Source organism: Opisthorchis viverrini (genome assembly GCF_000715545.1).
Source record: "Opisthorchis viverrini unplaced genomic scaffold opera_v5_114, whole genome shotgun sequence".
NCBI classification, from domain to species: Eukaryota; Metazoa; Platyhelminthes; class Trematoda; order Opisthorchiida; family Opisthorchiidae; genus Opisthorchis; species Opisthorchis viverrini.
Window position 1 is genome coordinate 1,271,762 of NW_008751769.1, and position 72,089 is coordinate 1,343,850.

At 42.2% G+C, this 72,089-nt stretch overlaps 6 protein-coding genes across 6 annotated transcripts in view; 3 read left to right on the forward strand and 3 right to left on the reverse strand.

The window, feature by feature from the left end:
- Positions 1-12,877: 12,877 nt before the first annotated feature.
- T265_13867 (hypothetical protein) lies at positions 12,878-15,077 on the reverse strand (the record flags this gene model as incomplete). The annotated part of the gene is made up of 2 exons (XM_009170910.1): positions 12,878-13,001; positions 14,952-15,077. Coding segments are annotated over 2 exons (249 nt in total), but the record flags the coding sequence as incomplete, so codon positions are not given.
- Positions 15,078-19,856: 4,779 nt separating this feature from the next.
- T265_05800 (hypothetical protein) lies at positions 19,857-44,769 on the forward strand (the record flags this gene model as incomplete). The annotated part of the gene is made up of 3 exons (XM_009170894.1): positions 19,857-19,919; positions 34,804-34,912; positions 44,735-44,769. The coding sequence occupies 3 exons, from the start codon at positions 19,857-19,859 to the stop codon at positions 44,767-44,769; spliced, it is 207 nt and encodes a 68-aa protein (XP_009169158.1).
- On the reverse strand, positions 25,597-30,644 carry T265_13868 (hypothetical protein; the record flags this gene model as incomplete). The annotated part of the gene is made up of 4 exons (XM_009170911.1): positions 25,597-25,689; positions 26,888-26,983; positions 29,249-29,431; positions 30,486-30,644. Coding segments are annotated over 4 exons (531 nt in total), but the record flags the coding sequence as incomplete, so codon positions are not given.
- Positions 44,770-45,328: 559 nt separating the features above from the next.
- On the reverse strand, positions 45,329-46,031 carry T265_13869 (hypothetical protein; the record flags this gene model as incomplete). The annotated part of the gene is made up of 2 exons (XM_009170912.1): positions 45,329-45,472; positions 45,879-46,031. Coding segments are annotated over 2 exons (297 nt in total), but the record flags the coding sequence as incomplete, so codon positions are not given.
- Positions 46,032-57,103: 11,072 nt separating this feature from the next.
- T265_05801 (hypothetical protein) lies at positions 57,104-61,528 on the forward strand (the record flags this gene model as incomplete). Its single annotated transcript, XM_009170895.1, has 1 exon — positions 57,104-61,528. The coding sequence occupies one exon, from the start codon at positions 57,104-57,106 to the stop codon at positions 61,526-61,528; it is 4,425 nt and encodes a 1,474-aa protein (XP_009169159.1).
- A 1,074-nt stretch (positions 61,529-62,602) lies between these two features.
- T265_05802 (hypothetical protein) overlaps positions 62,603-72,089 on the forward strand; it is a gene marked incomplete at both ends in the record, with an annotated part of 45,700 nt that continues 36,213 nt past the window's right edge. The window contains one exon of the mRNA XM_009170896.1: positions 62,603-62,618. Coding sequence (XP_009169160.1) covers positions 62,603-62,618 — 16 coding nt within the window. The remainder of the gene's footprint in view (positions 62,619-72,089) is intronic.

Below are 72,089 nucleotides of genomic sequence, written 5' to 3' on the forward strand. Positions count from 1 at the left end.
TTTGTCTGAGAGTATCCATTTGGTACAACGACTCCAGAGCACTTCTTGTCATTTCTGTACTTCCACTTCTGTATTTTCACACGGCAGGGAACCACGCTCATGACACTGTCACAAGTGAGCCCATCGTTTGAAAGAAGACCGAGCCACTTCTGCCGCAATCCATACATTATTCCACCAGAAAGGTGAAACGCAGCATGTGATGTGCACTGCGTGTCTTGAAAATTATGATAAAGTGGAACCTGTGGCCTACTTTGGGATGGCAGCAAGACTGGGTACAGCTGTCCTCCACTCCGGAACAATTGGGTGGTCAGCCAGTGCGTGTTGTGCCACCATTGCATTGGAGTTCACTTGTGCCTATTACAATGGAGAGAGTAGGTCGTCGATCCGCTTGCTTAGCAACTTTTTCCAGTTCTGGACAAGCTCACACCCAGAATGCTCCACTAGTTCAATGCCAGTGCATCTACCGGGTTTCTCAGTTTGCTCCTGTCATTTGATGGTTGTCTAGCGCATTTTTTCGTGCAAGTGTTACTGTAGTTCCAAAGGTCCGAAATCCTACGAAAACCGACCAAAGGAAGACGAACTACATGTAATCTGTTATCGTCTAATCCTGTCAGAAAGGTTTTGCTGAAGGTCGCTGTGAGCGCAATTTGCAACTGACTTATCTCCAGGTTGGATTTCTGTATCTAGATGGTTGTTTAAGAGGTGTCTTACTAGTACGTGCTTTTCTTGTTCATCATTCAGTGAGTGCCAACCCTGCTCATGGTGTTTACTGATGTCTGGAAAGCATCCACTTCGGTTTCGCAGGTCATTTGTTAAATTGCCGAGTTACTTAAAGCTCCGTTATCCCTAGTTCGTTAGATGACAAGTTTTATAACAATAGTCCAACAGTCCAACAGTTTCCCACGTTTCAGAGTTTGCCTGCTGCTGGAGATTGAGAAAGAGTGATCCATTCTTCCCAATACTGTTCATCCTACCGATGAATGAGAATCCGGGATTATCGATGCCGGAGGATCAGATCCACGACAATGTAGTAAATGGTTTTGTCTTAGTTACCGACTGGAATGTGTGTGTAAGTCAGGCTGATTTAGAAGTGCTCGAAGAGCTGAGGTCGAGTTTGGAGGGCCTAGTGTGTACACTAACTCCCGAAAGATGAAATCAGTGTTGATTTGTGGGACAAAAAACGTAGGACGACCGCGGTTTGTATGTCAACCTCCCTCATCGCTGAAGTTCTCATTACTTCTGTGGGCTCAACGGACAACGTAGCTTAATCAAGATGAAACAGTCCGCAACCACCGATATCATCTGCTGAAGCTGCTTGATGAGATGATGCCTACCTCAATAAATGGGCCTCATGACGAACCACGTGGTACTATGCCTGGCACATTCAATGTTACTCGGTCAAGATCACAGTAAACCCCTCAAAAGATAAGGTCATTATGTTAAGCATTCTACGTGTGGTTGGCCACATCCACCGGAAGTTGTCCGAGAACGCATGGTAACAGTGACCAACGTAAACATATTCTCGGTTGGGTGCTGGATGCCTCTGTAAGATAAGAACAAGGTAAGGTGCTAGGGATTGTGCACTCATTAGCATTTCATTTTTATTTGCCATCGGTTAGTTTAACGACCGACGATCATTTTGTATTGGAATGCCTGTTGAATGCAGTTCGCTAAATTTTTTTACCTAATGGTAAAGTCGACGGATTTGGTCTCCTCATCCATCTACCCACAACAATTCAATGGGCTACACGCGGGACTGAATGTACTTCCTTTCTAGTCCCTTTCAAACACGACCCTGCACAACAGAAAACTTTTGCCTGGTGTGTGGGTCCTTACTATGCTGTCGCTGTCTCCGTCTCAAGACCATTGAACGTTGTTTGTCTTTTTTGGTTGCTTGTCCTCAAAGACGTGGTTTGACGCCAAATATTGAATAGAACGCTTCTTTATTCTTTGTACCATCCTAGATATTATGTCGACTGTGCTACATTTGTGTTTATGTTGTTCAAAAGTGAATGAACGTTCGGAATTCCTATATCGATTCGCCCTACTAAGTCTGAGATGATACTTATCGCTTTCTGGCAGCTACAGGCAACCAGCAATTGGTTCGGGAAATGCTTTTTGGTGTACGTCCCGATGGTAATGTGTTGGAAAATTGGTAGCTCGGGTGCATTATCTGGTGCGCTGAAGATGTCTCCTCGAATTGTGACGAAACGTTTGTAAATCAATTTCAAAGCTCGGAGAACAGATCAACAGCCACCCAATCAATTACCAATTAAGTCCTGATGACAACCAGAAGGCTTGGGAATCAAGGGTTGTAGTCTACTGAATCCCACTGTAATGTCACTGAACACGTACGTGCAATTCCTTTTCATATTACGCGATGAGCAATCGCGACTTCTAGGTCTCGATCTGCGCCATCTTTTGAAAAATATATGTTTTACGGTCATTTTCTACAGAAGAGGCGTTGTTAGGACGAAGGAAGCATAAGGCATAGATTCGTGGTAAACGGATGAACGTTAATCATAGGCCTTTTAGTGGGATGGCAAAGAGAGGCATCCACCAGCAGAAATTAAACTACTCAAACTAGAGAAGTAGATAAATTAATCAGTTAGTTTTTGTATGCCTAAAGACCTCACTGAAAGCAGCTGCCTGAAAATGGCCACGTCGAACTTCGGTAAACGCAAAGGGCAAAGAACCGTTGTTCAGTCGCTCGGATAGACCTTTATATAGGCTCTTTATATGGAACTTGTTGTGTTGAGGTACCCGCAAGTTATTAATCATTTGAATGTGTAGGTTCAATCTTTTCAGTAAGCCAACCATGTGCAAACAGAAAAAGAGGGATGGAAATACTGCAGGCATATCGAATCTGATGTAGCTATTGACCACATCACTTCCTGGTGGCCGGATACCTGCGAAAGTCATAATACTCACTGGAGCGCACAGTCAGGAAAAAGCTTATTCACGCAAACCAATGCTTGGCGTCATTGATTTTAGAGTGGCTCAGGTTACCAATCTTTAGCATTCTGCATCTTTGGGACATGAGAAAAAGGCCATCGCTTTACCAACCGTTGAATTGCTGACTATTTTGTGCCGGAACCCTCTAGGTTCCACATGTGGAATGTGCATCTGATCTCCGATAAGTCACTAAGAGCACTAGCATAATTGATCAATGTTTTCTGGTTGCAAAGTGTGAGCTGCAACGTCCCCATCAGTACAGTTCCGTTCACGTTGTAAATTACCGTGAGCCAGATCAGCCAGATCTGATGGGTAACTTATTTTTTCCCTATCTTGTGAAAAATCCTCTTTTAAATCTCATCTCACCCGCATCTGCCTCCGTCCATGCTTTAACATTTCCCAAAGCGATCTAACCCTCGTGGCATCTCTACATACCGTGTAAAACCTCGGGGTTCAAGAGCATTTTTTGTGATTCATTTCTAAGGCTTGTCTGTTTACCGCGGAAATGCCGCTTAGTCGCATGTTACATGTGTTGCATAGTGGGTCCAACCAACTGAAGTTAGTTTTGTAGTGTGTTGTGATCTAAACGGTGGAAGATATTTCTGAAGTAACTCGACGCCGTCGGTGCATGACGTGTTCTCACTTCTCTCTCTCGAATATCTTACAACTGGTAGATATACAGGTCCGTGGATTTTGAGCCACTGCATCTACGAAAGGACCCAAATAACCCCATTTGTCATTACTCGAATGGGACACTTCTTTTAGTTATTTGTCCGGGATCTGCACCAAAAGATGTGGAATCATAGAGAATAATGCTTTGTGCACGAGTATTTAGTCCATGCGGACCTGGTGCTTTATTTCTATCAATAATGCATAGCACCTAAGTACCCGTCACTGACATGCTCCTAACCAAATACATTCTATTTTATTCATTTCCACCCTTCAAAGAATTGTGATATCCAAAGGGCCGATGACGCTAACATATTCTTTTAAATCTTACATAAGTACATCTCAGTTCCGTGTATCAGATTCCTTTAAATTTAGCTTCTCACATCTTTAAGGTTTTGATTACCTCCACCACTAATCCAGTCAGCTTGCATGAACTAGAATCTGCAAGTCAGCAATCCAGAGTGCCTGAAACGAATTATCGTGAGTCAACGTTCAACTGCGCATTCAACTGGAAAGGGTTAAGGTCCGGACAACATACACTTTAGAGAAATAGAAATCAAAGGAAGGGGGTTTGGATGAGGGATAGGTCAATGGGTCACGGAATCAGGTAAGTGACGTCAACGTCAGACAGACTTGTGGGACCGGATGCTTCGTAGGCCAGTTCAAGTTCAGAGGTCGCACAAGTTTCTTTTGGGTACAAAGTTGCGGATCCAGCGGTCGGATTCCAGTCGCTTCTGCGATCGATAGTGGTCTGGATCGTACCAGTCGTGGTCGGTTCAGAGGTACCCGATATATGATGGTGAAGGCTTGCTCCTCGTCTATGACACGACTGGTTTCAGCCAAACGTGATGCAATCGCGCTTGAGCCTGGTTTCTTCCCACTACCACTCAGAGATACGGGATTGTGTTCTCGCATTCTGTCCGACAAATGCCTTGTCGTACGACCAACGTATGGTGCTCAATTCGAGCATACAAATGAGTACACACAAAAGCTGGTGTTAGAACGTGGCAATTTGTCCTTCAAGCGGAATTTGATAGTGGGGCTGGAGTTGAAGCCCAGACAGAGATTAGCGGCCAGGCATGTTGAATCAACAAAATTTCTAAGCCTTCTGGTGATTGGTTCAGCAACTGAGTCACCTTTGAATGGAAGCCTCATGTATACTTATAATGCGCTCTTAGTCTCAATTTCCAGCCGTACTTGTGTGTGCCTTTCGAGGTAAATTTTCTCTGCCACCTAAGAATTTCCTGAGGCATATCTCGTAGAACGCTAGCCGTAACCAGAATATCTCCCCAAGAGGACGTTCACCCCAGGTTTATTGACAATTCCGCGTCATTATCGTTTTCAGTTGAGGTATACTTGACCTAATTGATGTATTTGATCATCTGCCTGAGGTTTCGAGGCCCAGCGAGTTGTTCAGACATATGGAAGTATACTGCCGTGCCGGGGTTTTGCGTCTATCGTTATCAGGAAGGTCAGATTCCTGAAAGTAACCACTGAATGCTCTTAATCTATTGAGACCCTCAACTCCACTAGGGCTGACCAGACAGACAACGCCCCCTCAATACGCGGCGCGTGTCAGCCTTGTATCAAAGCCAGACAGCGCAAGACAGCGTTGGACCAACGTCAGACAGTGTGCCTCCAATGAATTAGCTTGGAGCCGTTGTAATTTCGCACTCACACTCTCGCAATCCCTTGTTCGCAATAAAGCTGCTGTGTTCCTATCGGCGAGTCTTTCCGGTGACAGGTACTGGAACGGGAACAGCAGTCAGACATAGCAATCATCATCGCTTTTAGAGAAATGAAGCATGGTCACAGTCTTCGGATTTTCGGACAAGTCCCCGTAGTCATGATTGGCCGCTGATTCACAGAGCTTGGTCACTCCAACGGATGTAATGTGCCACTAATGGCAGCATGTGAGACATGCACGGGGTCAGTTGCAAGCAAGTTCAGGTCAAGGGTCTAGCCTCTTCGGCCGTCAAACCTTGTCATCCTTAGGCGCACATGCGTGATGGCCACTATTCTAAAAAGACATGTGGGCTGCGTTTTTGCCGTAATTATCATCGTTAGAGAATCCTCTCTCAAGTAATCCGGGCATTTCTTTGACCAGCCCATATATTTTATGAATGCGGGCGGACGAGGGGAGCACTTCAGAAAGAGCAACATATTAAATTTTAAATGTCCCTTAATGGAAAATCAGTCGGAGTCCGAGATGGAGACCGCAGATTTATTTGACAATTTTGGGTGAGAATCCCGTGCCTGAGATAAACTGACACATCACCTGAATTTCCACATTTTATGCAAATTCGTTGATTTTCGACTTGGGCATCCGCCGTTACTCAATCCATAAACCGCGCCTTTCAGACCTCGTAATTTCTGGTTGTTGGCTTATTTGGTGTGCTGGGTAATAATTTGATTGCAAACGTTTCATCACCAATCGAGGTGATATCAGTGCGTTATTAATGACGAAACGATTGCAATCCAATTGCTCAACTCAGCGAACAGGTCAACTATTATCTACGCTACCTGGGATACCAACATTTTCCTCTACAGAAAAACGTATTTTCTATTTTACGTCTAACCTCACATGACAACTTAAAAACGTATATTCGATTTCTGTCTGCTCGCCGGCCCAACACAATTTCCAGAACCAACAAAAAGGCAGAGATAATGCAGCGTACATGTGTCAACACGTTTTTTCAGAGAGTGGAAGATTTCGTAACGCTTCTGTACAGCATGAAGTATTATTTGGATTTCAAATCGTTAGCAGCTCTGCTTGATCAGAGACTTCTGAATATTTGTATGTCAGCACACTGAAGACTCCAGGAGTTATGATTCACATACGGAGGAACTAGTGACTTGTATTAATGAAATGGGTGTTACTGATGTGTTGATTTGTTATGACGCCCATATCTTAAAATTCCGGGGCGAAATGATGCAATGTCTTTGACAAAAGCTGTTGCATTGACTTATAGCCTCTTGGCGCCGAAAAATGCAGTCCCACTGAACTGAAGTACAGCTAATGCTGCTGTACTTCTGCTTACCCAACTGAGGCGACGGCAGTGGATATATTTGGATTCTATTAGCATGGTCGCTAGAGTCTCCGTATCCTAGTTTACGAGTTGGTAGTATCTACCAGACTTGTTGGTCGTGCTGGGTGGTATACTGCCCACTTATGTACGTGATACGTGGGTGCGGAGCCCAAAAATGTAACTCAAAATCCATTTGTCATCAGGCAAAACATATGAATTGTTGCGTTTTGTGTGATCACTCTAATCATGATTAATTCGAACTGTGTTACGAAACCCGATTACACTAACTCAACAGGTAACACCACCCTCGAACAATGAATGGTTCTGAAATAGTTAAAAAAAATTCACCTTTTGTTGCAACTTTGTCCATAGAGAATGAGCTGTCCCAAATCCTTCGGGTTGCACAGCAGTAACACTCTTCAGGCTTCCTTCACTTTCAACCACGAAATCGAAATACCACTAAAGAGGATAAAATTCTCAACTGCACTACGTAATTCAAGGTACTCCAGTGTATGGCCTTCAACATTCTTAGTAACATTTTCTACTGAAACCAACGCGAGAATCAATACCCATCGAATAAATCGGTATCGGGTTCAAGATTTCCACCTACTTATGAAGAGATCAAACATCAAGTTCGCTAATGCTTAAGCAGCACTGTCAGCCTGTTTGGATGAGCATCAGCGGCCTAGTGGACTGGATGTTTAAACGCCAGATAGCAGACTCCTTGCGCTATCTGTATGTGTACGATTCAGGTGGTTTGAGTCTCACTCAATTTCGACTCACGCATGCCTGCATACATAACAACAAATGCAGATACGTGGCAAATGCCCGTTAAAAGTGTAGCGTACAAAAATACATCGGGTTAAACATATTATTCTGATGAAAAAACTAGTCAATTTAGGCGTCATACATAGCTGGAATAGGCGCAATTTTTCGATGGCGATTATCGGCGCTACATGAATACATAGTGCAAAAAACGCCTCGTCCCACAAGAATCGACTTTGGGTCGGGTCAGTCACGGAAGTGTTTACAAGCATTCATATAGTGAGTCTAATAACCATAGAATACGATACCAAACAAGTACAGCCTACATTGCCATACTGCAATCTTTACTGGATCAAATACAATGCAAGTAGAAGATGAATACTGCAACATGTCACAGGGTTCGAAGGGCTATTAACCGGTGAGAATTCCTGCGAATGCACTGTGAGTACATCAACCATATTTCTGGAATCTGCTTTGTGACGGTGAAGTCTTAGTTGTACCTGCCTGACTTCACAAAATCAGAAAGGAATGTACAAATATATCAGGGAAGTGACAATTAAATTTTGTTGGTATTATGAGATGGATCGGACGTTTGCGATCTTCATGCTACCAACAAACTTCATGTAGCTCAGGGGAGGAATAATTCACATGATGAGCAACCTTCCAGATGGGAAGTCACAATTCGTGGAGCCAACAAACAATCACGTGAATTGAAATCTGTGATTGACGAATGAGCGATGTCAAATTCTGTCCACGTGCAAGTCAATCATAGGACTACCTTAGCTACCAGCCGACACTTATTTTGTTATATCATCTTAGATTCGGGGGTTGGACTTTTTGTGGAAAATGGTAAGCCCCTTGGATCAATTGGATCAGAACATTCAGCGGCGAATATTTGGCACGCAATTTTTAGCATTTTCCAAAGGGACTCCCTGTAAAACTGCCTTGATCCGAGGCCAACTGTAAGGCAGAAATCCAACTTATTGTCACTTTTATGAAAGTTTCGCAGGAATCTCCTAAATACCAAATGCACTCCCTCTACTGAGATGAATCGCACTCGAAGGTTGTCTTTTTTATTTTTCGTTCAAAGAAGAATTCACCGAGAATGTAGTGGTACAGACGTTTTGCAGGAAGTCGATCTGTTACCGAGATTGACACTTTGATCGCAGGAGCATCATTGCCAATCATGTGAGCGGTATCACTGCGCGATCGGGAGGGTGACAATAAATCCGCGAGAGAATTGTCATGCTCAGGGGACATATCGAAGCCACCCGATCTGCAACCCATCCGATCTACCAGCATTTCGATATTCTGCCACAGACGTAGAAGTGTTGAACGTTTACGTGTTCAACACAAAATTTGACAACGAAAGTCTCGAACTTACATTCAGGATAAGAGGAAATTTTCCATCCCATTTGGTACGGTAAGCAACTAGCTTTTAAACACGACTGTGTTCATGTGTCAGTTCGTCGCATACGTATCTCGATTGTTCTATAGGGAGCCCTAAGTCGTACTCGGATTATTGACTAAAATACGGAGTGTTTAGAACAATATATATAGCCCTTTTGACGAGAATATCTTTTATAAAAACGCGATTACCAGCCATAAGTTTATTGCATTAAACACAAATAAAATGTACACAATGTGCAGGAATGTCGTATAGCTCAACCGCAATTCTTCAGTTCACCGGACCATCCCGTATGTAGTATTCCACAGTCACAAACGCAAAGCCTGTTACTGAAGGTCAATGGTATACCCTGCTCACTAAGTCCCTGAGAGGTTCGCTAGAACAGGGAAGGCAACAAGACGGAATTTTTGGAAGTCCATTAAATGATTCGAATGAGTCAAGTTTCATAAAAGTTATTTACCGGTAACGTAGGATGTTGCGCTTGTTGGATATTTGGATATTAGGCCTTTGACCAAATTATATATATATATATATATATATGTATGCATATTTGTGTGGACCANATTTACCGGTAACGTAGGATGTTGCGATTGTTGGATATTTGGATATTAGGCCTTTGACCAAATTATATATATATATATATATGCATGCATATTTGTGTGGACCACGTGCATTTTTCTCAGGAAAATCAAATTTATTCGCCCAGTTACCAAATTCATAAAATACCTCGCGCTAAATTCTAATAACCATATTGTAAAATGTGAATGAGAAAAGGATTTTGAATCCACATAATTAAGAGATAATTGTTTAGGTGAAATCAACCGACTACGGGGTCGCGTTTATCTTCTTCTAGCTCTGGCCTGAAGAGAAATGTTCCCACAGCGTCAAGGTTTTTCGGTCTGCACCTAAGATTCGACACATACACAACTTATTTTGCCTGATTGCTGAACATACCGCGATTCACTGATTTCCGCTATCTCGGCAGCTGACAGATGATGGTGAAAATAACCCTCTATTCCAAAAGCGAGCATGGCATCTGATCATCTGGAAGAACACATCATAATAAGTAACCAGTTGCCCATTGACACCAGTTTTGCGGTTCATGGAGTTGTTGTGCTGTTTTCACTATTGCAGGACTGAGATCTGGACGGCCTACAGACGACGCGCTCAGGTTCTGGGCCGAATTCTGTTGCACTGTATGCGCCGAATTCCTCAAATCAAATGGAATGACCCTATCCCGAACAGCGAACTACTTTGAAGAGCAGACAAGGTGGGCTCTCATGAAAGTAGAAAGCATAATTAGCTGGTATGTGAAGGCTAATTGAACAGAACGCTCGAAGGAATTTATGTGGGGTCAGATGAAGGATAGAGACCGAAATGAGGGATACAAAATATTCTGCTTCTTGGAAGCCTTCCGGTATTACTCTACTTATTGTTTTAGGTCACGCTACATCCTGGCACTCAACAGAAGCACCTAGATTACGGTTATCCGAGCAGGTCTTAGAAGGCTTGAGACGTAAATAGTTCAAATGTCTTTCTGGAGGGCTTGAAGCACTAGTCCCGTTCTCGACCGCCAGAACTTGGGCAGTATGCTGACTCATGTGCCTTGACTGAATCGGTCCTGTTGTTCACCGGCCTACTCACCGGTCTACACTTGCAAGATGCTGTACTGACAAAGGAATGACATTTGATTAGATAACGACACATGACATATGTTGACAGATGGCGCCTTCATATCAGTGTCAGATGAGTAGCTTATGTTAGTGACCTTGTTTGCTAATTGCTTAGGATTAAATGTTAGCTTTCAAAGGGTCTCCATCTGGTCTTTGAGAATTTGAGGACATCTGGATATTTCCCGACAGGATTTTCGTCATGTGAGTGAAGATAGTATCTGCTGTACAGTTGCATCATCTTCAGTGGGGAGCATCAATAGCGCGCACCTCACGGAACTGAGGGAGTTTGAAAGCCGCAACCATTCACAGAGTATTTGGATACTGCACCATTCAGCTAAGATGATTGTTCACTAGCTTGATTACCTCACATCACTGTACGGTCGACTGCCAAACCCCTTTCTTTGGATGGCATAAGCCAGTGGGCCGTATTATATTCGGCTCTGCATGTAACAACTTCCTCTCCTAGTTGGATACAACCGGAAGGATAACAAATATATCTAGGAATAAAGAAAGGGTGCGAAACAAATTTTTTATGCACGGAGTTGAGATACTCCAAAAATCTTCGTACACATCACCCAAGACTGTTGCTTTTAGTTACGCGCTTTTACACTACGTAAAAATGGACAATTTTTCTAAATAGTTGTAACCACATGGAAGCGAGACGACTTTGGGCGCAAAACCTATTGAATAAGAACACATGTGGAGATTATATCACTCTATGATGCATTTTTCACAGATATTCTAGCAGGATAACATTACAAGTAAAATGGTTTCTCATTTCCGTAGATGAGCGGAAAACTTGGTCTCCTAGATGACCTTAGGTTGAACATTTTATTGGGCGGTGCAATTTGGGAAACAGGTGCTAGTTTTGTGCGTGTCTGTCTGTAGGCACACTATTCCAACTAACGTTGAAATTTCGTGCTCGGCGTGACTGCACATCAACCTGCTTGATACATAATCACTGCCCATGCAACACTCGAGGCATGTGTAGGGTCATGTTTAAAGTTAGTTAGATAAGCTCAGCCGAAATTCAGGTAATAAGTTGAAACAATCAAGGGATAAAGAAATAGGATTGTGGGTGACGTAACGTGGACAAGGTGTTAGATGAATCCTGCCAAAACTCATAGACTCCTAAGCTATTTCAGTTATAAAGCATGAGAAACACCGGCTTCTAGTTAAATAACCAATTAGTTCGAACCTTGAAGTATTTGACACACTCATCTCTAGGTTGGCGATACGTATACAGTTTTGCGAGCTCATTCCCAAAGTTTAGAGCTTGTCCGTATAGAATTGGAGAAGGAGAACAATTATTTCAATATTAAGACTGACATTTGGGTAAGCTGAAGGAATATAAAAATGACATGAGATAGCGGACTCCAATAAAAGGATTGTGATAAGCACAGTTTAGAGATCAAAAGCATCATACTGATGATGGAAAATTTTTATCGTGTTGGGATTAAACCTATTCCTCAGGTTTTCGATTTAGAGTTTGTTGCTTTTTTGTAGGTGTTTTCTCCGTAAGAGGACCATGTGTGAGACTCGTTCGATACAGGTCGCTCACCCTAAGCGATACTTACAGGTACGCAATGAATAACATTGAGCGGTGTGTTACCAGCCCTTAGGAACAGTCTTACTCATGTAACTGCATTATGCATTTGTAGACTTACTCTATAATAACAACTCAAGAAGAAAATACTGCAGCCTACAACCAACGTCTAAACAGCAGAATCAAGCCGTTCACCGAATGGAAATCTGATATTTAACTCACCAATATAGGAAACTTGTTTTCTCATGGTACATTCCGTGGTCTGGGATGAAAACAAAAACGGGTATGCAGTTCTTTTTTCGGATATAATTTAACCAGTTAGGGTTTTGGCTACAAAGACCGAAGTATCAGTATACACCGGCACCTATCAGACATCCATTCTTTACTGCCAGAAATAATGTGGGTATTCATCCCTGATGTGAGCTCAAATTAAACGCTTTCGCGACTTTACTCACGACATCAAATGCTTTATAAAAATAGATGAAATATTTGGGCGTAAAATACCATAGCACTATCAAAGCATTTCAACTCTCAGAGTGAGAGACATTCCACTGAGAGCTGTCAAACATTTGAATGTGAAATTATTCTCCGTAACCCCGACCATGACGCTATCTGGTTTGCTTAGTAGTTTGCAACAGTAATTTTTATAAGTACAGATTTTTATAGGAACATAACTTTGAGGTGGCTTATCCACTCATGACCTGATTTCTCGGTTCAGACGGCACATACCAGGATCATTAGGATACGGGTGCATCTGATTCCCTAGTTTGTTTATATCTACTAATATCTTATGGTAATAATTGTAGAACACAAAAAGCTAACAAGCTCACCGTGGTGTCAAAATTGATATTCGTTCGTATGGAACGATTATTCAGCGGTTGTATCGGTCGAAAATTATCAGCCATGGAGCCGGACCACAGTGTTTGAGCAACGCGCAGTCTTCGAAGTGTCTTAAGCTTTGTGAAGAGGAAAGCGTGAATTTGTTGACTATAAAAATGAATTGTACATCTTGTCTCCTGCCACGTGGAACTACCCAAGATATTGAAAAGTAGATAATTCTCAAATAGAATCTGCAATAATCTAAAAGTCACTTAAATATTATCCTTATGGTTTTGACCGCAACCAAATAGATAACGCTCGTCAGCTGAAAACGTTTAATGTTTAATTCAGGTGAAAGGGACCAGTCACTTTCACTCGACATTAAGACGACACTTGAGAACTTGGAGGACGCTAAACCATCAGTCGAGGTTGCTGCGATGAACGATACTGCTGAAAGTCGCTATGCTTTCCCGTTTTCAAGAAATTCTGTATATAAAAGTGAACCCTAAGTTGTCACCAAGCCGTATCTTATCCTTACCTAACACAAATGCTTCATATTTTTTTATCAACAAAAGCTCAATTCACGGACAAATCAGAATACGCGCCAGTTGGTTCATTTCGTTTTTTTGGCGAGCAGATAGGTTTTGCTGCAAAACGCCGTTTCGTTATGTAGAAGGTTTGTTGCAAACGTGACTGGAAGCCCTGCTTCAAAACTCTCAACCTAGATAGAAAACTCAACAGATGTTTCAGGTACCCGCAACCAGACTTTGTGGTCAAAAGCTTGGGGCTTCAAGTTGATAAAGCGTCGGAAAAAATCTCAAAAAGATACCAGAGCGCAACCTTGTGGCATTGATTCACCGGATTCATGAATCATTTCGGACACGAAACTGTTCCATCTAGTCTGATTTACCTTGTGTGCTATTACTGCCTTGATTTTTCTCATATGATCTGAGCACATGTGTGCTAACGGACATTTAAACTCTATTCGATAAAGCTTAACAAAAATTGAACATGCATAGGAGCACGTCTTTGAGCTAATATATTAGGAATATTGGGATAAAGATAATGATCTTTCAGAATTATATAGTGACTGAGCTTCAAAGAGCACTCCGGAAAACCCAAGTCACCTAATTTTCGTTGTTTAATTCAGAACCAGATGGAACTTGGTTGATCCGCAAAACGTAACTGGTACTAATTTTTCAATTTTGAAAATAACTGATCTCCGCACTGTCAGCACACATCCGCTTCTGTTTTCTTAAATGAGTGGCATTTCGGAGAGCTCAAATAGAGTAACTATCTCCTTTCGCTCCTCAAGACCTACTTTTACGAATTTCTATTGTTGTGAACAACCGTTTTCATAAGACAGTGATGAGTGACACTCCGTAACGGAAGCAAAAGAGACCAGCAAAGCACGATAAGAGTTCGCCAACGGGTAGGTGGAACGAAAGTTTTTCTGCCGAGTCACCGTAGGACGTGGACAAATTGCCAACCTGTTTTATGTAAAGCATTTTAAAAATGTTTATAAGCGCTGTCTCACATAGCCGACTATGGGGCTTCTACTTTTTCTATTGTGCTCAAAGTGCTATTTTAATTATCCTGTTTTTTTTACTTTTGGCGTAGTTTCTTCAGTTTAAATCGGTACATTCGTAAATTTAGTGTTTGACCTCAATGAAATAACGAATACGAAATCGGATTTTTGGAACACAATGGATAGTGACTAGCATGTGCAAATGGTACAAACGGCAGCTTACTCCAGTTCAGGTGGAATTGACAGGACTAATTTCTGAAAGCTTTGTTTTTTTACCCCTGGTTCAACTGACATAAGCCCTGAGACCAACTCAATCTCAAAAAGACTTCTGATATCAGTGCACACCTCTTAAACGCCTTGAGTGGTGTGAATCGGTTTCATCATGTACCAATTGGAAACACTAAAAAAGCCCAACAAATTAAAAAATTGGAATTAAAAGAAAGAGTAATGAGCAGATCGTAATTTCCTTATCTTGCCTGACAGGCTGTCATGGATATTGATGTCTGTCGTAGAACTGTGTGCGCTATTCATAAACACTGTAAAGGTATCCTTTATTTACTTCGGCTGGAGAAATCGGTATGGGATGATTCAGAATGATCCATGTGACTGTCTCATAGCAGCCGGGGAAGGGTAGAGATCCTTGGTAAGTTATGAATTCTTTTGTGGAAGACAGAAGTGAGCGCATCTCGACTCCTCTGAGTTGGAACGTTTCACCTGGTTTGAATGCAGAATAAATATACCAGAAGCAAACGTGACCAACCTTTGAATACTAAAGCGAGCATTTGCGCGTTTGAAACCGTGCAAGGAAAAGCACAAACCGAGGTTGTGTCTTTTCACCGAAAACCGTTAGAAGGGACACCCAAGACGTTATGACCAGTCGTTTAAAAACTATTCGATTTCAACTCAACAGTCAAAAAGGCTTAGGTTTAATCAAATGGCCGTAATATTCAACACTGAAGCGATTGTTGCACTTATGCATTATGGAATGTATACTTTGATTAATTCTTCTGTGGTTGCTCGGTATTCCGTCTTCAATAAAACTGCCAAAAGGCATACACTACATATATACATAATGCATACATATATACATGCATGAAAGCACCTAGGCCCATATATCAATCAGCCCTGAATAAGCACACAGCGTCCATCGGCCAATCGGTTAAACACACCACGTAAAATTAAATGCAATTGAAACAAGCATAAAACGGATGAGAATTTTCAGTTGCATTGAGAATCACTGGTTAAGTAAAATTTTACGAGATCCGAACCCAAATGTAAACATCATTGGATGGGAAAAGATTCTCCAAAATTCATCTACAAGATATCCAGTATATTTGTCTATTTCCACGAAATCGACGTCATATATAACTGAGACCATGTATAACAGTGTATACCACTGATTAAGCACACCAGTGAAAGGAAGAAGGCCTTCGCTGCGGAGTTATTTATTAGTAAATGTCAAGTGACCAGTTACAGACTATCGGACAGGGAAGCGAAACTCATTTGCATCCCATCTACAAAAACTGAAAATCTATCTTCTTTTGAACGCGTCTTCCTGAACTTTCCTGGATATTCATTGGCTCAAATCATTCATTGCTCAAATCCAAGCAAATGCTACAAAGGGACTCCTCAAACTCCGTAATAGATCTCTCTTTTCAAGAGACGCAAAGCGAATTTACAAGAAGAAAACATACCACTCGCATGCCCCCCTATCAGTAGTATCGCTGCTACACAAGTAGCCTATGGTTCCAATGGCCTCCAAATTACGCCCGCGCAATTTATGGAAAGAAATTGTGAAGCTGTTTTGCAGTGTTCGTTTACTATTGTGTAATAGTCGGTGAATATCCAGGAACGTTGAAGAAGATGCTTGAGAATATTCCCTTTTTAAACAGAATGTAAATATGAGATGTTTACTTTCCTGTCTAATGACTTGTAACTGCTTGATTAGTGTCTGCTAATAAATGACTTTGAAATGAATGGCTTTCCTCGTTTAACAGTTGGATCAATTTCCATAATGAAACATTCGGTCCCAGCGATCTCCCTTGGTAAGAAATAAATTCGATTATATGTGGTACGTATGAAGTATATGAATGGCTCCTGGGTTTAATATGCCAGGCGTTTGTATGCAAAGATGGGAGGGTATAAGGAGAGAAAAAACATACCCTTAAAGATAGTCTTTTCCGCTGCCGCCACGATCCCGACCAAATCTTTGTTCGATGTGTTACCCAACTAAGAAAGAATGTTAAAAATCATTTTATTTCCGGAATATTTAAATAGTTTGGATACAAGAACTTAAGACGCAAGTAACCAGTCGGCTCATGCCAGACATATGTAAGAGACAAAGAACTGTATCTTTGCATTTAAAGTTGTCTGGTATATCAGCTTTATATCTTTGTCAGTCAGTTGTTCTTTACTTGGAAACCACCAATTTCAATTCACACGGGGATATTTAAAATAAACGCCACCACAACTGACTTTAAAGTGATAAGGCTAAGCAGACTGATTAGTTACAAAATCAATTATCCGGGGATGAAGAAATTTCAAATCCCAGAAAATGCAGTGTATCGTCCTCATCCTCAATCCCTCGCCCTCTTGTTATAACGTTTTGTCAACATCATTTTCAAATTCAGCATCGGAGTATCAGCTATATCACCTCACCAGAAAAACGTATAAAATTATAGTTAAATAAACTCCAGTTTTATTTCCGTTGATAACCATTGCCCACTTCTGTGGTGAATGTGAAGTCAGATCTAGCTGGCATTCAATAAGTGTTTAGTTGCTTTATTGTGATGAGAATTCATTCGTACGGTACAACTCACTGATCTAAATGATGGTAAACTCATGTACAAAAACTAGAAATACCTTCAAACCTTACAATCTACATGAGTTTCTTAGTGTTTGTAGGCAATCCGCTGCCACATATACTGGGAGAATGCAAGTCCGTTTCAATGCCTATGCCGACAACACTTCTCAGACTGATGCCGCACAACCCAAATGCCCAATCGGGCATTATTCAGTAGGGTTGAAATTATTTTATAACTAAAGACAACTGCTGTGTTCAACGGTATTACATTTCAGATAGTTCAAGCTTACTCTCTGAGCCCTCCGATCAGTCCAGTCCCTTGCAGGCAAATGGGCATGAGTATTGAAGAATATTGGAAGAACCTTAACAACCGCTGCTTCGGGGTTCAGACTTATGAATCAGAGGCTACCAGCATGACCCCGGAACAAAAATCTTTTCGCTGCCCTCTCATTCAGGCTTTTGAGTCGAAGATTCAAGTTGAGGTGCCTATACCAAACGCTTCTTCGTCTTTGGCAACCGAGAACTATCATCCACCCTCGCAGGCCTGGATTCGCCAACCTCCGTCTACAATCATTCCCCCCATCAAATGCTACGATTTGATCGCCCCATCTGTCACGCCAATGCCCAGTGTTTACCCTATCGCTTGGAAAAATAAACCAAAATAATCTCTACTAACCTCAAGAGATCTGGTCGACGAGATAGCCATTAATGTCTGTGATTTACGTCAAATTCAGCAACAGACAATTCTTGTTGAAACAATGCTTTCTGTGTCAATATAGGTTATTGAATTTAACCCGACCTCATGTTAACTCCCGATTTAGTTGCTTACTCCGCCTATGTACTTTTGACTCTCCACTTGTTTTGCTAATCTGCACCCGCTACTCATCTTGCCGCAAAGGTCGTCGCGTCCGTCGCTTGTGTTTTGGCATGTGTGAATGTGTGTGAATATGCGCAGCTGACCTACCTACACATGCACGTTCGTGACCGTTCGTGCCCGTTCGCTAAGCCTGTCTTGACGTGTTTTCTCATGGGTTTCGTGTGATCGCATCGCCAATATGAATCCTGTGGCTGTCGCTGGGATGGTCGACCGCAACCCACACTACTGAGCCAACATTCCGCTCAATATTGTTTGGTGTGTGGAGCTTGACAGTGATAGTTGTACACTTGTTGACGCTGTGAGCGTTGTACACATTTGCTTACCCTTGTGTAAATAGTGCCGTAGAATCTCGGAACCAAATCTTCCATTTGATATTCGCGATTGTCGAACTTACGCGACACTTATCGGGAAACTCAAGACAAATTGTCACCGAAATAGGGATGTGAGGCCCTATATCAGTCGTGCACCTCAATCGGCTTTGGACGAGCACAGACTTTCTGAAAATCATTCTTCGGGTGTCTAGTGATGCTGACACAATGGCAGATGGTATTTTCGCTCCGCGAAAAGGCTGAAGCCACTTTACTGGACGGGATCCCATTAAACAGTTCTCCTTAGGCTGCTTCATGATCAATCCAGGTAGATGTGCTAAGCGGATTCACTTGCTTTATGGGCATACCACTCACGGGCTGCAGTTCTGAACTGCGGAGGACGGGTTTTATCGGAATCTGTCGCGACTGCTTCGGTCAGCAAGAAGGACGGATGTAGTCCCCCTGGCAAATGAGATGGACGCTTTGATTGTGCAAATAAGCCCGGAAAGAGTAAAGTTGTGTGGTAGATTTGGAGGCGACACTTAGAGAACGGATACTCGGGAGTGCCTTCTTCAGTTTTCTGTTCCTTTTCACTACGAACTTCCAGCACAAATGCTCACACGCCTAACATGGTTACCATTTGCGAATGTGAAACCTCCATTAAAGATTGGCTTTCCCTTTAGAATATGCAACTTGAACCTGATCACGTCACTGAGCAGCCTGGTCATCACTTCACTTTACGTCAGCATTACGCGTGCCAAAGCCGAGCAAATCCATTAATCAGATCTGATAAGTTTCACTAGTTAAATAGCGTGAAGTTAATCTGGCCTGAAAGCCACTAAATACGCAGTCATGCGGATGAAGACTGGTGGGAGGTTGACTGGAAGCGGATTCAGGAAGCTATGCTCTCAGCTTACATAACTGCTCGTCGAAATAAGCATATTTTATTTCTATCGAAATGGCCATGCCGGAAGCTGACGACCAAGGTAGCACACGCAGACCATTCAAATACCAGTAATCAAGGGCTTAAAGAATGGCGGAAAACGCCGGCGGACTGTGAAGACTTGGGAAACAACCGCGTACTATTTCGGCTGATATGGTCAGCCACCCAAAAGCGGTCAAGGGTCAGAGTAACAAAGTGCGACAAAGACGGAACGTCAATTCACTCACAAAACGAGCAGTTCATCCACCCACCCTCAACATAGCCTTTAGAAGAACCAAGTGGGATGAATGGACCACCGACATCACCCTGCGCTCAGCAACAGAAACAGAACTATATATTATCCCCACAAATACAAAGCCTGAATGGTATACACTTCCCACTCTGCCAAATATGTCGTGCGGCCCTCGTGAGTGCTCTGGAAACAGAGTTGCGGAAGATCTGGAGCTTAAACAATGCTGGTGGAATGGATCATATCAAATGTTATCGCAGTATTCGGAAGGAACGTTAGAACGTCCCTTGAAAATCATTGTGACATGGTTATCGAAGCACCCTTTCTTCGTGGTTTGCGTGGACCGTTCTATGATCGGGAGATACAGGTTAGTGAGAATCAAGCTGCGTTCAATCCCGACCAAGGATTATTATACCATAGCTTGAACTTTGGCCAAAGTTTTGAGGTGTCACTATTTCAGTAATCTTACATTGTTCCTTTCAGCTCATTTGGAACATGCTTTTGACTTTTTCGATCGTTAGAAACGTTGACGATCAAGAGTGTCCTTTACAAATTCATATCCCCCATAAAGATACTATGTGTGAACCCCTGTGAGCGTATAAGGGCACAAAGCATGCTCTATCCCGAGTAATCACGTTCGGTGTTGAAAGAAAAGGATGCTCTCTCTCATCCTGTTAATGATGTGCAGAAATTTCTGTACCCTTTTCTGACACCTCGGTGGTAGAAATGCATTCGATCACAGACAATGAGTAAGTTCATCTTGGTTTTGATTATTCCAAAATCCAAGCCATTTTAAAAAACCAAACCAAACCTGCAGGACTATTTCGTTTTAGCCTCACGCCTACACATTGCTACGAGACCGGTTAGGGTCAAACCCAAACCTTATACATGAAGACGGACCAGTCGAAACGGAACGTCAACATGTTTGTCAAAATGGTTGCTTAAGTTCCGGTGGACTGGCTGAAGATGATATTAATTCTAAAATCAAGAGGACGATGGTGGTTTTCGTAAATCATGCGATCCATACTGGTTTATGAATTAGAAACATGGACTATGTGCGCAAAGTTTCAAAAATGTCAGTGTTTGACGACTGGCTGAATATTAATTCTAAAATCAAGAGGACGATGGTGGTTTTCGTAAATCATGCGATCCATACTGGTTTATGAATTAGAAACATGGACTATGTGCGCAAAGTTTCAAAAATGTCAGTGTTTGACGATCGGTGTCTCTGATGTGAACATGGAATTAACAATGCTGAGTTGTGCAAAATGGTTTTCGGAGGAAGAAACAACCCATGATTGATGAATAAGACAGGTTTCGTGGGTTACACAGCTAATGACAATTACTCCACATGCCAGAAGACTGTCTCACAAAGCTCTTTTCATCCAACCCTGTGCCGAGTGAAAGCGACCGATGCGCAGCTGCGCAGTTCCCAAACAAACTGAACATGTCACCGTCCGCAGCCCTAGGCGGTATTTTCCGTGATCTCCGGTGACCGAATCTATAGTAGTGGAAACAACGTACCCTTGCTAGGTAGTTCACATTATGTGCGTAGCAAATAGACCAAACTGAACTAAACTATCTCTATCATTCGAACTTTTGACGTTTTGTGAAAACACAACTCTAAAATAAATTGAAATTCACGTAATGAAACACAAAAAACTGAATGAGTCAGGAACTGTCAGCAGAAGTGGGACGAAACATTTAACCCGACTGTAAGCTAGCCGTAATAGGCTACGAAGTGGTGACATTTGCTCTTCCTAGTGGTGGCGTGGACATTTCCATGTCCTGCGTTTTATGGGGCTTGAAATCGTTAAATGTATCACAGTGTCGATTTGATCATTTCCCATCAGGTGTATTTTTGGCAGACATTACCTTCACTGGAATCGTGGATGTTCACCGATGACGTCTATATTAGAAACACTTGATACGAGATGCAGGCAGTTGTTCCACCAGTAAACTTCTACCTCGCTATGCTCTAACTTCCACACGGAAGCATATCTCCATCAAGGCTCCATTAAGATTATCTGAGCGATTAACCACCAAAGTCCGAGTTCAACTTCAGAGAGGGAAATCGGATAACGATTTGATAAGTGACTGTTGTTGATTGTAAGACGTATGTTTGCACATACATGGGGACAGTGAACCTGGTTCCGTTTGTTGTATTCTTATTTTATTATTCAAATTGAAACAGTAAATCCGACTATCCGCCTCTCACGGCCAAGTACAAACGGCTCATTTTTTATGTCTCTGAAGTAGTCACATTATTTGCGGACCCAAGCATTCTACCGAGCCGCTCTCGATGACATTAATGTTTCCTTTACTTTGACACTGTCTTCTCATTTTAATATCGAATCCACTTTTGATGGGTCCGTAGAATGCATATGAGCGAAAGCAACCAATCCACATAAAACTTGGGCATGAACCATGGACAAAGGTTCCGACTGGTAGATCTCGACAACCGAAAGATTAGTCAACTATAGGTCGACGTTATTGTTGTACATGTTTATCTTGTGCAGAGGACCGGTTTTTGCTGATTTGTGCAGTACATCCTTCACCGTGCCTCACTAAATGCTACCTAGACATTGTCCGCAGAAACATCCGGGCACCTGCGTTATTAGTGGCGTCAATGGTTAAGAAATTCCGAATTAAATGAAGAAAAAAAGACGTATCCTCCACCGACACTGACCGAATCTGTGAACAACTGAATGGTTTTCATGCAGTCGAAGTTCTATGGCAAAACCCGTCAATCCATTAAAATTTCAAGGTCCAATGTGAAGTTTAAACGGAGGAGCTTGATTGGCTCATATGACAAGAAAAAGTGCTGCATGCGGCAATAATGTGATGCTTCTTACTTTCAATCTCACTGACTTTATTAAAGCGCTGCTGACCACGATACTGTTAAGTAAAGTTTCATTGCAATATTTTGTAGTCTTTCTTACTGTACGTCCATTTGTATGGAGATCACCGGAGATGTCGCTCACGAAACCTTGTTCCATGATATATCTCAGCAAAAATCGATAGAAATTGAAAAGTATATTATATGCCAGTTTCACAGTAAACCACTCATGCCAGGCTGTCACATTACTAAAACTTAGTAGGTTTGTCGGTAGGTCACCAGCTCGATCTTATTAGTATGCATCATCCAAAAGTTAGAGAAGGAAGCATCCCGACTATATGCAAATTCTCGTCAGCATGAAGTAGAGCGGTTGTTCTCCGACCTTACATATCATTAAAGTGCGTACTGAGAAGACTGAAACTAAAACCGACCCCATTAGGGGTTGTCATGTGACAATCGTTTGCCCATTCTTAGACTATTAGGATTTTGAAATTAAGGCGTAGAAATTTACTTTTCAGCAGTCATGAAACAGCCCAAATATGCTAGGTGTCATTCAACACGTTGGCATTTTGCTCGTTTACCGGACCACACAAATGTTGGTCAACACTAAGTCGGACGCCTAAGTCGCCTAACTGCTTCAGAGAGCCAGATCAATAGGTTTGGTCAAATCGGATGAAGTCAAAACAGTATGAGAATTCTAGTGGATCGTATTATTCGCTATTTATCCATATTAACAAGAATAATGACGGCCATCAAAATTCCAAGCATATCACTGGTTTTCTTGTGCATTCAGTTTGTTTCAAGCCGATATTGTGAAGCCTTGGGAGAATTAAGAGTTAATTAAGATGAAGTCCATGCAGAACGGTTTAAAGAGTATGACCAGAGAACTGGGGTTATTAGACATGGTCAGAGATTGATTTGCTATGCAGTGATTATCCGGCCCTTCTCCCTATTTCTGGAGTAATAATGCTAATAGAGTTTTGGCATTGTCCTGGCTCCCGGACCTCAGCTCCTATTCCTTAATGAGAAAAACTAAGAAAAATTGTTCTTTTCCACTGATGACACTTAGGTCTTGTAAACTGACTCACTCACACAACTGGATCGGTTTGATTGTGATGGTTCTCTCATGTGTTGCTCTGAATTTCATTAAGATGGCTATTCAACATACACACACACTCACGTCAAAACAAATGCACCTAAATTGTGAGTCGTTTAGATTTTATGCAAATGGTACTTCCGTTTTGCTGACCAGGACAATTAGTGGATAGATTTCGCCTGCTGCATTTGCAGTCAAATTTAACAGAGTGGTTCCAGATGCGAGTGTGTTTGCATGCATGTTTCAACTACTAATTGACACGAACGGAGTAAGGAAACTAATGGAACTAGGAATTAATCTTATTAATTGTTTTTTTTCGCCAGATCCTTTACGAAATTCTTTGCATTCCTCATGTCTGTAAGTTGCTGAACGAATTAACTTTAGCGTGAAAAACTCCGAGTTAATAAACATGGCATAATATTGATGAAGTATTTAGCCCATTTCTGTTCCTATACGATCATTTAACGATATCAGGATCGAGAGAGGCATCATGCTTATTTGAATCGTGGTGTAATAATAATTTATGTACCAAGACACATCCAACAACCTATCCCTACGCCCTACTGCCCTCCATAGCTGCGCAGATTGGTGTCCCCTCGGATGAAGCAGTGCTTGATATCATGCTATCGAACTGTCTCATGATTATTTTCGGGCTCCATTCTGCTGCGATTTTAGTGGCCACCTGCAGGCTACACGGACACACCTCAGTCGGTCCATTATCATCCCATCGACCTCATCGTGACCGAAAGCGGGTCACCAGCCAGAACAGTGGAAACAACCACTGCAGGCTAACACACCTCAGTCGGTCCATTATCATCCCATCGACCTCATCGTGACCGAAAGCGGGTCACCAGCCAGAACAGTGGAAACAAAACAATAAAGAGGTATATATATATATATGTATATATATATATATATATAGAGTGAGAGAGGTATAGAGGTTGGGTGATAAATTGATGCGCTAATGTCTGATAACGTACCCCATGATGTCGCATACAAGGTGAAATCTCGCGCGGACTTCCTGGCCGAATCGGATTAATTTATAAGCGTTGTCACCGTCCTAACTCCTGGAGAACAGGATTCATCGATACGTATTCAGGCACCCCCTTCGATCCACATCAAGACAGCGGAAAGATTAGAACACCACCCAACGTTAACCAACCTCCAAGGAGAACGCTACTACTGTGCCAGTAAAACAAACAGACTCAGTACATTTGTGAAGCAATTGACCACAGGTGGTGATCGTTTGACAGACTTTGTTTGGCTGCCGTTGTTGGTGCAAGCCTTCTGACTCAAAAAACAGAAGAAATTCAGGATGAAAGTGGTCAACCCTAATTGGTCTCATTAGAGGCATTTGGAGGCACAGAGCGTGACGACCCGCCTGGGGGTGACGGAAACTACCCAGCTCAGCAACTTACCGGCATCATATTTTGTGGTCCCGAGCGCGATATCCGTCGTCGGGCTCCGCACTACTTGAGTGAATTCATGGACGACTTGCGTGCTTGGTGCTGTGCCAGATTCATTTGCCTCCACTTCGCCCATCTATCCCTGATCACTTTGAGTGGAAATGTTCAGTTCCGCACACACATAATCAGGACTACTCAAGCGATGAACTCCAGTGCTACTTCACACTACGTTTTACAAACGTAGAATACCAGGAAATAGTGGATGCTCTTTAACCACGAGGTTGAATGGCGTCCCCTTAAAACCTGCATTTCTAAAATAAAAATCATAAATATAGAGACAGCCGTTTTCCTTACACAACATGCTACTTCTAAGGTTGCTGGAAAATTTGCAGAATCATTTTCTTTCACTGGTTGGACATTTTTATTTTTTTAATGGCAACAACGGCTATCTTGAGTCACGCACCGCTGCTGACACTAATCCTGCAGAACCCACTAAGAAACAGAAGTATATTCGAATCTCCGGTAACATTCCCAAGGCACATATAACAGTTTTGCTGTACAGCCTATTGTCCATGTCACCTATCATGAATCCAGTTATATAACTTGATAGAACTGTACGTCTATGATCACTTAGGTGGCAAAATAAACAATATAATTCTATCATCCTCGGATGACAAAACAAAATGAAAATGATACTTACTTTGAAAAAAACGCTAACCGCCGCCAGCCCATTAGGATGGATGGAAGCCTGTGAGCTGTTTTTATACAACTCATTATTGTAAGCAAAAATCTGCAACTGAATGGTGTAGAAAAAGTAAACAATATTTAATGGAGGAAAGAGTCCCAATGCAGGTTGTTCCACTTGAGCCACTGAAAGAATGTTACAAGGTGAAATCTCGCGCGGACTTCCTGGCCGAATCGGATTAATTTATAAGCGTTGTCACCGTCCTAACTCCTGGAGAACAGGATTCATCGATACGTATTCAGGCACCCCCTTCGATCCACATCAAGACAGCGGAAAGATTAGAACACCACCCAACGTTAACCAACCTCCAAGGAGAACGCTACTACTGTGCCAGTAAAACAAACAGACTCAGTACATTTGTGAAGCAATTGACCACAGGTGGTGATCGTTTGACAGACTTTGTTTGGCTGCCGTTGTTGGTGCAAGCCTTCTGACTCAAAAAACAGAAGAAATTCAGGATGAAAGTGGTCAACCCTAATTGGTCTCATTAGAGGCATTTGGAGGCACAGAGCGTGACGACCCGCCTGGGGGTGACGGAAACTACCCAGCTCAGCAACTTACCGGCATCATATTTTGTGGTCCCGAGCGCGATATCCGTCGTCGGGCTCCGCACTACTTGAGTGAATTCATGGACGACTTGCGTGCTTGGTGCTGTGCCAGATTCATTTGCCTCCACTTCGCCCATCTATCCCTGATCACTTTGAGTGGAAATGTTCAGTTCCGCACACACATAATCAGGACTACTCAAGCGATGAACTCCAGTGCTACTTCACACTACGTTTTACAAACGTAGAATACCAGGAAATAGTGGATGCTCTTTAACCACGAGGTTGAATGGCGTCCCCTTAAAACCTGCATTTCTAAAATAAAAATCATAAATATAGAGACAGCCGTTTTCCTTACACAACATGCTACTTCTAAGGTTGCTGGAAAATTTGCAGAATCATTTTCTTTCACTGGTTGGACATTTTTATTTTTTTAATGGCAACAACGGCTATCTTGAGTCACGCACCGCTGCTGACACTAATCCTGCAGAACCCACTAAGAAACAGAAGTATATTCGAATCTCCGGTAACATTCCCAAGGCACATATAACAGTTTTGCTGTACAGCCTATTGTCCATGTCACCTATCATGAATCCAGTTATATAACTTGATAGAACTGTACGTCTATGATCACTTAGGTGGCAAAATAAACAATATAATTCTATCATCCTCGGATGACAAAACAAAATGAAAATGATACTTACTTTGAAAAAAACGCTAACCGCCGCCAGCCCATTAGGATGGATGGAAGCCTGTGAGCTGTTTTTATACAACTCATTATTGTAAGCAAAAATCTGCAACTGAATGGTGTAGAAAAAGTAAACAATATTTAATGGAGGAAAGAGTCCCAATGCAGGTTGTTCCACTTGAGCCACTGAAAGAATGTGGTCTTGACTAAAAAACCACCTTTCACCATATCTTTGTAATGTACTACTCATAAGGTTGCTGAAAATCCATCGAACACCTTATGAGTAGTATATTACAAAGATATACATGTATCGCGATATTTCAAATATCGTAGCGACTGGAACACGAGGCGGCATGGTGCAGCACATTCAGTTGCCTGAGAACATCATAAACGAAAGATTCAGCTGGGTTCCAGATGAGTCTCTCGAAAGGACCAAATTGGTTTGCGAATGAGTGTATATTCACTTTTCACCATGTTATTTCCAATTGGATGTATTTACTTTAACGTAATCCCATCCTCAGATAGAGAATGGAAGTTTCTTCATTCACTGCGAAGAACAACTGGGTTGTTTGCAATGCGGTAGAAGCTGAACTGGCACTTGCGTACTTTCCCATGAGGGAGGAGAAAATAGTTTTTAATATCTGTCGGTTGAATGTGTGCAAAGATCGCCTAGTGTTTATGTTAACACAATCATTAAAATATCACAGTATTTTGTCCAGACAGAGCATATTACCTATGACGTGGTTGAAAGAGCTCCAACACCCTACGATCGGTTTAACCTTTTTTCAAGCCAGTTAGCTAGGTGCTGCCCCGGTGTATCCCTCATTCTTATTTTTCACCTCAATAAACCAGAGGCGAAAATAAATGTATTTTTAGAGCTTTTCTCAAATGAGGTTGACGGAAACTCGAGGAATGTGACCACTTGACGAGTCGCACAGAGAGCAAGGCGGATCGTGGTTTGTTATAGGGTTTTCACCAAACTTATGGTTAGTGTCCCATCAAAAAGCCGTGTCCTTAATTTCGTATTGAGTCTGAGTTCGATTTAAAGTAAAACCACTGAGTGGCACAGTCGAAACTTCCGTATAGTTCCCATCTTCTTACTTCGACATCCCCGACGAAATCTTGTGCGCACACGCTGCGCTATTCAGTCCGAGAACGGTTTGACGGCGCAATAATCGTAGTCGAACAGTTTATGCAGATTTGTGGGTCCGTGCTGTAGAATTGTCTGTGAGCGAATGACCCAAACGTCATGCACATAATTTTTTTGGAAAAAAGCGTTCAATCCACTTGATCTAAACTTCAAACTTTGCCCAGTTGCTCCCTACAAATGGTACTCCCAACCTTGTAATAATCAAGTCTGGTTAAAGAACGCCTTTGTGTGGGTGGCCTCATTCGGCCTTTTTAACAAAATGTTGAACGTCGTTTGACCCGTTGGTTATTTGAGCAGTTCTATTTCAACTGGCTAGTCAACAATCTAGACTAAGTAGAATTTTAAGGGATATCACTCTTTCTGCCTTACGTGGCACTTCCGAGATGCATGGTATTTTTACTGGTTTTTTTATTGAGTTACCTGGTGTATCAATCGCAAGTAAAATTATTTTGCTGGATGATTGTTGGATGGGGAATATGCTTCTTTCTTGGAAGTATGTTTCTGCAATATGATTCTCAGGTTGTAAGAACCCAGACTCAATCTTTTGAGAGGCAAGATTAAGGCTTGATCAAATTAGCGTTGATGCTTTCCTGATTACACTGTAAAATGTTTGATGGGTATCCTCACACAGACAGAATTTTTGATGCCAAGAATACGACTCATAGGTGGAAAAGATTTGCGTGCCATTATAAAAATCTCAGTAGCTTACAAAAGAGTGACTTCCAATGGAGAACTTCAATTCCTTTTTGTGACTGCCAGAACGTCCATTTTCTTGCCCACCATCGGTTTAGTTTGATGGTGATTGGCCCTTTCCGCTTAGCGCACTTCACTATAAATATGTGTGCATGCGTAACAAGGGCATAGTGTGGGTAATATGGTTGAACATGTTTCCTCATCAGTCAGCAGTCTCCGTAATCGCACTATACATATTTTTACCTCAAAGAATGCAGTTTAAAGGGAACATCATTTGTGAGATTTATCTTGATTTTGTTCAATGGCTGAGGCAAATACCCTTATCTGGTTTAGATAGTCTAGCTTTGAGTAGCATGCTTAAAAGTGGTCTGATTGCGTGTTTTGAAACACAGAACGACACCCGCAGCTGAAACACATCCCGTTTCTTTGACTGCTCATGGGAATGGGGATTTCATCTAACAGAAGGTGTCTGCGAACTTTTAGTTAACTATAACCTGTATTTATAGGTTGATCAGATACGCCAACTTTTCATACCTCTCCTGGTGAAGAACGCCCATCGATTCTGTGATCAGATCCTTTGGAAGACGCTGAACCGAATTTGATACGGGCAGAAAAGATCTGGTAATAATAGGACAGGGGACCTCCGGTGAGAAAGACTTGATTTGACAAGAATGAAAGTTGAAGGTCCTGACCCACATTCTGGACGATGAATTCTAACTACAAAGGAAGGAAACGGTAAGAATTCTATAAACTCAGTAAAGATTGCACTCTGAATCCTCTTGAAAGCTCACCTTTTCTGAAGACTATAGGATCCGGATATTCGGGAACTACACAAATCCCCTAGGTAGGTTACCTGCAAAAAGAACTTAGTTTCAGCCCTCGGTCAGGGAAATACGAGTACTTCTGCTTACTCTGCAGAGGAATTTGACATCTAAATCGTGGACCAAAAGAGCATCTTTAGACGCTTCAGTGTTGAGCATAATGTGGCCATGCAGCCAGTAAGATGGCGTACTCGTACTCTTCATATAGCAACTATGAAGAGGATTCAAATTTGCGCCATTCTAAAGAAAGTGGTGACCGAGGATCTCAGAGAAGGCAGTGTGCCCACTTATGCATATTCTTTCTTGATTGAGCGCGTCTTTTAGAGGAAGCATTCATCATCTTTGTCCTCGAAAACCATCCAGTCTGTGACAGTTCTGTATTTGGTAACTTCTGAGGAATATGTTAGCAAACACCTGTATTCAACACTTCATATAATTGATCGTAAGAGTTATGATATTTTGCTTTGAAGCAGGTGGTATTTGAGCTCTTCGTCCAATTGGCTTTCACTGGCATTCACAATTTTCCTCCCCAGATGAGGCACGCTTTGGTGGTTGATGATATCCCATCGTGTGGCGATATAGATTTTCCAGACCGACTTCTAATTTCCTTCAATAGGTCAACTAGCTTTTAATCAACAGCTAATAAATTGTCTCGAGTTAGCAGTTGTTCGGCATATGACCATGCACACGTTTCACATAGTTCAGGCCTCAAACGTGATAGATTAATATCCACCACAATGACCCATTTGCTTTCAGATTAGAATGACTCAAAACCTAACGAAAGATTCAATTAATGGGTTCCAATTCCCTGTTTTGTCCTATAAAAGGGAAATCCTAAGCCTTTGGTATACGTATTTCCTTTACTGCACTGTTAATTCCCTGAGTCACAATGTGTCCCTGAATTTCAGAACACAAATGAAATCCGCTGTGAGATACAAATAAGATCTCACCTGTTCATCACTCCCGATTATTCTGAATGTTTTCAACGTGTGATCAAAGAGCAGTCGTTCAGTTTGTATGTCAATTGGCGATTGCTGGTGCCCAATTTGGCACAGGGGCCATACTGGTTTATTGGTAGTCGCTGATAATATAGTGCCCCAGGTTTCCGGTCCTGAGGAACAAACAGAGAAGTTGGTAATATTTATGAAAGAAATCAAGACAATATCGAACATACTGCCGCTCCACAAAACCTGACCCGTTGTATGAATGGAATTCGTACAAAAAACACTATAATGAACGAGATATCTGGCGATCGAAGCAGCTCATCTACATTCTTGGTAACATGTTCATTTCTTATGAAGGCTCATGAATCATTTCGACATCGCCAATCACGTCTGTCACGAAATACGTTATCAGTAACAGGACACTCTAAATACCGGACCATTATAAATATTTATTTACTAAATTTAGCCATATTGCTGCCTATATCCCCAAAGAATTTCGGAATAAAAGGAGCAGCTAGAGACTCAATACACTACTCATAAGGTTTACGAAAGTTCTTCGACAGACCACGACCGGGTTCGCCTTCTTGGTGCTTATACACGAGGGATTCAGCTAGGTTCCAGGTGGTTCTGTCGCAAAACCAAATTCGTTTGCAAATGAGCGCATTTCGCTAAGGAGCACGTATACTGTAAATCATTGTAAACTGCCTCAAGGGTATTCACGTGTGGGAAAGGACAGAAACCACTCCCCTAGGTTGGTATATGTTACGTCTGATGAGGCCTTTGCCGGCTTTTTTATACATACTTTATCTGGTATTAAAATATTCTGCCTCAAATCTGGATGTGAACGCAGACCAGATCGTTCTCAAGTCTACGGCTATAAATATTATAACAGTGGTGTTCGGTTGTACTAGCTCACCAAAGCGCATCACCATCATCGCTGTCAATAAAATTGTGAGCTCCGCAATCTTCCCAACAGCTTTTATGGTCAGCCTATTTAATCGGAAACTTTGGGTGGAATGAAGGCCTCCTGCTATCATGAGTGGACTACCAATACTCAAGCCTTGAAAAAAAGTACGAACAACACTAATCTTTCTTTAAATTATCCTTATGATGCTTTTCGCCCCAACACCTTATACTCATTTTCTTTCTCAGATGATGTGCTCATGCTTCCGGTTTGACTATGATCCTTATTCTGTCAAATGATTCACAACGATTTCCGTTTGCAGGAGAGCGTTTTTTACCTTGCCTACCCGTGTGTGCAATAAGTTATGTAGGGGGCATTAAAATCTGCTGGATGACGGAAGACTCTAAAATGAACTCTTCAGAACCTATCCATCAAGAAGCGGATTCAGGGGATTTTCAATAAATATTAGGTCTAACTCAAAGTGAAAATGTTTCCTCAGTTATTCGGGAAGCGAGAGAGCATCCATGGCTTGCCACAGCATATCCGTTTAGCTTCAAGTTCAAAGGCAGTGACCAAACTCTTTGACTGGATTGTTCAGCAGCACTACTAACCGGTGCATGTTTTTAAACAAAAGTCACCTGTTCCTGTCTTCCACTTATGCCGGAAGTGACTGTGCTGCGGGGAACTTCAAAGCTTTTTCTTGCCATATCGTTTATAGTTTGCTTCAAAGCCCTCCGAATCAAAATTTATACTTCTAAGGACAAAAGTAATAGGATGAAACTTTCGAGCGGATGGCGAGGCATTTTTTAAACTCATTGCTCCCTAGACAGTTTTCGTTTCAAACCCCAAGCGCACAGCCATTGAATTTACGTACAGAACACCATCCCGTTCTTGCAAACTCAGAGCCACAGCATCCTTCAGAACTAGGCGCGCTTTTCGCGGCAGAACTGTGGACACAAACGAAGCACACTGTGACTGGATATAACAGGTGCATTGTCGACCAGTTCTGGCACACTAGTCTTTCTGTGGTACATGCGTTTGTGCAGTATCCCTCAATTTGGTGGCTCAAGCCTCAAAATACAATTCACAAGGACCTAAAATAATTGTAAGTTCCATCCAGTTGACCAATCTCCAGGCAGAATTAGCAACATTTGTGATCGCCCAGCAATAAATATGTTATTGTATAAGTGGGAAGACATAAGAGTGTTTCGAATAGTTGCGGGTTAACCGCTGGGTTCCGCCTAATCATTCTAGTCATTTGAAACGCGTGACCTTTTGCCATAGGAATCATAAACGTTCTTCATTTAGGGTCTTAACAAAACACTACGAAGGAAGCATACAACTAATTTTCAGAATCTGCGTGACAGTGGAAATAAGCCACTCGGAAAGGGAACGCCAGGAATCTGATCAAGTGTATCTTTATTGTTCGCTATGCAAAACCTCGTGCGCTGAATATCTTCAGGCATGTGATCCCAAATACTTGGTTCTCGACCTATTCGTAAACGGGCAACTAAACGGTAAAATGTGCGCGCTATGCTTTGTGGAATCTGATGTTAGGAAACCTTCATGAGGATAGACTGGCCTATCTGTTCCCGAGCATCATTTATAGCAACTTGTGGATAACAAGTTTTGTATAAATCGGAGCCATTTGGTGCAGATTGTTTGTCAAATGAGGGGTATTCTTTCCACCGTGGCTTTATGGCTTAAGCTCCCCAGTACATCAGTGGTTCAAAAACGTCATGCGCATCCTCTCTAAGACGTTGTTGCTGGTAGTGACATTTAACTGGTTATCGTATGCTGACCAATTACGCTAATCAACGAAACTCGTTGCTAGTTGGCTCCGTAATATATATATATATATATATATATATATAGTCGTACATACATAGTCGTAATCTTCATCCGTATATTTTACCACGTGAAATGAAATCATTAAAACCGTAGTTTGGATGTTCATTATCCTTTTGAGTCTGTAGACTGACTCCACTTTCTAACAAAATTTGACAGATATTTCGACCGGTAAACATTGAATAAGTAGATGCGCTCTGGGCCGTATGAACAAGTTGCGATATTCCAAACAGTTTGCCACTCTAAACATTTGAAACAAATGCAAAGAAGCATTACTTCCATCCACTCAAACTTAAAACAAGTGATCATTAATATACAACGTGCATTTCATGTAGAAACTAGCATAGCCAACATCTCTTCGTACTGATATACTCAGCAATTTTTGCAATAAATATCCATGGATCATTTAAAGTGTCTTCCAGTACTTTTGCTGTGCTGATCAGGTGCATATCAGATAGGTTCGGATGAATAGGATTGCGACACGTCAGATGATAGCATGATACTACATAAGGGCAAACAACAATTAAGATGATATGCCAGCCTCTTGCTGATCATATGCGAATTAGTTCCTCCGCAGAACACATGGGCAAGGCGGTACTCTAGCTATGCGGTGAATGTGGCAACACTGTGATAAGACCAATCCGCTATTCGATGATGGACATCGTCTTGCTGGTGAAGGACCTGAGTCACATGTGGCATTTCTCATTTGTGACAGGTTGATTTTCATTGTACCACCAGCGTTCAATACAGCGTTGAACAGATACACACTGAATGTATCACAGGTTGTGTTCAGTTGCTTGGTTGCACATTGAGCGATGAAGTCACGGAATTGCTGACAAGTGCGAACAAAAAATACAAGATTTGGTAGGTCAGACAAATTGTACATGCCGTTATACTGGTATTGCGATGTCCAGTATTCAAGTTTACTGACTGATCATCATTGTGTTGTTCATCATGAAATAAGCGCGCTTGAAATTTTTGAGATTTTTTATCTCCCTTTATGTATATTATTAAAACGGCTACTTTCGAATTCCTCCGTGGAGTAAAAATTAAATTAGGCCATCTAAATATAAGTGTTCATGTCTATGCAATTCAGCCATTTGGTCAAACGTATTCCTGTGACTTCCGCTATCCTAATTCGTTAAGGTCATCAAATGTCTGCGGATTAGGGAGCATTCTTTTATATTCATTACTTTGGTTTCACAGTACAATCCGTTCTGTTTACGGTATACTTCCCCCCAAAGGTTACTCTAGCATTCTTTTACTCGTACGCTGTCAGGGACAGCTTTCTTCTTGTATGTCTTGCTGTATCTTCGTTCTCCTTATATCCCTCATCCATAAGCACAGTTAATTTGCCGGAGTCACTACACCGGACCTGAGCGTGAAAAAACAGCTTCCAGGCCTTATTTCTTCTCACCATCCGTCTTTTAGTTTTAGTCGATGAACTTGAGTGCTGGAAATTGTTATTCAACTAGGTTACAATGGTGAGACAGAGACAAGATCTAACCAAATGCTCAAAGCACTCTAGCCAAACTTGTGGTAGATCCATTGCCGTTTTCCAAATGTCTTCAGCATTGGACGAAAGTTAATTCTAGCAAATTACTAAAGAAAAAGTCAAAACTGGAGAAAAAGACTCCCAAAAGGGACGATGAACTAAATGCCCAAGAGCACTTATCGAATAGTAAGCATAGGAAAAAATGCGGAGGGTCGCTTCGGAAAACCAAACATTCTGTAGGTGCATCTGTATATAAGAGTGATGACATACATGCCTTGTTTCAACCATAGAAAAAGATTCGTAGATGTAATTCAATGCCCTAGTGTGTCAAGTGAAGCCCACACTGTTCTTTTCTAATTTTTAAAGCCTCAAACCAACGTGCCAATGGTTAAATTTCCCTTCCTGCAAGAGATTCAGAGTGTTGTTCTGTACAAATCTGTTGTGTTTAGGTGACTGAACCTGGAACATTTCAGTCAATATTTTATAGCAAGACGACGATACCTTACTTATTTTGACTATTCTTTTGTAATTACTGCAGCTTTCCATTTGCAGCTAGTCGAGAATTCGTGTCAAAATGACGGAACTAACACTGTCAGCAATAAGCATTCGTTGTGTGGACAAAGCATAATTTGAAGACGATTAGTTAGCTTTTTACAATGTGCATAGATTAACACTGGAAAGTAAAGGAACGTGCGACCAGTTGAATCTGTATAAATGGGATTCTTTAGAGTGAGCATACCTCGGTCAATAAATTTTCTTGCCCTAATCAACCTGCACTAATGATAAATTCAAATGCGAAACGAATCATGGAGATATGTGTAATCGATTTTCCCCACATCTAGTTGTACGACTGGAGGCCGCTAACTCAATGTTTGCTTGCTGCTGCTTACCATCCATCACACATTTTGTCTGGTATTTCATTGTCAAGCTGACATGCTTGCATACTCACAGTGACACACTATGGCATCCACCATCTGAGTTCTCTAGAGTCTTGCGGATGTAAGCAAAAAAATCAATACGTTCCTGAAGCATTCAGCTGACCGAAAACCGTCTTTAGTGTGCAGCAAACGTACTCGGAGCAATGTAAGTCCAACGCGGCGTCCGGTTTATCCGCAGTTTTAACCGTCCAAACGTTAACTTATAAGAACATGAACGACGGTTTGTTGGTGGAAACGCATATCCATGATATCCATGTGACATTTGTATCAGGCACCAAATTAACAAGGTTGCCAAACCTGTTCAATTTTAATATAGGGAGCGAAGAGCCTAATGTATGCTTATTACAGGCAACTGGCTACTACAGTGGACATAAGCTTTGCGCTCTTGAGGACACAAGTGTTTTCAATGAGCTTCGAGGTTCGGTCTGACTTCAGCTTTATCTCACATTCCCAATCCGATTTAAATGTTTCATGTCGGATGATGGTAGAACAAGTTCGAGCTCACTACGCCACTAAGCTCCATCCTCTTGAATCCTTGTTTCAAATAATACTGTTAGAAATATGCGCAAGAACCTACCGGGTAATTTTACAAATAACAGACTCACAAAGCATGCGGTTCGCGCTGAATATAGATATAAAGCTCATAATGATGGCCTGACGCATATTCACATTTATATCAGCCGGTGGTCTTTATACCGACACGCAATATAAGGACTGCGGTTGTATTGTGGACAACAGAGTGTCTAAATTAAGCCGTATTTTTGTAAAATCACTTGCTTGGCAAAAAAGGAGAGAAAAGTGTCCTCCAAATTTTGGCTTGTAGGACGTTTTTTATATCTTCTGGAAACAGAGGGAAACAGCTGAGTAAATATCGATCAAACAGAAATGTTTGGGACAACAAGAAGCCGCTCAGGCACAAATGTGGTCCCCTTCTATTTAGAGGAAATGAACAAGTTGGAATGCACACTAAACCTCTGTGAAATCGGGATGAAGTCCTTCAAATACTTTGAAGAACGTTTTTTGTGTGGGCCTAATTAATTTTTGTTCAACTATCAATACGAGTTCTCGAACTTGAGTAATTTAATCCCATTGATAGTGGAAACGGGTCCACCATTTCAGGTATTGGTCAATGCGTGTAGGCAGCTGCGCTCACTTCAATGCATACTTGTGAAAATTGAGCAGCAACTCAATCAATCGACAGTGCTTATTGCACAAAATGTTCTTCCGAGACATTCTTTTGTGTCATGAGCAATTGTTTCTGTCGGAGAGATTCGACAACTATGTGGTGTAATGGTGCAGCCGCTGATCAACCATAATGTCCTAAACATCTTCGATGAACTCAGTTGTGCGCATAACTTAGGGATCATATGGCCTTTGTCGAATGAATGGAGTTTTTTCTGACGTCCATTGTTCACAAGCAAAAGAGGGTTTTTCAGAAGAACCAAACTTGGTTACCACTAAGGCTAACTCAATATTGTTCAAATCATTAACACCCATTTACGCATTGTTTAAAAAGTAGAAAAGCATTTCAAGAACACAATTACGAATAATTACAAAATGAAAATTTCTGCACTGTCTTTGAGAACATAGTTGTAAGGACTCTAGAGAGTACGTAATTTGGGGCCAACAATCTGTCACCAACTCATTCCAACTGGCATTTTCGCAGATCTATCTGGCCAGTTTCAATATGAAAAAAAGGTTTTTAGCTCACCAAAGTACCGAATGGGCGGCTTCAATTAATAAGTAACATCACAGTGCAGAGCTCCCATTTATTCACCTATCTTTTCCTGCCAAGTGGTTTTCGACTTATGTTGCTTTAGAACTACAATGTGCGGTTTCGAACAAAAGCCACAGATAGTATTATGACCATCATCATATAAGCAGCGAAACCAAGGAAAAATATAACTTATTTCTTGTCATACTTCATGCAGGTAGTCGTGTGATAGTGTAAGATACAAAAGTTTTTCAGTGTTCCTTCTATTTAGATGTCAAACTCGAGCTTCACAATTGGGCGGTCATATTCTATTGCTGTCAAACGGTCGAATACCCCGTTGAATCCTAGATTTCGCTGTCACTGTTTCTCCGTGTGCCAAAACTATATTTCGATTGACTTATTTTACGCCGACTCTTAGTGAAATTAATGGGTCAAGAGTTTGGTGCTTATGACGGTGCCTGAAATTCGGGCACCAGACCAAGCCAGACGCGTATAAAAGCCACTACGATTTGTTAATTGATGATGAACCTGAAATACAGTCTAAAATAGCCACAAAAATTGGCAAATTTTCGGGTCGGTTTGCTTTGTTCGGATACTTACGAGATGGAGTTTTATCAAAAAACTTCAACTTTCCATCGCACACATCCTCCGCCAATCATTAAAAACAAACTTTGCATTTTTCTGTAAGATCTGTCAACTACTTTCTACTTGAACGGCTTGCATTTTCCACTGAGAAATATTGTGAATCACTACATAACCAATCGAGTGGGTTCATTCATGGCCTCAAATATAATTCTGATTTCCTAATGCGTCCGAAAACAATTTTTAGAAGAAACCAAAATGTGGACCCAAACACGCATTAGGCAACTCATTAAAATCCCGCCAGCCAATTGAGTAATAGTCATTTGTAAATTCATTCTGTCCAATCACTTTTAGTTTTTGTTGAATAGTCTCACAAATACGGCAAAATGGGTTTGAAATGCCGCTGAAATTCATTTTCGCCACTCGGTCAAATCACTAAACATTATAAATCGTTATCGTGGGAAGCCGTAAGACGGGTGGGATGGACAAAACAGGCCACAAAACATTTTTATCGGTAACTAGCAGAGGAGAATATGAAATAGAAAAGAGGTTTGGTGAGCTATTGTCAAAATGCGCCTTTTACTTATTGCTCAGGAATGCCACATCAGAGGGTAACTTCCAACAACAGAAGAAGCTGAGATGGAAACCNCAGGAATTCCACATCAGAGGGTAACTTCCAACAACAGAAGAAAGCTGAGATGAAACCTAGAAAAATAAAAAGCCACTGAGAGCGACACAATTGCCTAAGGTGGTCACTAAAGGGCGTTCAAGACAATGGACCCAGTGCATTGAATCTTCAAGAAAAATTAGGTATTCAATAATGATTTGCTGAATTAACATGAAATTTTGGTGCATCCATATTATGTCCAAGAACATTTAGCTATTCAAACTTCGACTACGCGAGTATCCACAGCACGCATATGGTTATCTCGGCTGGAAGTTCCTCAGGAAGCTTCCGCCAAAAATGTTAAGCAACCATGTGGGAACAACGCTGTTCCATTCTGTAAACAAGTATAGCTTAAAGATTACAAATCATTAGAAGCGATGCCACCATATGACATGAGGCCAGCCGATAAACAGTATATCACGCGAATCCTTTCAAAAATGCATACGTAAAATTATTGTGAATGCATAGCCATAAAATATCGATCATGGCGTAAAGATTTGGGGGAGAACAACCAGCATATTAACACTGTTTTGCTCTCCATCTTCTGTGGTTTAGAAACTTGAAATAAACACCATTAGCATGAAACACCGATTAGTTTTCAGAAGGATCAAATTTAAATTCCCCCACAGTTTACGCTAATTATCCACGTTGCGCTATTACAAAGAGGCTGATTCCTAACTGTTTTAGCTCACCCTCGTCACTTACAGATTTCATTTAGCCAGCAGCATCTTCCTTAGGATTCAGTGGTGGAAGTGAGGTGCTGGGGACGTCCACCGCTTCCAGCTACCTACGCCATCCCAAGATAGTTGTCGATGTGATTTAGTTGGACTCTACTATGTGTATAACCTCAGCAGGTACACCTAATCTACAAGCAAGCCGTAAGAACAAATGAACCAAACGGAACCTATCCTAGCGAATATACAGTCACTTACAAACTAATTTGTTTTCTCGAGAACCTGGAACCCAGCTCATTCTCTCGTTTGTGATGTTCTCAGGCAACTGAATGTGCTGCATCAGGACGCCTCATGTTTCAGTCGCTACGATATTCGAGATATCGCGATACATGTATCTTTTTAATGCACTACTCATAAGGTTACTGAAAATCCGTCGACAGCTCACGAACCGTTTCGTCCCTTTTAGGGCTCATCAGGTAGGCACAGTCCTACTGAGAACATCACAAACGAGAGATTAAGCTGAATTCCAGGTGAGTCTCTCGAAAAAAAAAACAAATTAGTTTGCAAATGAGTGTGTGTTTGCTAATTTCGTGCAATTTGGTTTCAAGTAGAACATAGGGTTGACGGAAACCCGGGGAGTGCGCCTACATGATGAGCCACAAATAGGGCGAAACCGGTCATGGGCTGTCGACGGATTTTCAGCAACCTGATGAGTAGTACATTACAAAGGACCCTATCCTAGTTTAGACCAAAATTTCGTAGATGCCGCTATACTGAAAGCCAGTAAGTATAGCATTTACCCGCTTTCTGGCTTGGCCAGCTTCGGTTGTAAAGAATCTCTTTCGAACGTGCTTCAAACCTGGGCTTGAAGATCTTGTTCGATGGCGAATACAGGACATTCCGCGCGCGTTTTATAAACCCTTGGCTTTGCGTTCACCGCAACTTTGAAATGTGAAAAATGAACTTGATGGAAATTCACCGTCATCCGTTAGTCCTAATAAACAAAATCCCGCTCATGTAGTCCCTCTTGTGTGGGCATACTGTTTTTGAAGACGTCGATACCTTAGTAACATAAAGTCAGGCTGGTTTTCCAGTTGAACTTGGTGGTTTGGTGCAAACGCCGCAATCCCCATTATGTTACCGGTGCACCATTGTAAATTGGAGCATGGCATTCCGACACCGGATGACAGACCACCCCGGGCTCACAGCTGGACCGCTTTTACACAGACACCATATAATACAAGGAATATATGCACGCACAGTTTTCCAAACAAGACTGACATGACTCAACCACTTCGTTACGTTTCCACTTGTTGAATAGCTAAATCAATCAAAAAGTTTCAAATGAAGCTAATCTAATCTGCTTAGTCCCAAGAACTCAAGAGGCAATAACGTGCACCCACACGTAAACTGATTTCCAGTCCAGCTAGGTACGCCTCACAGTGCTCAAATGAAAGTTTATTTCATGTCACTTCGTTTGACGGCAGAAAGGCTGTATTGCGGCATCAAGTTCACCATTTTCTTAAGTTCTGAGCAAAAGTATAATTATTGTGTCAGTGAAATAATATACTGGACAATAATCAGGCGAAAACCGGTTGGGCGTATGTTAGCCATTCTTGAGTCCTTGATATTGCCGTCGGAAAATAACATGGCTTTCCACAAGATATTCACGTTGCTAAGAACAAAAATATCTACTGCCTACTCACTAGGATAAAGCATAAGCGATGATAGCAAGCTTGAAGAAAATAGCAAGTACCAGAATGAAACTTTATCAGTAGAAATAAATTGGGCTTATTTGACGAAACATTCAACAATGCGATAAATATCAATATCATCTACCAAACTGAAATCTTTCAATCATGGTTTGTAGGAAAATCAACGTAAAAATTAAAACATTCTTATATGTTTGATGAACTAAAATAAAATTATTGATGAGCGATGAGAGCGTCCTACAAATTTGTCCCCATGAAGAAATCACGGTACAAGTTTTGCATCGGTTTGGCACCCAACATCAGCAAAAGTGCAGTAAGGAATACCCGTAATGGGCACAACAGTGATGAGCGCAACAGTTCCGGAAGAAATATTTCATTATCATAGACCTACAGTGATTTTCATCCATTAATAAAACCCATGTCCAAAAAATATACTCATGTTTGTCGCATGCATTTTACAAGTGCTCCCGTTAGAAGATACATTGCGAAAATGAACACAAAACTGGGGCGGATTACAGCCGTGCAGCCCAAAGGCTAATGATTAGTGAAAAATTCTCCCTCGTGGAGGGAAAGTGTCCTCTTTTTAAAAACCTGTCAGCGGAAACTTATTGAGAGAAGATCAAGTCTGATCAGTCCGTAGCAGTGGTATTTTTAGCTGGTTGAACTTTAGGTTAGCAAAGACAAGTGGGGAATACTCAACCTTGTCCACAGACCCAGAATATTCTCTGCCTTGAAGTCGATGTATACTGAATAACAAAAGGGTTCAGACCCCAGCAAAACTGTACGAATTAAACACTTTATCTGACACGAATGGGTTCACTTCACATATTCACTAATTCTATATCCTGAGACTTCCTACCATAGTGTCACTACTGGTATGCTGTTGATCAGACGACTGCCATTTAGTGAACAGGCATTCCGATTATTTACCACACGTGAGTTTCCTAAAGTTGCCTGACTGACATTGCATCCCCAGCATTGAGCCAAAAACAGCTGACTATGGGAGTGAACATTTCGTCATCGATTTGCAATCGTCGCGCAACCAGCACTCAGGACACGGAAAGTGAAGAACTAATAAGACCACTTTAGCAGACTACGTTAGACACTCGTGAAATTTGAAGTTTACAAAAGCGAAAGTGTTCATGCTCACGTGTTGTGGTTGGCTTGCCCGGTGAGTCAATCTACGATCCAGTATCTCTCCTAGTTGCGCCGACTGATTAGCCCTTTTGCCAGGACGTCCGAAACACGCCACCATCAGAGTGAATTGCTCTTTGTCCGCTTTTAAAAAGTCAATTATGCTTTATTCGTTCATTAATAGCTACTTCCTAGAGTCGGGAGGTTAGATTTTATGACAGTCGGATTCATACTGATTTCGCTTAAATGCGATAATGTCCTTGCTGGTCAGATTTTCTGGTGGAACAGGGAGCACTGACTAGATGGCAGGAATCAGTTCACTCAACATCAATGATATTTTTACTTTTACAACTTGGCTGCTAATAAATTTTCTGTCAAGTGCTGGTTGTTCAAACTTTGGATGTCACTATAGCAAGTATATATCTTGAAATGGCAAATTTTCAAAAATCCATTCATGCAAACCCAACGCTGCTTTATCATTCGCCTTCATTGTAAAAAATTTGAATCCATGAGCATTCGAAGTGCTGACACTGATTCACAAATCACACTCGGACAGGATGATGACAAGCCAATCGCGATACAAATTCTGTTACCATTGAAGTTGATCCAAGATATACTAGTGAAAGGAAGAAGGCCTTCGCTGAGGAGCTATTTATCGGAGAACACCAACTGAACAATTAAAGTCTATTAGAGAGGGAAACAAAGCTCTCATATGCATCTTGTTCATAAAAACTGGGTATCTGCTTTCTCCTCGAACGCGTATTCCTGAACTTTACTGGATAATCATTTACTATCACTCAAATCCAAACAAATGCTACAAACTGATTCCACGAAGTCCCTGATAAATCCAACTTTTTAAGAGACGTGATGCTGATTTACGAGAAAACATGCTGCTCGCATGCCTCGTCAGTAGTATTTACCGTTACACTCGTGGTTTTACCTAAATTATTTAAATATTGGTACATTTAATCGGTAGACGTGACTCGAAAAGCAAAATGTCTACTTGAAAGTATCGACCCTATATGCGGCAATTACATATCCAGATATTCTCAGGGTGAGTTTCTTGAGAATTCTCATAATGGTCAATTGGAAAATACTTATTGACTGCAGTGCTCACTTCAGGTGAGTGAGCTACAAAGTGAAAATCAACCACTCAAATGTACATCCCCCATCTCATCCGTTATCCTAAAAGCTTTCGTCATATTCCTCAGTAATGGGTTGTACTAGAAGTCTTGTTTGGACTTGTTTCCTTCTGTTGATAACTGTGTATAACCTGAAGTGACCAAAAAACTTATGCTCCTGTAGAACAGGAAGCCCGTAAATAGGTGAAACCTTTGTGGCTCACTGCGTAAAAAGGCACTTCAGAACTCCTATTTGGCCTTACAATTACTCCATACATGGTCTGTGAATACGGCGCTTGAAGTAAAACGGCTTTACCGGTTCTACCTTCAAGGTGATTTTGTTTTATTTGACGTCCTAAAGCATAAAAAATGTAACTAGCATCACCAAAAAATACAAGCCAGATCTGAAAAAAAATGAAAATAAAAGACAACCGTATTTCGGGCAGCTAAATTACATTTACTCAGTCGTGATTGAAAATTATTTTAAAATGTAGTATGTATGTTTGTATGAAAAATGTCGATTTGGGATCACTAAAATACTGGGCGGCATTGGAATCCTGAACAACCGAAACCGCAATCATCATATAATAGTATGACGGACAAATAAAGGATATCACAAACAAGAGATTCAGCTGAGCTTTGATCAGGTATCACCTAAAATCAAACTGGTCCGCAAATGGATTTATATGGAGATTTGTGTACAATATAGGTTCAAGTAGAATATGAAGCTCACAGGTACGCAGGGATTGAAACTATCTGGTGAGCCGTAAGAAGCTCGAAACCGATCACGGACATTCCTAGCAAATCGAGATTCAGCTGGGATTTAGATGGGCCCCCCGTTTAAAAGGAATCAGTTTACAAATGTGCGTATCTGGCAAAACCTAAAAAGATACTTCAACGTTCGGTAAATTTAGTCCAAATTCGCATAGTCGCAAAGGTCTCCGAAATTCAGTCAAGTCTAACATTATCATCAGCGCAATTTGCAAACGAGTGTATAAACATAAAATATGATGTAAGGTTGCGAAATAACTTTGATGGACACCCGGGGACGATGCTTGATTTACGAGTACCTAGATGGGGTGAAATTGATTGTGACCTGCCTGAGGATTTCACTATTCCTTAAAAGTAGCTTCGTCTCCGCAAACCCAGAGGGTATTGCCTGCAGCTTCGCGTAATCTGATGAGGCAAGTAATTGCACTATGAAGTCTGACTGTATCGGTCCCGAAAATATATATGCTCAAAGTTTACAAATCAGCATGTTAATGTGGGTAATTGCAGAGATATTTATGGAAATTTTCTACAACAGATCACATGCATATCTGCAAAAGGTTAGTCAGAGACACAATTTACTAGGACTAACATAGTAAGATGTGAGACAATTCAAATAGTCTTCTACTTTGCGCGGTCGCTCAACGGTCTTGAACCTTTTTAGCCTTTTTTTAGCCTTTTTTTTAGCCTTTTTTTAGCCTTTTTTAGCCTTTTTTATCTGGGCTATCGGTAATAATTTTTTTATGTGTTACGTGCTGAAAGAAATGTTAGGAAGTGTTAATAGCCTTTTATGGGAAGCCCGGGTGCATTCTATATTAAATCAAGGTTTGGGATTCCATTTTGTCAGTTGTATCGTTGGATGTGATCACCTGAAATCATTCCGAATGCACGTTTGCTGGTGTCATCCAGGTGACTATTGCAGGGCTTCGGGTCTTCGCGTTGCGGTCTTGCCTGTAGCAACCCATCATCATGTCTGGGCCTGGTCAGGGTGGAAAGGACTCGGGAAAGGAGGAGCAAAACGCCTCCACAAGGGCTAACATCCAGGGAATCATCAAACCGGCCATCCACCCTCTCGCTTGCCAAGGTGGTGCGAAGCGCATCTCCCGTCTGATACGTGGTGTCCTGAAGTTGTTCTTTGAGAAGATCATTCGTGACGCCGTCACCTATACCGAGCACGCCAAGCGAAAGACTGTCATCGTTTCTTTGCTTACTCAGTAAAACGGGAACAATATTTTGGTCCTAAACACATGCCAGTATGCCCGGTTTCGCTGCTGACGTCGGCAATTTTGTCACACCAGATCAGCCGTGACTTTGGTCGCTGCGTTTGAGTTTGGATGTGATGTGCGACCCGTTCTGAATACTACGTCTGGCGGGGAGTTTAACTGGAGCGGTACATCTGTTAAATGGTAACGCCGGTGTCCAAAGATGAGTTCAGCCTGGACAGAAACGTGGCGTGGAGTAGAAGGGCCAAAAGTTTACTTGATTTTGATTTTCACTAAGAATACAGGCCTATCGATCCGTTTGATTTTGATATTCGGAGTTTGAGGCAAGAGGTGTCGGAAAAATTATCACCGGGATAACTGGCTTGTGGCGGCCGAACGTTCATAGCGAATTCGCATTTGATCCTCTGATGTCGGCTCTCCCTAGCATGTGACGCAGAATTCACCAAGCTTTGGATTGTTCACCCACTAATAGGGAATGTGGACTGGGTTTAGACAGTCGTGAGGCAGGTTAGTTTTACCCTACTAATGAGTACAATGACTCGTTGCAGTACAAACTGGTCGTTACTATAGTAATCCTATTTAGTACAAGAGGAACCACTGGTTCAGACATTCATCATACGTGCCTGTCCAAAGGCCTATGGTGCGAAGCTACCATCTGAGGGATTAAGACTGAACGCCTGTGAGCTTGAATCCCGTCCGTACATTCTGCGCCTGTTACACGGCAAGGCTTGCTTACGTTTTCATTGGCGCTTGGCCCAGACCATGAGTCTGTCCTGGCCCATTAGATCTGGCGTAATGCCACAGTGGTTATCGAAACCGTACACCGGACCTTGCTGTGCAGAGGACAACGCGATACCCGAAGGTAGAATTAGCGTTAAGGCACCAAATCGTCGGCAGATGACCCAATTTTTTGTCAAGGAGGTGTAAGCGTTCGAGCAGCTGCCATGCTGCGAGACGTTTAGCCCTATCCCTTTTGAACAATGTTGGTAGGGGAGTAGGAGTACTGGAATGTGTCGTAGCTCTCATGCTCATGCCCTCATTCGGACATGAAATAACCCTACGCTGTGAGGTCACTGAACAAATGCTTATTCGAACCCGCCATATGACTAATGCACGTAACAAATTCGGAACCAGATTCTGTCCGGTTGGCAGCAAACCTCGGCAAACACGAAATCCGGGCGAAAACTGAAGCAATCAGCATTTTAAAATTTGATAGTTGCTATGCGGACACCCTAGTGGCGAAAGCCTCTGAAGAGAACTCTTTCAAGTAGGTCCATCCAAGTAAAACTTTTTTGGAGATGTATTCATTTGAACGTAACTGTGTAGCATACAACTTCCTTGTCACTCATCGGAAGAAGAATACTCGAGGCAGTTCGAGTAATTACTTGTCGCAATGAAAAGCGTTCCCAAGTAATTTTACTCTTGTAAGACTATCGTGGTGTGTAGGGGAATGATAAGCACAGAAAAACCTTCTAATTATTGATGTGCAAGAGCTTTTTTATTGTGCTGGGTGTTTTTTACTTTGGAGGCAGGCGGGTACCCGAGAAAATGAAATATAAGTGCATGAAATAAGGTAAACATCACCTACCTTAAAAGAATAAGAAAAACGAATTTCGATAGCCTTCTGGAAACACTGAAGGTCATATTTTGTCCAGTTTACTGGTGGGGTTCTTGGAATGAAACTGGTATTTATTTTCTGGTCAAACTTGTTTTCTTTCGCGCCAGTATTGAATTTTTTTTGTTTTCTATGCGTCCACTGCTTAAATTTACGTTGAGAACAAACATGCTTCCACTTTCCCAGACCACCTAGCCAATGCGGTAATAGCTTTCTAAGCGGAAATTTATTAGCCCCGAGGTGTTTCACATTACTTATCGGTGGATGGACATGTGAAATAGTTCCTTTTTAGGGCCTAATGATGCCTAAATAGACAAAATAAGGACAATTTTGACTGTTAGAAACTTGAGAGTTTCATATGTTTTCGTAGATTGCTTAGCAATTCGTCTGCTGACTGATGAGCAGTTCCGCGAATGACGTAGCTTACATTTCAGGAATTTGGTCTTGTGCTGTACCGCATAAACACACGCAATACCTCAATACAAATGACTAAAAAAGTTTTAAGTGCACCTCTCGTACCAAAATGAAACCCTTTTCAGTTGGCTCAGTTGGCAGGCAAAGAAAAATAAAACCAGCCCGTCAAGTGTTCCTGGAATATAATTTCAGACCGAAGCTGTGGCTTTCATATGGTTGAAGATAGACCGCTGATTGCTGGTGGTACTGCTTACTACCCGTGGAATGCAACACTCTTCTTAAGTCAGCCAGTTCAACTGCTAAACCTGGACCTTGACTTGAATGTTCTTCCGAATTTCCCTGCTGCGTTTTTCTGCAACACTTGCGTCCTTGTGGGTCACTAACCAACATAAGATACACATGGAGGTAAAAGCGGAGGAAAGGTTATTATTTATTCCGGTCACTCATGCAGTTTACTGCCTATATCCCAGTATTTCCCGAGATATTTTGAGCTTTAATCTAGAGATTCTATGCATATCTGAATAACAGTTGGCTATACAATGTAAGCAAAGTTTCACAAGGACGGGAAAATTACTGACTGTAAGGGAGGCAGTACAGTCAATTTATTTACCAGGCTAGCGAAGCGTTTAAAAACGTCCCTGTTTTTAGAGACGGCTAATGAAGCCATTCATCACATCGCACGGTTGAGTCAAAGCTAAGGGTTTACTGCAAGCGGAAACATAGAAAACTTTTTTCCTCTGGTCGCCGGCAGATCTAAATTGCTACTTTTAACTGATTTGACGTAATTTCATTAATCATGTGAATTCCCTCGCTCCTCTTCGTACAAACTTTGCTGTCTGGATACCGGAAATGCACTTGCTTGTCTGTTTGTTAGTGAACACAGCTCACTAAACATGGAGTTTTATGTTGACTCTATTAGAGTGACAGAGTTACAATCGACTTAGGAAACAGGCACGGTATTTTTCGAATTCGAAGATCTAAGTTGGATGTATTTTAGCAATTGGTTCGGCCACCGATAATTTCCACTCTAAACCCCAAGCTTCCGGAATAGGAAAAAAGCTAAGAAGCACATTCCATAACTCCAAACACGCTAACAGACACTTTACTGGTGGCACCATAATAGATGAACTCCTCCATCCAAATGAAACCGTAAACTCTGATTGTACATGGGGATTAAGTTAATTCCAGTTAATTCCAGCAGATTGTAAGCTGTTCCTGTCTGCATTTCTGTTGATAAGATTGGATAAATATCTGAATAGAGGAAAATATCGGTAGCTCAGGTAGCGTAGATGGTCGTTCGCTTGTTCGCTGAGCTGGGCATTTTGATTGCAAATGCTCCATCACAACGCTTTGAGCGTACAACGCTCAAAGAAGCTCGTCACTGGGAAGACTTCGCCTGCCGACAAGCCTCTAAATGCGAACAGTTACACTTTCTCCATGAATGTCTACGTAGAAACGTGCTTCCACCCAGTACTAATCACAGACCTGCGCTAGACCATCCGCAGGCGCGGGCCCCAGCAAGGTAGTATGGCAGACGAATGGTGAAGTTATTGATAACAGATGTCCACAATCGTCTCAGTAAATACGCAAGAGTACTCACATAGGGTAAAACAAATTGTTTGGCCAAGACTAGTCCACAGCGCTTGGTAGAATTTGAAATAGCAATCGGACGCCGAGTAGACAAGGTCAAGATCAAGCGTAGAACAGCCATGGAATGAAAAATGTGCAAGCTCAAGGAACAACTAACACAACAATTACGACGCTTAAATCAAGAACTTATCTGACCACCAACTCAACACAGCCGAACCAGAATTGCTAATGGAAGGGCTCAACTTCAAAGTCGAGGACCCGTCTTACAAAGATTACCTAGACAGCTTAGAACACGCCCTGAAAACAAACGAAATGTCCAAAGAGGTTCAACAACAGATCCGACAGACAACTGTACTGGCGATCACACGGAATAGAAACATGCAATTGATTTCCAAAGAAGAACGAGACACACTCACAAATCTACGAAAGGTGAAACAATCGTAATACTACCGGCGGACAAAGAGCGCGTCATTGCGATGATGCACAAGACAGATTACATTCAAAAGGCCAAGCAAGTGCTAAACGATACCACGGTCTAAAAACTAATCGATCATGATCCAACTTCAAATATCATCATTCGCATCAACAAGACGCTCAAGAAACTACAGGCAACACACGTGATAATCAGACAAGAACGATGGAAAATGAAGGCCGATGATACCAACATTGCACAATTCTACGGACTACCAAAGGTGCACAAACAAGGAACTCCACTTAGACTGACCGTTTCACTTCCGGGAACCCTAGCTTACAAATTAGCAAAAAACTCATGGGGGAGATAGAAACATTTAATTTCTGGATCGGAATACACAATAAAAAATGCAGGTCAATTCCCACGCAAAGTACGGAACTTCAGTATAGAAGACGATGAAGTCATGCTTTCATTCGAGTTCGCATCACTGTTCACTTCAATCAAACGCAACCTCGCACGGGAAACCATAGCAGAACTGCTTCGTAATACCAAACACGACAGAAGCCATGAAACCTGGACCTATATGCAAACTGTTGGACTTTGGCATGGATACATACTTTACCTTCGAAGGACAAACATATCAACAGTTGAAGGGATCTCCAATGGGATCCCAAATATCAGGACTTATTGCTGAGGCGGTAATGCAAAGGCTAGAACGTGCGGTACTGCCGTTCATCAATCCAAATCTGTGGATCCGCTAAGTGGACGTCACCTTTGTCATCATGAAACGAGATTCAGTACACGAGGCACATGAACTGCTCAACATCACTTTTGAAGATATCAAGTTTACAATCGAACTAGAAAGAAACAATCGACTACCATCCTTAGACGTTCCAGTGAACAGAAAGATGGATGGGACTCTGGAAACCTGCGTATACCGGAAGGAGATTCATACAGATCAAATACTGAACTACAACAGCAATCATCCAGTAAACCACAAGAAGAGCTGCGTCCATACCTTGTTCAAGAGGGCGGAGACACACTGCAGCACCACAGAACTGCGGAAGAAGGAAGAAGACTATCTATTCAGGATATTCCAGAATAATGGATATCCAAGGATTTTTATCAAGAGAAGCTTGAAGAAGAAGACANAAACTAATCGATCATGATCCAACTTCAAACATAATCAATCGAATCAACACGACGCTGAATAAACTGGAAGCAACACACGAGAACACCAGACAGGAACGATGGAAAATGAAAGCCGATGATACCAACATTGCACAATTCTACGGACTACCAAAGGTGCACAAACAAGGAACTCCACTTAGACTGACCGTTTCACTTCCGGGAACCCTAGCTTACAAATTAGCAAAAAACTCATGGGGGAGATAGAAACATTTAATTTCTGGATCGGAATACACAATAAAAAATGCAGGTCAATTCCCACGCAAAGTACGGAACTTCAGTATAGAAGACGATGAAGTCATGCTTTCATTCGAGTTCGCATCACTGTTCACTTCAATCAAACGCAACCTCGCACGGGAAACCATAGCAGAACTGCTTCGTAATACCAAACACGACAGAAGCCATGAAACCTGGACCTATATGCAAACTGTTGGACTTTGGCATGGATACATACTTTACCTTCGAAGGACAAACATATCAACAGTTGAAGGGATCTCCAATGGGATCCCAAATATCAGGACTTATTGCTGAGGCGGTAATGCAAAGGCTAGAACGTGCGGTACTGCCGTTCATCAATCCAAATCTGTGGATCCGCTAAGTGGACGTCACCTTTGTCATCATGAAACGAGATTCAGTCCCCGACGCACATGAACTACTCAACACAACGTTTGAAGATATCAAGTTTACAATCGAACTGGAAAGAAACAATCGGCGTCGAACTCGAAATAAACAATCGGCTACCATTCTTAGACGTTTTAGTGAACAGGAAGGTGGATGGGACTCTGGAAATCTGCGTATACCGTAAAGACACTCACACGGATCAAATACTGAACTAAAACAGCAATCATCCACTGAACTACAATAAAGGGCTGCGTCCAAACCTTGTTCAAGAGGGTGGAGACACACTGCAGCACCACAGAACTACGGAAGGATAAAAACCTTCTATTCAGAGTGTTCCAAAACAATCGATATTCAAGGAGTTTTATCAAGAGAAGCTTGAAGAAGAAGACATCTCAACAACAGCCACAGCAAGAACAAGCCACCAGACGGGTAGTCCTACCATACATCAAGAATATATCAGAACTCGCAACCAGATTATTGGCTCAAAAATGATTCTTCGTGGCCCACAAACCGAATGCTACTCGAAGGAAATTAATCTCTAGACCGAAGGACAACCCGGACGAAACCAAGCTGAACAATATGATATACCAAATCAACTGCAACAACTGCAACAAATTCTACGTTGGACAAACGGGGAGGAAATTATGTACACGGATAAAGGAACACAACGCGGCTGTCAGGAGGGATTACCCCCTGTCCCTGATATCTATACACGAGGATCAAGAAGGCCACAAATTCAATCTGCAAAATGCGAAAATTTTGACATACGGAGACACGTGACACGGAAGAGAATTTCTGGAAGCAGATTCGATCAACCGGCGCATCGAACTTGATCCAATTTACGCACCTCTACGTGCAAAAGACCAACATCTCAACCGGAACACTCAAGAAGGGGAAACAAGGAACTCCTCGGAGTCGAATCAACAGAGATCACAAGCCGGAACTCGGAAGGACAAAGGTCACTCCAACATCGACCAGACTACGACGGCGAGGGATGCCTGAGCTCAAAGGTCACGTGGGCATCGGCGAATGAGGACACGGGATGACAGAACAACAAATTGAACCGCCCGACCGAGCAACTAATCGCGGTCAAAGGTCATCCCCGGCTACCAACACATATATTAACACACACAAAACACTATCCAACGCACAACCACTAACCCAACGCTACGCACAAATTCGCTCCCCAGTAACGCATACATGACATCACCTCGATTGGTGATGAAACGCTTGCAATCAAATTACCCAGCTCAGCGAACAAACGAACGACCAAATATATGAATGTCTAAATTCTAAATGGCAGCTGTCGAGTGAACGTCTGCGACACGTCAGGCTATACGAAGAATGCGGCACCTACTTTCAACCGGTAGACATGGCCACACTTCACAGGGACGTTCCGTGGCCCATCCGTATGTAATAAGAGTTTCATAAACGGGCCCAAAAAAGAAATGTCCCATTTCTACTGGCACAAACTGAGTACTCGTTGCCACCACAGGGCAGTTTGAGCCCTAGTGCATCTGACTATGTGCGCACTGTGAAGACTAGGGAAGATGGTAACGTGCATCTATATGGAGTCTGGAACTGAATACAAATTCTTCAGGATCCACAAGGGTGCTAAATATGATGTCTGTATCTCTATGAATCATGGCAGGTTCGTATATGTAGTCAAAGATTTGCAACATTTCCCTCGTACACACATGAAGCTGTTTGGGCCGTTTAACTGCAGATTTCATCGCACCTCGAGAAAAAAGTTGAAGAACCGTATTTTCTGCTAATAACTGAGGCTACAAGCGCGGTTGGTTCAGACTAGTTTTATTCGTGAAAATAACCGCAGTTCCATGAACCCTAAGGTAATGGACACAAAACACATTGTGACTGCCTTTACGTCTGTGGTCGTTTGATGGTCTTACCACGGTGGGGGGGACAATCTTAATAGGTCCCTGGTTGTGTCACCGTGGATCAAGTTTCAACACAGCAAATTACAGATAAGTGTGAAGAAGCGCAAATGCGATTGCCTCAGGTAACCCGTAAAAGGAACAGGCGGATTCATTTCCAAACATGAAATCATGACAATTTAACTGCCTTCGTGGTTAGTTGTTTCTTTCGTCACTATTGTGTTAAATCAACCCAATCAACTTGATCCGGATGTGTGACGATTGGTCTTATTTCTAAAATAATCCATGTTTGTTGGATTGACTGCAATCTCTCTGATCCGTTTGGTTTGCACCATGGTTTATTTTGAGACCATCAAAATAAATAGCATTGATGAGCAACAATGGTACAAGTTAAGTGGTGTGTATGAAGATGAGCGCCCCTGTCACATTGCTCCTAGTGTTGGGAGGCATTCAAAAGACCATGAAACACCAAGCTTCTACTATCAAAACTTATGGCAGTCTTACACAAACGGTGAGCTGGATTGGTGTCGTTTATAAGCCAGCCACCCGTCACAAGTCACCTGTACAATTGAAATTGGATTTTACACAGTCATAATTTTGTTGAAGTAGTGCCATCTCAGATGCACAACCGATTCATACGATGCGTGCACTCCGAATCTGAGAAGTCATTACTTGGAGTATATGGAAACGCGCGTGGGAACGACGAGACAAGATTTTGAATGACGCTAATTCCTCACTCATTTGCAAACTAATTTGGTTCTTTCAACCCAGCTGTGGATTTTCAGCAACCTTAAGAAAAAGACATTACAAAGACGCTAATTCCTGTCTATGTGAGGGTTCACCACATTTGTGATGATGCACCCGTAGCTGAGCGCTTTAGACTTCAACTAATAGCAAGGGGATTGTGGTGTTGAGTCTTCTTGGATATTTTAAAAATGCACTCTGTTGATGAGTCCAAATAGCAAGTAGGAGGCTTTACAATAAATCTAGTTATTTTTACACAGACTGGCTTCACTTACAAGACGAAATCTATATTGGATGTGATAACCTTGCAGCTCTCTCATCAAAGGAAAATTCATACAGCCAACACGCCTGAAAACGTCCATGGATGTGAGTGCCGGCCACTTGAGGTGAATTGTCTATTTCGTCAGCTGCTCTACGATACCGGGAAATCTGGTCTTAAATCAACTTTTCCTAATGGACATGCTCCGTTTGAAGCAAACCGTATGATCAGCGCTCTGCTCTTCGCCGAGTAGCCGAACCAGAATAACCACACCCAGATAAGATAACGAAAGATACAACTACAGTGATTTATGAACAAAATCTACGGCTCTCGCAGACTCCAGCGAGAATAAAAACGCTCACTGATCTCCAATTCTAGAAAGCCGAGCCAAATTATGGACAAACCAGGATAGTTGTTTGCAGAAAATTTGAACCACCCAAAAATATCTTGCAAATTAAGAACGCGGAATGAGGTCAAACATATTCAACAAAATGTCGCAGTATTCCGCACTTATCAAATAAACACTAAACGAACTTGAAAACATGTCTCGAATGAATAAGAGCCCAGTTTAACTCAGTGACATAGGTTGAAAACTCACTCTAATAGGAAAACTGAAATCGCCTCAAATTGAGACCGAAAAAGTTCACTAGTTCTTGTACACATGTTTCAGAGCGTAAGGCTGTGATGCTGCCTCCATAGGCATATACAAGCACGAAGTAGGAAATTTGAAACTTAGCCCAGACCGGTTCATCGTGACTGACGAAACATGAGCCTCACAACTCGCACATGTCCTACTTGGTTCGGAACACAGACTGACTAAACAATAATATGGAGGCCGTTATGATTGTTATAAGTGCATTTGATTGCACCCAATAAGTTCACGGTTGACGTCAGTTAGGAAGGCTGTTACTTCAACGAAAATGAGCTGGTTAGTCTAAATCCTCAGTAGTTGGATGTCTGGTCACTATTTGTGCGATTCACCTAGTTTGGCGAGCACTACCAGAGGGACAGCTAATAAAGAATCGCAAAAATCCAGTTAATCACTGTGTTTGCTTTTCAGTATCAGACTGGCTTTGGTATCTGCGTGAATATAACGTGAAGTGATATTTAGGTAATCAGGTTTTATCTCTCAGGCATATACCATTTGAGCCGTAAATATGACACACCTTTGAATTGGCCAAAGGCTGGTATGTCTCTGTGGTTTAAACCCATTGGAGAATGATATTTAGCGAAATGGACGGAGATTGTTTGAGCCCTCAGGTAAATGTCAAGACTATGTAAAAGTATTAGTATTGCGGACACCTTGACTGAGGTTCGACTAAGTGTAGAACACTATAGCTATCTGAGCGGCGTCTGTGATTGGCCACACCGAAGTGACACACCAATTTGGCTTAGCAAGCGTAAATTTCAGAGGGGCCTGAATTTGCGGGCAGTACTCCCGTAGGACCTACAAAATACACTCCATGGGTGTTGGGGCTTTTCCTTCCCATGACATAGCACACTAATAAAGGTCCCTGTTTTGTTTATCCGTTGACTCATTTTTCGTCGAGTTTTTTCGGTATCGGCCACAATTGCGAATGGTACAAGGCGAATCGTTTGTCTTTGCATAATCACTTTTTCATAAGAAATCTCGTTTTGATTTTTAATATGTACATTATTATTTTATTACTATCATATTATTATTTTATTATTATGTATATGCAGGTGTAGATATACGTCCGTCAAAAGCTCCACTATCCGGAAAGTTAGAAGGTTGAACTTTTGAAGGACAAACATGTAAGCAAACAGTAGTTTGATGGATGTTATCTTTATGGTGTGATTTTTCCCATACCCTAACGATTTGTTCGCTCATGAGTATTTCTAATTTTATAGACACATTAGTAGTAATGAGGTGACCAGAATTAATATTCCAAGGGTTCCTTGTGGTGTTAGGCCAATATATAAAACAGGAGGTGCGATGAGATCTGGTTGAAAACCAGGGAGATTAAACTAATGTGACCAAAACTTCTGTTCAGAAATAATTCACATCTCTAATTGTTGAGCATGCGTTGCAACCCACAAAAACAGTCTGCTGTCGACTAGCAACACGCGTATTGCTCTGGCGAACGAAAGATTACATAAGAGAAGAGATAAAAATGAACGAAAAGTGATTTATAACCATAAAGTCCTAACAATGCGGCAAATTTATTTTTACGCTTGTACAGACAGTAAAAATTCTAACGTTGCTTTAGGAAGCCCTTTTTTTGGAAATTCCGATTCATAACATAATAGAATACTTGTAAGTGCGCGGGTCTGGAACTATATACTGAGTGAAATTTTCGTAAATATTTTTTTCTGGTTAAACTGAGATATTCAAAATCCGTTGCATTAGGCAAACTGAAGCAAAAAATAGTTTGTCCCCTCCGCAGATCTAACTGACTGATTTTATCAGCGACGTTAATTTGGCACGCAGTTGTGGGTACAGCTCGTGTCGTGTCATGTTCAGATAGTTCCCTACTTTAGGTGCAATTCAAAACCGTTTATCTTCACGTGTGTTTATAGTTCGAACACAGTGGTCTGGAAGATTAATCTTAGCTAGGTCATAAGCTAGCCAGCAAAAGCAGATATTTTTGAAATCAGCCAAATTTATTTTAAGTTCTTAATTTTGGAGATCCCACTTTGACAAAGTCTCCAGTTACATGAATTTTCATTGCCTGACTGCGGAACCGAATGGATGAACGGTAATTGCCAGATTTTTTTAAAAAAAACTTGGTTGACTTCCCGGACATAGCTGTGTTCGTCTGGGACAGTGAAAGTAGGGCGAGAGGAAATCTCCATTGTTGGTAAAAAGGAAAAAAACGGTTAAACATGTGTTTATTATCAGTTTGATAGATAATATCGTTGCAATGTCTTTGGAATAGGAATAATGACCTTCATTCGGCTCTACAAACTTATGTGTTCCCTCGTCCAACGTACCATTACTGATAATAATTATGCTTCCGAAACCGGTAATTTGTTTTCCCCTATTTTTCTACAGGAAAAGGAGCAGCTTCAGTGTCTACTTCCCAACCATTTTGCAGTATATTTAGCAGGCGAAACGCATCAGTTGTAACACTTAGTTCTAAAGATGTCTGGAGAACACCTCAAAATTTCTACTGGAAATCATTTTGAACACCCGAATTTCGTGGCTAGAATTAAAGCGACCAAACATAAAGACCAAACAATGATCCCCGATGAAGGGTATTTAAAGCGTACAAACGACAGAGGGGTGGTGCAAGAACCATCACAAGAATGGTCTTCAACCTCTGTGGAATTGCCGCGCGATCTAAAAGGGTATACTGCAGACGGGCACGAGGAAGATCCCATCGCTCAACGTCTGCCCGAACATGAACACCAGTGCGATCTACTTGATACAGGCACTCGGGCGCCAAAGAGATATCCCACGACCAGTGAGCCGTGTCACATATTATCTGCTCAAAATGAGGGATACGATTTAATGGACATCCAAATGGTTCCGGATTTACTTGATCCAAAGTTATCAACAGAGACCAGCAGTAGGGATGTCTCTGGAAAACTAAATGGAAACGAGACGAATCCCACAAAGGAAAAAAGAAAAAATGTGAAGACCCCGGCTGAACTGGGTATTGATCATGTAGAAAGACCATTCAGTTCTTTTGATGGAACCAAGAATACGAAAATCGTTAACAGACGAGGTGGAAGAAATGTTGGTCTTCCAAAAGAACACCAGGGCCAATTAACGAAGATGGATGATTTGAGTAATCTACCTGGTAAAAAATTTGAGGTAGAGCATTTTGATGAGTGTAAGTCGATATCAGAAGATTATGGTGGCCAAACATCCACAAAACCACAGATGTTCTTTCCGAAATGTGACGCTAACTTAGAACTTAAAGACAATAAAATTTTTCCTGTTGCAGCCTGTGAGCTGAGTAATTATTTGCTGGCGTATCACACTTGGCTGGCTGAAGACGTTATTGGACTGTTTCAAGGTTCTTCCCAGCTTGTTTGCCATCCTGCATCTGAATATAAAGATAACGTCGAAAAAAGAGTGGCTCTGATCGGAAAAAGTTCAGCATTAGGGGTGAAAAGTGTAGTAAACGCTAGTGAACTCAATACTTATTCCATGGAAAACTTCAAAATTGATCATTCAGAAGACTGCACTTTGTTAGCAGATAGTGAAGTAACATTGGTACCAGGTGAGAGTGGATTAAGGACTCTATCGGTGGATACCAGAGTAGATTCGGTTGAAATCGAAGTCCCCGGTACAAGGGACGCGTTTAATGACCTTTCCATGGACCTGCAGAAAATTGATGCGCAATATGCTGCTCCGTTTGTCCCAAATAAGCGTGATCCAAAAATTTCGAAACAACTCCCGGATGAACAAGTTACCGACGTAAGAGAAAGGCTGACTTCAGTTGTGTCGGTGGAAAGACAGGACCTGAAGTTGGTGTATGAGTGTGCCCAATGTTCACCCGCAGAAGCACCGCTAAAATCTTTTTGTGATTCACGCCTGATGATAATCAAAGATCTGCCGTATGAGAACAAACCACAACCAAATGCAGCTCCAGTCACTAAGAGGCATAAGAGCCAAACCTCTGTAAGCAAACTTGGTGATCACCTTTTGACGGAGTGCGATAACGAGCAATTTCTCCATAGAGCAGAACACGAAAGGATCGCAGGAAAAGAGGTTTGGCCTGATGATTATGCGATGCCGGAAACCAAGGCATCAGGGGCTGCGAACGACTTGTACAACGGTGTGTTAGCCAAGTTTGAAGTGTGCTACTTTGATGACATTGATCTTCTGACACCACTAGGTCTTGAAGTGTACGTAGGAGAAAGTGATTGCGAGGCAACCTTGGCCACAAATGGCTCCACAAATCAAAGGATACCAGAGGCTGAAGGAATCTTCAGTGGTGCCTTGCTTAAGCAGAATGGAATGGAGGGTCAAGATGACTCTTTTTTTGTTACCCCCGAGGAACTTCCATGTGGCGCATCTGATGAAAAGGCAATAACCTGTGAGGACGCTATGTGTAGACAGGGTTGCAGGAAGCGTACGTCGGTAGGTATGCAAGACATACTTTACCCTGGTAGTCGCCCGCTAATGAGGGCCATTTCAGATGAATTCAATAATTTCACCGTACTATTAGAAGCTGATTTGCACCTGCCTACTGAACCCACCGAATCTGAGGAAATTTTGTCCTACGGAGATTTCTCCCCCAAAAATAGCTTCGGATTATGCCATATTTTGTCGGATCAAAATGAATGGGACTATTCTGATGAAGTCACCTTTGTTGCAGATTTATCTGATCCAGTTCTTCCTCCAAACCCTGTGAAATACGATGTCATCAATGAGCATGATTTGGGAATAAATGAACCTAATATCAAAGGCCCGGCAGGAGAAAGTGTGCTTTATGATCGGTTATTGACAGACTTCGATTTAATTCAGCCCAATAACTACACATCGGCCCTGGGTAGTCACTTGAATTGGCATACGGAAGACCAGTATACAAAATATTATGCGCACGAAAATAAGCCCACGGGCGATGTCCCTTACACTGAGAACCCTATTCAGACAAATGCCCTGAATTTAGTAGACCGATGTATTGAGAACGGTCTCAGCACCATTGAGGAAGAGGTATCGTTGGTTTGCAAAGATTTTCTGGAATCCATACAAACACATTCAGGCTTTGTTTCTCCACCCATTAATTCAGATGGAGATGAACCGACCACTCTGTATGAGGCAACTTTTCTGCCTGGAATAAAAGCATCTGAAATCCCTGATCCACCAAGTCAGCACGTTGGAATTCCTGTGCACAAGGACTACGCGCTTGTTAATCACCCTACTTTTACATTGCCCTTCACCAATTCGGTCGAAGATAACGTTGTGAAAAAAGCGATGAACTTTGAGAGCTCCCAACTACATGATGACGAAGAAGTCACTCTAGTTTCAATTTCTCATTGTGAGGACTATTCACTGAACCGTGGGGATAAGGAAATCTATTCACCTTCTGAAATGCCAGGTTTAGCCATTAAGAAAAGAGAGATACTCGTATCCCCTCAGCAGCATGCTTCTGAATTCGCTTTTGTTCGGACATCCCGGTCCGATGACGCATTGATGACAAGTGGATATGAACCAAGAATCGATCAATCAAGTAATCGAAAGATTAAATCACGCCCCAATTCCCCAGCTTCATCAGCCGATCCGCATTCTATCTTGGATCCTCCTATTATAGAGCCCGAACATTCCTGTCAACTTATGAATTGTCTACTGAATACTTCCATTTCAAATACTAAACTAATAAACAGTTTTGACAACCGTTCATATCCGGCGGCCTTTCCAGTGGAGACGGACAATCTGAACAACCTGGCTTTCATTCCTGTTTCAGCAGCAGAGATCGCCGCTCGCATCAATAATTTAGTGGAGGGTTTTACCACAGAAGACTCGAAATTGGTCAGTAGAGGTTCCGGAATTATGTGCGCTTTTAATAGCAACTTACGGTGTTCCACTCTAACGAGTGTCCCCAGCACTGATAGTGTCAACGTAAGAAGGCAAATCGAACCAGCTAGGCGAGTTCAGCATAAGGCCCCAGAACTTGCCGCAATGTTGTTAGACCAGGGCATAGCGGTTTTCGATGGGGACGCTCAATATATACCGCAAATACAAAAACCCGTCGTATACTGCACCATAAATTGCGGCTACACATTCACGATACAGCTTGAAGAACCACAACTGAAGTCTCTACGAACTCACTTCCCTCATGTAAATCTCAAGGATGAGAGAAGCTCCAAATCAGTGAATCAGAAATTGGAGAAAACTCAATGGGCCACCAATACAAAGACAAAATGTTCGAGTCCAAAAAGATCCCAAGAGTACAAATGTTGCCTGGGAACATTGACCCCAGCAGAGTTAAAAGTGGTTCGAATCAGACAAAGAAAGTCAGCAGAGCAAGAAGATATAAAGTACTTGCAAAATACCGGAACACCATTGGTTGAAAAGCTGGCCAAATATCACACCACTCGGGAGTTGCCGCTAGAATCCATACATTCACCAGACAGTAGATTTGATGATCTTTCTGCTAGATTATCTTCCACCAGCGAAAGTCACCGGATTTCAAAGACAGGGAGTCACGGTAACCCCGTTCCGCGAAAACGGTTAACCGTCTTAAGTGAAATATCAACCAACGTCTTCATTAAAGGCCCTATTGGATACAGGTCTTTTCCAAGAGCCTTCAAACGCATGAGCAAATTAGATATTCTCTCATCTTCAAATTCTCCGTCACGGTCGAACACGCCCCAAATTTTACACATCTATACGCCAGACTCATTCTTTACCGGTGGCACCAGCTCGGAACCAGAGGAACATCATGGGATTATTGGAAATGGTGCCATTTTGGAACACATGAATACCTCACATTTTGTCCGACATGAAACACCACGCAAACCTTTGCCAAAACCAGTTAAAAATCCCCTATCCTGCAAAGTCCATGCCAACGACAGGGATAGTGACAGAATTACGATGAGATCTGGAAGCTGATACTCCAACGAAGTGACAAAATAATATGCACTGCATCATGCCCAGGGAAGAAATGGCAGAGTAAAATTTACTCCACTATGTGGAATCGGATTAATTATATTTTGATTCACTTTGTACCAGTTGTGTCTTATGTGCTGAGCTACATCACTATGACAGGGCTGGATGGTAACACTAAAGAAGGTTTTGGATTCCCAAGGCCTCAATTTGGGCTAATTAGACCACTCACTGTGTTTGTATATTTTGTCGCCCGCTTTCCTATGCACGTGGACTATCAAACACTATTCCAGAAGCAGCTGTGTTATATTTTAATCAAAGGATTCCTGGCAGCGTAAAGAATTTGCGATAGCGGTCTGGCATCTATCTTCCCATCAGCTCATTAATGAAATACATAAGGAGGTGCTTCTAGTCGTATGTGACCCAGTATTTTGCGATAAAAATTTGTACAAAGCGAGTGTACAATTTTAAATATTGCAATAGCTCAGCTGACTATCCATAAGGTTTTATGATACTCTCGCTGCATTAACTAACATTGTTCTGACAATCTGTGAAACCTTCAAAACCGTTGATTTGGAGGAAAGCCGTAAACCTAGTGCTACAGCATAAGTGAGGTCCCCATTTTCGGCCACGTATTGCCTGCCGTGGACTAGAAACAGCTGGCGTCAACGTTAAGAACATACATTCTCAACTAGATAATACATCAGAGAAATCATTTTTCAGACTATGTCTAACATCTACTACGCCATTTAAGTAAACGTCTCAAATGGGAACTTCTTATCCAGGCATTATTTCGAAGGCTGATTAGGCAGATAATAGCTTAATTGCTGAACTACGTCGAAAATTTCCAGGTAAATCCGCAATGTATTACTGAAAGTGAAACCTAGATAGCACTGCATTTCTCTTTTTTCTCGTGCCTCATCCAAGGTAATCGTTGTCTTCTCTATACTGGTGACATAGAAATGGTCTCAGATGCACTTTCCGAATAAACAGCATAAACTGTTCTGTCGTTTGTGAGAGAAATTGAATGATACTTCATATTTAGTTATAAAGCTCTCCCACCTCCATCTCATTTTAAATATGGGATTCACAACTGGTTAGTCTCGGCGATAAATTTGCCGATACATTCCAATAATAAATCCTGGTAATGTAAAGGTTTCAATCTCCAAATTATCAGGATTTCAGCTCTCTCAGTCTAATAATGACTTCCTCTTGAGTAAGCTATTTCTTCAGCAAGATACAAACTTTACCTGGTTGGTCGCCTTCGGGAGTGGTGGCCACTATATTAGCTGCGTGGGATAAAACCGTACTAACAATCTACTTTTCCAGCTAACCGTTGCAGTGAGCAGTGGATGTGTTTTCTTCGGCTTACGGTGCTTTGGAGCGTGACTAATGGGGAGGACAAGGAATGAATTATTCTTAAGGTAACAAGATCCTGTTGCTTATGAACATATCTGGACTGCATCTGGATCACAAGCACAATCTTAGTATGGTTTTCTGGACGGTTTTTCGGTCACTTGAGTGTTCAGTTTCCTCAGCAAACGAGAAACCGTTCATTTGAGATCAAGGCAGGTTGGTCAAATGAGTAGCCGAGGGTTGGTTTTCGTTATTTCTTCTGCCCTGTGTATTGCATTAAAGCTTATACCGTATTTCTTTACATTCTTCCATATGTGAAACTTCAGTTAAATACGGTTAACAACAGGGAATGCTTGGATAGAAGACGAGAGCTTCTTTTTGGTGAACGCGAAACCAATGTAGCGTGTTCTTCATAGAAAACGTTCAACCGTTAAAAGGCAACCGTGTCTTGACTATCTGTGTATTTCGCATAAATTTAGACTTACCTTATCGAAAAGCCTTGTACGTGCTTCACTGGTTGGCTTGGCCGACGACTACCTACCCTACATGAGCTACCAACACTTTCCTCCGTAGATTATCGATAGTTATTAGAACATATATCCAGAACCTCCCGAAGAATCTCATACACACATCATATTTAACCCAGCAGATTTCTCCTCGTACTTTGCAATTTTTTAGCTGGCTTATCGAACGTTTGACAAGATACAATGGGTTTGTTTGTCATAATAATTGGCAGTACAACCTCAGTGCTCCGCTGCCGCACAACCAGAATTTATTTGAAGGGAACATTGTGAAGAAAAGGTCAGAAGGGGACGGGTGAGGGAGTTAGTAGTAGCCTACCACAATCCTTCCGACGTGCCCACACCTCCAGACAGTCATTCAAGCAATCTGAATAGAAACTGACATCGATTAGTAGCTAATGAGACGCAATGAGTATCACGATGTCTTCGTCTTAGAAGGTGAGTCGTATTAAGAGCACCCAGACATTTTGCAATCTCTTACATGGCCCTCAGCCAACCCAAGGGTTGGCCACCATTCTGCTTCCGACACTCTGAAACGGGCACGGAAAACAGCATTTTCTTCGGCAACCGATTGTTCGTTGCGCGCAATGCACGACCAAACCAACGCTGATTCTGGTTCTGGATACATTATTTAATGGAAGTTCCTTTTGCACAATCGAAAACTCGCTTTCAAACCGCCTATTTACGGATTCGCTGACACCCATCGAGGAGAGCTATGGTTCTGAGACAACCATTCTCAAGAACCTGCAGATATCTCGGTTACGCTGCTCAAACAGGCCAAGTCTCACAGCCATGCAACGAAAAACCGTACTGTAGACAACCGCATACCTCCATTGAGATTACTGCAGATATTCGGTTACGCTGCTCAAACAGGCCAAGTCTCACAGCCATGCAACGAAAAACCGTACTGTAGACAACCGCATACCTCCATTGAGATTAATGGACATACCTCTTTGCCACCACACGTGATTCAATTTACTGAAGTCGCGACCTGAGCTTTACAGATTCGTGAATTGCAAGTATCGTGTAAAATGACTGCAAGTTCAGAAGTACTGCCTCGGTTTTTGTGTATGTGACGCATGCGAAGGAGGATATAACATTAGTTAACTTATCCAAAAAAATCCGCGTCTTCTTTCCTTCTTCGAAGACGAAAACGATACCATCTACGTATTTCAGAACAAGGATTTCCTCAGCAGCTATCGGAACAAAAGGGTGTTCAATACATTTCAGCGTTTGTTTTGAAACGGAGAGAGTACAAACATGGCAGACCTCTTGCATGTACGGAAGATTCTGGAGAGCTTTTTTATAGTTCCAAACGCCCGGAAATCAGAGAACTTATTATACTATTTTATACCTTTGTTGTTATGTTTGCTCATCACGAGGCTCTTTTTTGAAAGTGTGCAGTATCGTCTATTCTCTCAATTTGTCAAGGACAGTCTAGTTTACCAAATACCGGCCAGCAGATCAGAGAAGCGTTGATTGAGAATTTTAGCCCATTCGTTGAATTATGCGGATTGGTGGTCAACCGGATCAGAAGCTCAGTGATGCTTTAGAACACGTGCAGTCATGAAACTCCGAAGCCTTACGGGGTTCCAGGCCCATCATCCAGGGCTCCACTTTAGCCACAGGCTCCAGACAACTGACAGCGACTGGTCATGAAAATAGTTTTTGAATTATTTGGTCCAACGGTTGAGAGGTTTTCCTCTGTTTGAGATGGTCATACCATTTTGATCCATGATGGCCTCGCTTGCAGACGGCTTCCGGGGGCGGTTTGCACGGAACAAACGATATAATCTCCAGGCACTCCATGTTTTCTGACCCTCTTTCAAGCCCAAGTTCGCGGTCGGCTCGCATGCTCACTTTCACTTGACGTCCGATAATTTGTCAGACCAAATTATCTTCGGGACCGGCCCGCACATTTCTCCGGCATTCAAGCAGTGACAACTTCTTGTATGGTACCTTATGCCTGAGCAGGCCTGGTAGAACCGTGCAACAGGAAAAGCCACCAGCACTGTGAAATAACGCGGCAGTCTCCTTTCAGCATGAATGCACATCTGATGGCGAAGCATTTGGAACAGACTCTTGAAGAAGATTCTGTAAAATTCCTCAGAATCCGGATTTGCCGGTCTTAGTTTCTAAGCAACTTGTCCGCACCCTACGCGAAAACGAAGACAGAAATCTGAATGAGTGCGTTGGAAGAATCCGCAAATGTCATCCAGAACGAGTGACTATCATTTACTGATTCACCCCATCGGCAACTGATTACTATGTGACGAATTTGAGTTTGTAGGCGGCACGCTTCTGGAAGACAGACAAGCTTGATAAAGGAAGCTACTCAAAAGGTTGCTGAAAACTCTTCGACATGCCACGACAGGTTTCGTCCTTCTTGGGGCTCATCAGGTAGGCGCAGTCCCCGAGTTTCCGTCAACCTTATGATCTGCTTGAACCAAGACGAGCTTGGTTATTTTGAAAGTTAGTGCTGCACACAACAGCATACAAACCAGCTAAAGCACTGGTTCGACAGTGTTCTTAGGTACGAAGTTCGGTTCGTGTCGCCTTCGAAAATGAGTCTCAGATGAGCTGCGCTTGCTGACTGGCGCATTCAGATATCCGGTGTAACAGGGCGCTCAAGTCCTGTTGGAGCGTAAGTAGACATAGCGAACCGAAAGCGATCAACTTTCCCCTTGTGAGACTCCTTCACATATGTTGCCAGATGAACTGCCCTTATGTGACTATTAACGAGTATCCAGGCAAGCAAGGATCCTCCATACAGCAGCAGCCTCTGAACCACCAGAGGTACCCAGAAAGAAGCGAGTGAACAGTGATCAAGCAGTTGTCTCAAACACTGTGTTTTCATCTTAAATCCTTGTTTCTCATACACAGCACACATCAATTTCAAGCGAGTAATGTGTGAGATAAAAAGCGGGTTGCCTCCAAGTGCAAATAGTGAAAGCGGCCGGATAGACGTGGTGTCAAGGATTGAAGATGAATCTGCCTGAGTATATCAGCGCCGGATAACGCACAGGCGCTACCGTCACAACTGAGGAAGGACGGACGTCTCAAATGGCCGGCTTACAGGGAGAGAGTTATTAATGGGGTGGGAGGAAAGGAAAGTATTTGAAAAAGAAAACAGGGAAGCAGCAGCAGCCTGTTTCCACTCGTTTTCCCTGCTATGTGCACCAAGCAGGGCGGCGCGGCTGATGGCCCCACGCGACGTTTGATGTGGAATTATTCGTATGTGTATTCACTGGTTGAACGGAGGGTGCGATAATGCCAAGGCGCTAACAGCGAGCCAGGAGGACGATTAGGGTCCTCGACAAAATCTAAGAAATCTGACTGCAATGTAAAGACGTTTGGAGGGGAAGTAAGTACACTGCCACTTTTACGTGTTCCAGATCCAAACTTGAAGGCCGAAAGACCATGCTAATCATGCCTCTAACCACTGACTGACATGGTATGAGAAAGTGCGAGTGTCGCACGGATACCCCCAGTTTGATTCAGTAAGTAACACTTGCAAGGGGAGATGGTGTTGACTTGAGGCTTAAATAAACATTTTATTCACGATCAATACTACGGTTTCCGTCACAATAAGGGAAAGTAATCCGCTGAGGAGACTTTTGATTCACCTCAGTCATGAAACACGCTTCGTGTTACCTATTTGGTTCACAGACAACCCAACAAGGCGACATATTTGGATTTCTCAGTATATCTGTTTTCAAATGATCATGAAGACGAGCTTGGTTATTTTGAAAGTTAGTGCTGCACACAACAGCATACAAACCAGCTAAAGCACTGGTTCGACAGTGTTCTTAGGTACGAAGTTCGGTTCGTGTCGCCTTCGAAAATGAGTCTCAGATGAGCTGCGCTTGCTGACTGGCGCATTCAGATATCCGGTGTAACAGGGCGCTCAAGTCCTGTTGGAGCGTAAGTAGACATAGCGAACCGAAAGCGATCAACTTTCCCCTTGTGAGACTCCTTCACATATGTTGCCAGATGAACTGCCCTTATGTGACTATTAACGAGTATCCAGGCAAGCAAGGATCCTCCATACAGCAGCAGCCTCTGAACCACCAGAGGTACCCAGAAAGAAGCGAGTGAACAGTGATCAAGCAGTTGTCTCAAACACTGTGTTTTCATCTTAAATCCTTGTTTCTCATACACAGCACACATCAATTTCAAGCGAGTAATGTGTGAGATAAAAAGCGGGTTGCCTCCAAGTGCAAATAGTGAAAGCGGCCGGATAGACGTGGTGTCAAGGATTGAAGATGAATCTGCCTGAGTATATCAGCGCCGGATAACGCACAGGCGCTACCGTCACAACTGAGGAAGGACGGACGTCTCAAATGGCCGGCTTACAGGGAGAGAGTTATTAATGGGGTGGGAGGAAAGGAAAGTATTTGAAAAAGAAAACAGGGAAGCAGCAGCAGCCTGTTTCCACTCGTTTTCCCTGCTATGTGCACCAAGCAGGGCGGCGCGGCTGATGGCCCCACGCGACGTTTGATGTGGAATTATTCGTATGTGTATTCACTGGTTGAACGGAGGGTGCGATAATGCCAAGGCGCTAACAGCGAGCCAGGAGGACGATTAGGGTCCTCGACAAAATCTAAGAAATCTGACTGCAATGTAAAGACGTTTGGAGGGGAAGTAAGTACACTGCCACTTTTACGTGTTCCAGATCCAAACTTGAAGGCCGAAAGACCATGCTAATCATGCCTCTAACCACTGACTGACATGGTATGAGAAAGTGCGAGTGTCGCACGGATACCCCCAGTTTGATTCAGTAAGTAACACTTGCAAGGGGAGATGGTGTTGACTTGAGGCTTAAATAAACATTTTATTCACGATCAATACTACGGTTTCCGTCACAATAAGGGAAAGTAATCCGCTGAGGAGACTTTTGATTCACCTCAGTCATGAAACACGCTTCGTGTTACCTATTTGGTTCACAGACAACCCAACAAGGCGACATATTTGGATTTCTCAGTATATCTGTTTTCAAATGATCATGAAACCCCAGAAACGCCAGTTCCATTCAAATTCGATACAAGCCTGATGAAAAGTTCAGGACTTCGTCTCTCAAATGAGATCCCGACAACCTGAGCGGTCATCCGATTAATAAGCAGAATTTTATCATTGGATACTGGTAAAAAGACTACGTACCAATTCAACAGAACCGTGAAACCGCGATTCTTGAAGCTGAAGTACGTCGCGAACAATGGATCCAACGGATTATATTGCTAAAAATCATCCCACTTTAGATACTCTGATAATCGAAAGTGCTGTGCGGTAGTGCTTTTAAGTCCAAACCGCAGAGTAGCTAAATGAAATTCATTACCTTGTTTCTGAGCATGATCATCAGTTCAAGTGTGGACAACGGCTAAATTCCAACAACCGGTTTACATATGAACACACTTTTCTCGACTGCAAATGCCGTGTCAAAATTCTACATGAATTCGGGGCTGAGAGGACTATCAGGCTTGGTTTTAGTTTAGGTACCAGTGCATCCAAATGGAAATTAATTGTAAATGCTCATCCTTACGAACCGCTTCCTCTAGTCCACAAGAGTTTGAAAACTATGACGAATATGTCCATATTTTAAGGGTAGCTTTAATATGCATAATTCTTTTCGCTTTCGTGAATTACCCTGGATTTGCCTGATACCAGTCACTGATAATTTGCAACAACTTGAAATTCGCAAATATTTACAAGGAAGTACGACCCTCATTGATGAAAAAATTCATTCGATGTTGCATAATAATAATGCTATTCGGGCTTCGTTAAAGTTCTCTCTGCATCGCGCTTGTCTTCGTTGTGCATTCGCGCAATCATTCTGGTTCAACACATCCCGCAACTACGCGTTCGCAGCATTCGTGATGCCACCCAACCGGAAGGCCCTGACAGATGGATCAGTAAATCGACAAAACCAGGACAGTCATGGGGTCGTTTTTTTCAGGCGCCGGGCCAACCACACACGTGGTTGAATCGTGAAAACGTTTGCTTGCTAAGGTCCACTTATTCTCGAGTGTCTATCATCTAACGACTGGGAATTGGTCAGCCGGTGGTCCAGCACGTCAGGTGACCGGCCACCAAGCTCCCACGCGTGCTCCATAATCGATGGAACAGGAGTTAATCTCTGACGTTCTTGGTGCGGACAAACCCAAGCAATCTCCCACTGAAGCTTAAACTGCAAGTGGCTGCAAGGCTAGCTCAACGGACAGCATTGCTGGACGAATGAGTATTCAACCAATTTCGATTGCTAATTCAGTACCGAAAATCATCACACCCAACATTTTAACCCAAGGCGACGGCCCTCATTCTGAAGTTAATTGTGATCCGGTTATAACGCATCTTGTTTGACACCGAGACATGGAAAACTTAGACTGCACTGGTGTGTCCCATTCACATAGCAGTCTAATTTCAAAAATTAAAGACATCAAGTGCCAAAAGTCAGCGTTTATTCATGCGGCAGCATTCGCCCGGAAATTTCCAAGAAAACAATGCCGTGATATTAGGATAGAATTTTGAGCATGCACGTCACTATTTTGCACTGTGCTTCACCGAGCCCGCCAAAACATCGATCACGTTTATTTTGGTGGCCCTCCAGCCGGCAAATTTCAGCTCAGACACACTGGGGATTGGCCAAAAATCATGTTACTGCGCATTCGAAGGTGTGAGTAATCCGTGGTATGCGTACCCCGCATGTTGCGCATATCAATGTCTTTGTCACCGCACCACGTCTATCCATCGTCTTCTGGATATTTCGTGTGTTTTTCAGCATTGGGGAACCTCGAATCCTTGAATCCCATACCTGCGTTGTCGGTTACCCTCCACGACTCTCTTCCAACTGCCACGAAATCCACTGATCGAAAATGGGAAATACGTTTATCCAAATTATATGAAAACTTTCTGTGTAGCGTAGATTCTGACTTGTCTTCCTGTGCTTTGAGGCAGCGTCCGTACTCACATAAATGCAGTTATACCGGTGATCGCGGAGAATTGTTTTCTTCTGTACTCACACGTATGTCGCAGCAAATAGCGCGACTGTAACTCACGGGTGTCTCATGATGTAAAAGAATTCTGTCGTTCGTCTTACAGACTGTTTTTAACTGCATTAGTCGGAATCTAGGGCCTTGGTCACTAGTCCTTGTGCCCCGTAGGATTATTGCAAAAGCACAGCTTGGCCACCGAGAGCAAAAGTGGTTANNGCGTGGCCACCGAGAGAAAAAGTGGTTATATATATATATATATATATATATATATATATATATATGCGTCTGCGTTCGTGCGTCTGCAAGAGGTCTCTAACCATAGACTGAATTTTATGTGCGACCGAAATGCTCCCAGAACCATCTCCAGTAATCTTAACGTTATTTACAGGTTTACATTAAATTAGTTCATTGATGACTGCCAGTTAAGCATCTTAAATACATCATGTGGACTGCACCCATAACCGAGTAGATGTAAAGTGAGCCGCCTAATATTGCCCTTTGAACAGAATGAATCAGTATTAATAGCGCGGCTGAAAATCACTCCCTATGCAACGGATTTTCTGCATGATCTACTGCATAGAATTCCTGTGATTGATGCATGTCCCATTTTATCACGTTGAGCGACGAACGTGGGAACAGTATTAGATCAACCCCGCATATTCACTCGTTCTTTTGTTTCAAAATCCACAAATATATGACCAGATTGAAGGGAAATTTCAAGCATCGTAAAGCATACATATGTTCGTACTGTCGTAGAACCGACAAGGAGAGGGAGACTTACCACCGACTTCTCCACTCTTGTAGCTCCATCCTGTCTCCCAGTCCTGAGCACGGTTTTCCGTATCCCAAGAAGGAAACTTTTCGACGTGAGAGTTGGAAGCTGAAACGGTCAAGTTCGCAATGATCTAGTATAGTGTTCCAACAGGTCTGAGAACCATTACCACCCAAAAACTATCCTCATTTGCTTTAGAGGGCAGGAAAAAGGATTTTTCTCACCCGGCGTCGTACAGACGGCCCATGAGACAAATTAATCACACAAGTTGGCTACTTATGAGTAACTTAATGGATGTGCCCATGTGGCACACCTAACTATACCGAAATCTTTAGGCCTGTATTTACTGTAGGACTGTTGCGCCACTTTGTGGTTAATCCACGAAAAGTTCCCCTCTCGTTGGAAGTAAGTGGGTGGATCTAGTGAGCAGGGAAGCTAAATATGTTATCCGCAAGTTATCCTGAACTCACTGAATAGATTAGTTGTCTTTATCTTCCGATACACGTGCGTTGGAATCATACTGCGAAAGAGTTGCTATATGCCACTGTATCCGTGCAAATAATCAGTACGGTGCTTTCAAGATGCCGTTCAACATTGTTTTAATTCAGCTTTTCAATGAGAATGAGAATAGTAGGCATACACACTGAGTCAAGGAATTTTCATCAAGAAAATAAGGCGTATAGTTTTTTCTTAATGCAAGACAATACACCTTAGATTAAGGAAAATTCCTCGACAGCTCACGACCTACTCGCTCACCTTGAGGGCTCTTAAGGTATGTAGTATTCCAGATTTCCAGCCAACATTGTGTTCTACACGAATGTCATGTTGTACGCATTCATTTGCAAATTAACTTGGTGGTCAGTCTGTTGTCGAAAAAATATACCGTGACATCTGGATTATTGTGCCTGCTGAAATATCAAACCACCCTA